The sequence below is a fragment of the Benincasa hispida genome, chromosome 12 (assembly GCF_027475165.1).
Source record: "Benincasa hispida cultivar pf3 chromosome 12, pf3_genome.v1.1, whole genome shotgun sequence".
Lineage (NCBI taxonomy): Eukaryota > Viridiplantae > Streptophyta > Magnoliopsida > Cucurbitales > Cucurbitaceae > Benincasa > Benincasa hispida.
The window spans coordinates 14156191-14228279 of NC_143489.1; the positions used below are offsets into that span (position 1 = coordinate 14156191).

General features: G+C 33.8%; 2 protein-coding genes and 1 long non-coding RNA gene across 8 annotated transcripts; 1 reads left to right on the forward strand and 2 right to left on the reverse strand.

Moving 5' to 3' along the window:
• Positions 1-22215: 22215 nt before the first annotated feature.
• On the reverse strand, positions 22216-24203 carry LOC150031789 (uncharacterized). Of its 5 annotated transcripts, none has more exons than XR_016525428.1 (3): positions 23773-24203; positions 23564-23632; positions 22216-23476 (listed from the first exon to the last, which is right to left on the reverse strand). It is a non-coding gene; the product is annotated as an uncharacterized LOC150031789 (long non-coding RNA). The 5 variants fall into 5 exon arrangements; XR_016525425.1 differs by having other exon boundaries at positions 23564-23670; XR_016525426.1 differs by having other exon boundaries at positions 22216-22876; positions 23421-23476; positions 23564-24203.
• A 383-nt stretch (positions 24204-24586) lies between these two features.
• LOC150031790 (uncharacterized) lies at positions 24587-26214 on the reverse strand. The gene is made up of 5 exons (XM_090308281.1): positions 26059-26214; positions 25540-25809; positions 25337-25452; positions 24924-25183; positions 24587-24804 (listed from the first exon to the last, which is right to left on the reverse strand). The coding sequence occupies exons 1-5, from the start codon at positions 26212-26214 to the stop codon at positions 24587-24589; spliced, it is 1020 nt and encodes a 339-aa protein (XP_090164407.1).
• Positions 26215-62012: 35798 nt separating this feature from the next.
• Positions 62013-64848, forward strand: LOC150031791 (protein RGF1 INDUCIBLE TRANSCRIPTION FACTOR 1-like). Of its 2 annotated transcripts, none has more exons than XM_090308618.1 (5): positions 62013-62102; positions 62258-62455; positions 62988-63062; positions 63168-63314; positions 64385-64848. In XM_090308618.1, the coding sequence occupies exons 2-5, from the start codon at positions 62264-62266 to the stop codon at positions 64676-64678; spliced, it is 708 nt and encodes a 235-aa protein (XP_090164744.1). In that variant the 5' UTR covers positions 62013-62102; positions 62258-62263; the 3' UTR covers positions 64679-64848. The 2 variants fall into 2 exon arrangements, with proteins under 2 accessions (XP_090164744.1, XP_090164743.1); XM_090308617.1 differs by having other exon boundaries at positions 62064-62187.
• Positions 64849-72089: the final 7241 nt, after the last annotated feature.

A 72089-nucleotide genomic window follows, 5' to 3' on the forward strand; every position in this document is an offset into this window, starting at 1 on the left:
CCTGAAGTTTGTCACAGCACCATTATTATCAAAATAGAGGGTGATGGGCATAGACATGTCTGGAACAACTTCCAAATCAATCAGAAACTTTCTGAGCCAAACGTCTTTCTTAGCAGCTTCACAAGTCACTACATACTCGGCCTCCATCGTGGAGTCCGCGATGCACCCTTGCTTAGTGCTTCGCCACACTATAACTCCTCCATTAAGAGTGAACACTAAGCCAGAAGTAGATTTCCGAGAAATCCTTATCAGTCTGAAAGTCAGAGTCCGTGTATTCAGTAAGGATGAAATCTTTAGATCCATACACGAGCATGTAGTCCTTCATTCTCCGAAGATACTTGAGGATTTTTTACTACGGTTCAGTGACCCCGTCCTAGATTAGACTGATATCTACTAACAATTTCCATAGCGTAGCAAATGTCTGGTCTATCACACAGCATCACATACATTAAACTGGCAACGATAGATGTATAGGGGACTTGTCTCACCTCTTCAACCTCTTGAGGTGTCTCAGGACATATTTTTTTAGACAATGTAACTCAATGCCTAAAAGGCAATAGGCCCCTTTTGGAGTTCTGCATCGAGTACTTGAGCAACATCTTGTCAATGTACGATGCTCGAGACAGTGCTCGCATTTTGTTCTTTCAATCCCGAAATATCTAAATACCAAGAACAAACTGAGCCTCTCCCAAATCTTTCATTTGGAATTGGGTTGCTAGCCAGTTTTTAACTAATGTCAATAGACCTACATCATTCCCAATGAGTAGGATATCTTCTATATACAACATTAGGAAAACTACTGAACTGTTGACGATTGTCTTATAGACATAAGGGTCATCAACGTTTTGGTCAAAGCCATACGATTTGATTGTTGTATCAAACAGAATGGTCCAAGATCGAGATGCCTGTTTCAGCCCATAAATGGACCGATTCAGTTTGAAAACTTTTTGCTCTTGACCTTGGGCTATGAATCCCTCGGGCTGCACCATATAAATGGTCTCCTCAAGATTACCATTCAGACAGGCAGTCTTTACATCTATTTGCCATATTTGATAGTCGTAATATGAGGCAATGGATAGGAGGATGTGGATAAACTTTAACATGGCAATAGGTGAAAAAGTCTTCTCATAATCGACTCCCTCCACCTGGGTATAACCCTTTGCCACAAGTCTAGCCTTGAAGGTTTGCACCTTCCCATCAGCATCCCGTTTCCTCTTGTAGATCCATTTGCAACCTATAGGTTTTACCCCATCAGGTTGATCTACAAGATCCTATACTGAGTTGAAGTACATCGACTCCATCTTAAGATGCATGGCTTTGACCCAATCATCCCGATCAACATCCTCCATTACCTTCTAATAAGACAATGGATCCTCAACATCGCCTTAACTACCATAGCCAAGATTTTCGTGAAACCCATATAGCGAACAGGTGGGTTCGAAACCCTTCCACTACGTCGAGGTTCCCTCAACTCTTGAGGTGGAACTGAACTACCAGATGAACTTCCATCAAGAACTCTTGTTGATGGAGCAGACCCTTCAACAACTCTTGTTGAAGTTTCAGTAGTTTCGTTGGAAAGTTCACCCAACACGATCTTACTATGTGGATTGTGCTCCCTCATATGATCCTCCTCAAGGAAGATAGCGTTCGTTGACACAAACACTCTGTTTTCCTTAAGATCATAAAAGTAACCCCCTCGTGTACCATTGAGGTAGCCTAAAAAGAGGAACAACCTCGAACGTGATTCCAGTTTCTTTGGATTAGCCTCAAGCACATGTGTTGGACAACCTCATATGCGGAAGTGGCACAAACTAGCTTTACGCCCGTTCCACAACTCCAAATGTGTTGTCGCAACACTCTTGGAAGAAACATAGTCGAGGATATGAGCTGCAGTCTCCACTACAAAACCAAAAAATGAGTCCGGTAAGGAAGCGTGACTCATCATCGACCAAACCATGTCCAACAAGGTTCTATTTCTCCTCTCCGCTATGTTGAGGTTGATGCCTTAAAGTCTCGTGTCCTATAGTTTATAAACAGTATATTTGAACACTTGTGATGTTAATATGTGATATTTACTTCACATCTTGTTTTTTGCTCGGTTATTTGTTTTATTTGCTTTACCATAAACAAATAAACATAAAATCCCTGGTTATCTATATGTGACTCAAGCATGTATGTGGTGACATAAAAGTGGATCATCTCTTGAGTGATAACCAAAATGGTCTGTAGTAAATGGATAAAGGAGGGAAACCTTATCTGGTAACACTACGAATGCGACCCGCTTTGTGGAATGGTGAAAAGTGTTGTGGCTTGTCACAGATTGTCTGATCCTGATCATTCGTATTGGGGATATGCGAGCAGGAGCATCCTATACAAAGAGTTTGTATAAGACCTGACCACGAAGTGTTAATGTCTCGTTATATAACACCATTCATGACAGAGACTTCACTTCACTAGAATGACCATAGGTAACATGACCTCAATCCTGAGTGAGTTGGAAACTCCTACCATTGAGAGTAGTCCTTTGATTTGTATGGATGCAATGGCCAGGTCGCCGATTCAAACCTACCATTTTGGGGATTCTTCTGATTTGGGAGCTGGGAACTCAACTACACAAGATGGAATTCACTCCTTCCCCAAGGCAGGGGTAAGTAGATAGATGGCTCCCTTAAGGGCTGATTCTGTGGCTTGAACGATGTGGCGCCACACCTTCTCTTAGCCGAGAGGTGTTCACACATAGTTGAACTAATTAGAGGAATCAGTGGTACTTAAGGAGTGAGATGTAACTACAGGGCAAAAGGGTAAATTGGCCCAGCTGTACTTACGAGCATTTGTGAAGGGTCATCGTACTCACGATTGGCTATATCCGATGGACACAGAAATATATCTGTGGTAAGAAGAGTTCGACTGTTGGTGTTTAGTGGAATCACTGACAGTTAACGGATGGTGGATCTCGTGGCTAAAGAGTTTAGTCAGCTATTCACGTACCGTTGGAGTTTCGAGCCATAGGTTCATTAGGTCACCTAGGTAGCTTGGATAAAATCAAGAACCAGTGTTTGGGTTAATTTAAAATGTTCAAATTGACAAGAGAAAGTTCAATTATATATGATATAATTGGACTGGTTAATTATATATGATATAATTGGCTAAATGTATGAGATACATTATTTTGGAGAAAATTAGATATAAATATGATTTATATCAAGTAGAGAAGAAGATAATATAATAGATATATGATATCAAACTATAGGATATAAATATAATATGATTATATTTATTATTTAAATTAATTTTTCCACATTCGGACGTGGGATGCGAGCTGCGTAGGTTATGGTAACTAGCGGATTAAAAATGAAAATCGTTTTCATTTTTCACAATCATGCATTCATATTTTCGTCCGCACCCAAATGAATTCGGGAAAGCGATCGCGAGAGCCTATACGATAGAAGCTTGTCCGTCTAAACGATCATCGACCTCACGTTTTCTCAAAATGATCGTATATGATTTTCCAAAATAATTGTTCAGCCTTTCATACATGATCATGTAGCTCTTCTATATGATAAGCATTTCCGCTATACGATAGCACAGTTTCATCTCCCACTTGCTTATCGTCTACACGACGCGTTGTCCTCCGTCCTCTACCAAACTCACCAAAGCCCACTCTTTGGGTTTTCATGTCGAGGATACCTAGGTTTCACTTGTGGTGGTGTCGTCCCCGCTGCAGTGTTCGTGTTGTACTGATCGTGCTGTTACAGTCAACATATTAGCCAGGTGTTGGCAGATCCGTTGGAGGGTTTCTACTACTTAAGATTCAGAAGTGCGAAGAGAGTCTTCATCTGGTATGAACCCTTTCCTTGTTATTGATTGTGTTCTAAGCATGCCGATAATTAGGTTTATATGCATAACTATTAATGTTGAATATATATCTTTTATGTTTCGGTCACTGTGAAATCAAAGTGGTCTGAACCCGCTCATGGAACTCTCGGTATGAGATCCTTCACACTACACCATTTTGCTGAGTGTATCCGGTGCTGAGAGTTTGGAAACGATTCCATGTTCTATCATATAGTTCTGGAACTCCGAATCCAAAAACTCTCCACCTCGTCCAATCGAAGTGTTTTAATCTGTCTATCCAATGTTTAAACTCTAGCCTTGAACTCTCTGAACTTTTCAAAGGATTCAGACTTCCATTGCATCAAATAAACATACCTATACCGAGAGTTATCATTAGTAAAAGTGATGAAATACTCATAACCTCCCCTGGCTAACATACTCATTGGACCACAAAGGTCTGAATGCACTAACTCTAAAGGCTCTTTGGCTCGATAACCTTTTCCAATAAAAAGTCTTTTAGTCATCTTTCCTTCAAGGTATGATTCACACATCAGTAAAGAATTTTCCTCTAACTCGCTTAGAAGTCTATTCTTCACCAACCTCTCAATCCTATTAAGATTGATGAGGTGCCAAAGATGGGCAATTTCCTTTGGAGAAATCTTTTGTCGTTTATTTTGGGTTACGACAGTTTAAAACTTCTCTATGTTATGGAGGGCATTTGTTGCTAACGACCTTAGCACATACAAATTATTTTCCAGTTTTACTGAACATTTTCTAACCATCTTTATGAATAAACACTTTATTCAAATCAAAATGAAGAGTATATTTACATTCTATCAGACATTTTACATAAATTAAGTTCCGCTTTAACTTGGGAACTACGTACACATCATTCAAATGATAAATTTCTTCTGTAAAGTCAACTGGAGCCCTCCCACTGCAACAGCTGAGACCTCATTGGTGCGTGACCCATTCATCTCCACCATATTGATGTGGACCATCATGTTCAGAACATGTTCACGAACAGATGTGCCTTCCTCCATTTTGGAGCTGAAGATGCATTTCAGAGCTTCATGCTTGAGCTGTCCAGACAGTTGTCCGAACATTCCCCGCAGGGACTCCATGATCTCACGTGCTGAGATCATAGGCTCATGCTTCTTAGACAAAACATCGTTAAGACTAGCCAAGATATAAGCTCGAGCCTTCTCGTTCGCCTGTGTTCATCGCTCATAAGCCTCCCGAACATTTCGAGTGGCGTTCTAAGTCAGAATAGGAGGACACTCCTTCATAAAGACAAACCTTAAGTCATCGATGATAAAAATTGTAGTTATCGTGTACTTCCAGCTAGTGTAATTCTTGCCAGTCAATTTATCGACGCTTAATAAAGCTAATGTGGCTATAGCCATTCTAACATTGCTGAAAAATGAACAAACTTAATGAGTCTATGCATTCCATTTTTAACACCAAGTTTAGTTTTAGCAAAATACTTTCCATGTACCTTAAGTGAAAAAGCATCTATTTCACAATGATGCCCCAGTGAGGCAAGAAGAAAGTCATTGGTGGGGTGATCAGATGTCCTTTCACTAGGATGAGACACTATCAACCATTAGGCAGAAACAACTCTTGTAATAGACACTAACAGTCACCATTTTTCAGTCCAGAACTGTTAACCCTTAATAATTCCACGTAACTTTAACCCCTCATTTTCGGCCCTAGAGTCCCGCCTTAATGCGCCTACCATAGGTAAAAAGTAGATTAAGACAAGAGACTAAAGCGACCTTATCCTATACAGGAGATCAGATAAAGAGTCGTGCAAAACTGCCATCCTATAGGGGGACACTCCCAGGATGCCGCGAGGTGATGCACAGAACGTTATCCAACCTAGTGAGAGAGACCGTGGGATATATTGTCACATGTCCATTCCAACTTACTATGACATTCTCTCTATTCACCTTGGTATTGATGTACCCAAACACAATCTCTTAGAGGGACACTCCCAGGGTACCACGAGGCCGATGATAAATCTCACGGTGTGAACATAAAGGGAGAAACGTGAAAAGGTTTAAGTGAAGTATCGTATACCCCAAGTACCTCCCACTGAATGTTCTACCTAGGGGTTCATTATCTTAGACCATTCAGCTACTGATTTTATCTAAGTCATTTTAATTTGCCAAAAAACAACTTTTGTCTTTGAAATTAAACAAGTTCAAGTCAAATCCCATTAAACTCTTTAACGAGTTATCCTCAAATTTGTATGCATGCATCAAATCTATCTAATTCACCTTTTCAAGTAGGTTCCCAGGTAGGGGTGTTCATTCCGTTAGCTTAAGTACCCCAATCTAGACAGAACCCCCCTTAGACAAAAGGTCCCTTATAGATAGATTTGCTACAAATTTAATCTTTTATTAGTCAATTTAATCTTATTAAACTGATTAAAAGATTAAACCTTAGGTTGCTAATCTCATTAGAACTTTGATCTTAGGTCTATCTTCACCAAGTTTTAAAACTCTTTTAAAACCATGATTCAAGCCTAAGTTCGCATGCATGTCTTTCTTATTGATTTTAGTTCTAATTTCTCTTATAACACTTATAAAAGAAATAACCAAAACTATTCCACATTGCTATGCATAACTAGGTATTTATAACACTTATAAATTTAACCTATGTGTCATGCTTCATGCAATGTCTATTCATTACTATATATAACTTTTATATACTTGGTAATGAACTAAGCAAACATGCTTCTATACACCCTTATACTATAACACTATAATATAAAGATATTGCATGTCTATGCTTAATGCACGCATAAATATAACTCATATATTATATGATGCATGCGCATGCTCTTATGTAATTTAAATCATACAAACTACTATATCATAACACTTATAATATAGAGATGATGCATAACCAATGCATAACCTAAGGTGGGATTTCAATTATATGGCATACTATATGACATATAATAAAATATACATCTCATGTATATTCATCACAATTAATGGACCGGGATGATTAGCCTAAAAAATCAGAAATTAAATTCTATCTATTACATAAATCCATCGAGCAAACTGGTTCATAAGAGAACCGGGTCTTGAACCATCCGGGCGAAGTCTTCCCTGATCGTTTAGTAAATTGGGCGAGTATCTACGATCGCTTAGCTACGATCGAGTACCATTTACAATGCAATGAAGCATAAGGCCACTCAATCGTTTAGTGCATTAATTAAAACATGCAAGTCTAAACGATCGTTTAGACGACTACGTTGTTGTGAAGCACGATCATCTAGACGATTATAGAAAAAATGCTAAGTAACTTTTACTACGCAATCATGTAGTCAGTGACTAAGGGATGAAGCTTGCTAAGCTACACGATCGTTTAGTGTGCACGCATTCACCTTGCTACCAAGTATCCCATACTTAACGATTGCTTACCCCCATCATTTACACGATCTGACCAACGTTTGGTCTTCTTCTTCCTCAAAGCAATGTGCAACTTCTTGATATGAAGCTTCATCACGAGCGACTCACACTGACTCAAACACTTTGAATTATAAACTCGATAGCAAGTTAATATGCCCAAAAACACAAGGGCTCTTACAATTAATTTTAAATGTAAAAGAACTCAATAACCAGAGGCAACCATCCCAGAAAACTCCATTAATCCACATCTGCAAACCTATTTAACATTTAAACAGAATGCAGACATGCTTATGCCCACCAAGAATGTAAATGCTATTCTATACAACAATGCATTTGGAATATCAGAACCTGGCTCTGATACTAATTGAATGAACTCTTATCGAAGAGAACCTATGAGCGGAAGCAAGATTGTTCCAAATTCATTGTGACAGAATTACAGGCATTCACAAACATACAAACTAATTATGCATATTTAACAAAATTACATCATCCTTTAGAAACTAAATACAAAGGGAACGAAAGACTTACTTTTGAAGAACTTTTCTTCTGACTTTCTCTCGCTCTCGTGGAGTCTAGAACAACAACCTTTCGTTGTCTCTACGATTGTCTGGTCATGAACAAGTAACCTCTCGAACACCACCACTCAGTAACCTTGGTATTCTCGGAGTGAGAATCCAGGAGGTGTGGGCTCTGTTAGATTTGGTAGAGGGAAGAAGGAAACTACAATCGAACTCAACGACCAAGCAAGTGGGAGGGTATAGTATCTATTGTATAGAATTTGGTGCTTGATCGTTTAGTAAAAGTGCATGATCGTTTAGGAAATCAGGTGTGACCGTTTACACGATCGTTTAGTGAAGCTCGCTTGCCACGTGATCGCTTAGTAAAATGCTACATGATCGTTTAGATAATGGCGCGTGTACACGATCATTTAGACAAATACTTGAAGCTGTTGTGTAGTCTCTCGTGAGCTAAACGATAGGCAACGTACTCAAATGAAGCGATTCTATAATTCTCTTCCAAAATGAAAACATTTTTCATTTTATTCTTCAGTTATGAAAACTGAATAAAACCTCCCATTCACGCACGGTTAAAGGAGAAATCGCCCACACTTCTCTCATAATTGTTTCAATTATAAATAAATATAATAACTAGCTTATCATATTATATTTATAACCTATAGTTTAATATCACATCATATGTAACATTTAAACCATAGTTCTTTTCTCCTTCACTTGATATAAATCATATTTATATCAGTTTCCTCTAATTAATGTATCTCATACATCATGTCAACTATATCATAAATAATTGAACCAGTTTAATCATATTATATACAATCAAACTCCCTTTTGTCAATTTGAACACTTCAAACTGACCCAAAAACTGATTCTCAATTTGAATCCATTGAACTACCAAGGGGACCTTATGAACCTATAGCTTGAAGCTCCAATAATACGTGAATAGCTGACTGAACTCTTTAGTCACGAGATCCACCATCCGTTAACTATCGGGCAATCCACTAAAGACTGACAGCTGCACTATTCTTATTACAAATAAATTTTTGTGTCCATCGGATATAACCAGTCAACAGTACGATAACCCTTCACAGATGCTCGTAAATACAGCTGAGCCAATTTATCGTTTTGCCCCTATAGTTACATCTAACTCCTTAAGTACCACTGATCTCTCTAATGAACAATACATCATAGTCCTACTATGAGTGGACACCTCTTGGGTCATGAGAAGATGTGTGGCACCACATCGTTCAAGCCCCAAAATTAGCCCTTAAGGGAGCAATCTATCTACCTACCCCTGCTTCGAAAAGTGTGAATTCCATCTTGTGTAGCTAAGTTCCTAGCTCCCCAATCAGATGAATCCCCAAAGTGGTAGGTTTGAGTCGGCAATCTGGCCACTCGCATCCATACAAATCAAAGAACCTCCCTCAAAGGCAGGAGTTCCCAACTCACTCAAGATTAAGGTCATGTTACCTATGGTCATCCTAGTGAAGTGAAGTTTCTGTCATGAACGACGTTATATAACGAGACTATACACTTCGTGGTCCGGTCTTATACGAACTCCTTTATATAGGATACCCTCGCTCGCATGTCTCCACATGAACGGCGTTATATAACGAGATTATACACTTCGTGGTCCGGTCTTATACAAACTCCTTTATATAGGACACCCCCGCTCGCATATCTCCACATGAATAATCAGGATCAGACCATCTGTAGTACATCACTACACTTGTAACTATCTACAAAGCGAGCCACATCTATAGTGTCACCAGGATAAGGATTCTCTCTTATATTCATATCCTACATACCATTTTGGTTATCACTTAAGGCATGATCCACTTGTATGTCTCCACATACATGTTTAAGTTACAACGACAACCAAGGATCTTAGTTTATTGGTTTGTAGTAAATGAAAATAAAACATCTCATATTTCATGACAAATAGTGAAGAAAATATCTTATATTATTACATCATAAGCGTTTGTTCAATCCAGGTGTTTACAAATTACAGGACCCAATGAGAGTTTAGGGAATCAACCCCAATAGCCCCCCCTCCTTATGTCAATACATGAACGAATCAGGATCACTTTGTTTGTAGCACTTTACAACAAATTGTAACAACTACAGAGTGGGTTGCATCCAATAATATTATCAGAATAAGGTACCCAGCCTTTCTCGTATACTATAGACCATTTTGGCTATTTACTGAACTTGATCCACTCTATGTCTCCACATAAAGTTCATGTATTTATATAATAGTAATGGATCTTTAGTTTATTGGATTTAGACTTTACAAGTGCAATACATATATTCAATAACAGTTTTATTGAATAAACGTCAATAACATCTTTATTAACAATAGAATATATTTAACATTACAAACTATGAGTTTTAAGATATACAACCTAACAATATATTTATTTATTTATTTCTCTCTCCTCCATGCATACTCTCTCTCTCCCATGCATACTCTCTTTCTCATGCATATTCTCTCTTCCCAATAATATATTTCATATATTCTCTCCTCCATAATCCGCACTCATTTTTTTCTTTTCCCTCTCTTTTCTCCTTCCAGCTATAGATGATAATATGAGATGAATTAATGGCTCGGCATAAGATGACACGAACGACTTGAGACGAATCAATGGCGTGGATGGCATGGGGTGAATCGACGGTGACGGGTTGAGCAGATTCGATTGACGGCACGACGAGGCGAGCAAATCTGGTCGACAACAACGGGAGAGAGATCCGTGGCGGCCATGGCTGAAGAAGAAGAAGAGATGAAGATGGAGGATTATGTATTATAAACCCTCGTATGAAAATTAACTTTATTGTTTCCTATTTTCTATATATACTGTGATATATATTTACTTTCTTTTTAGCTTTTGTAGGAAATTTGATATATACTGTGATTTATGTATTCACTTATTTGATATAAACGAGTGTTTTTTTTTTAAATGACATTGTATATCTATACTGTGGTGTAACTAGAATTTATGAAGATTTATATACTGTGGTATATTTTATATATTGGTTTATATTGTAATTTATGTCGAGTATTGAGTCAATCTCTAATTTATAAACTGTAGTATATTTCATATATTGGTTAGAATATTTTCAAATACCTAACAAAATGTTTAAGGTATATTTAAAATAATCATGAATCCGTCAAAATGTTCTAAAGTATATTTAAAATAACCATTAATCCATAAAAAAAAAATCAATAAATTGATATATGAAAAACAATATAAATAGAAAATAAAATTTCATTAAATGAATTTTTTCCAAATTAGAAAAATGAAAAAAAATTAAAATAAATGCATTTTCTCTCTCCAATAGATAAATGAGAAAAACTATATTAAATATTTTTTCTCTCTTTATAATAAATGTATTTTCCTTCTCCATCATTAAAGTAGCTTCGAAAATGAGAAAAAATATATATAATGAATATAAATAAATATAAAAAAGGGTAAAACTGTAAAAAAAAAAAATTAAAAAACCTTTTTGAAAAAAAAATCAAATTTATAGGCATTTTTGAAAATATATGGCCAAAAATAGGTTTCTTATGTAAAAATCCATAACAACAACCTAACAATCCAATTAAACCCAACTCGAATTTTATGGATTAGGTTGGAGACCCTATTTGAGTCTTTCCGATAGCCAACCCGATTAATCCGAATTTTCGAATTGGTAAAACAAAAAAATCCTCCAACCTAACTCAATCCAACCTATGTACACTCTAAATACTTAAAATTGTGAATTCCTAATATTTTTTTTAGTACGTATTTCATTCCTAATATTAATTGAATAACTTACATTATCATCTCATTTTCTAGACAAATAGCGATATGATTTTGACATATGGGTCATTGTATACATAACCCTACAATTCTTCGGAGAAATCAACCAAATTCCGATTGGTCCAGTGGCCGAATGGGCCTATGTTAGGCCCAAAAATATTGATATATGATCCAGCATGTTTTTTTATTTTATTTTTAGAAAAAGATGATCCATATATATATATATATATATTTTAATATAATTGGGGTAGGGAAATTCGAATCACAAACATGATAATTATTAACACATTTATATGTCAATTGAACTATGGTCGGTTTGTCAAAAATGATCCATACATATTAATGCACCTTTGAGAGTTATTTGAAAATCGTCAAAATCATTTTTTGTCATTTTTAAAATTACTCTAATTCACGTTTTTAATCACTTAAAATTAATTCAATATTAAATTTTATATTTTTAAATATAATTTATTTTTGAAAGAATAAAAATGATTTTAATAATTTTAAAATAACTTTCTAAGCATGCCCCTTACTAATAGGTACTATATGATCTTTTAGGACGAAAAGACATTTTATTAAAATGATTTTGGTACTAATTAAAACATTTCATAATCTTTCTAACGGGGGAATTCACATTGTGATGTAAATATAAAATTGTTGTTTTTATTTATTATATATCTAATTGACTTGAATATTATTTTACATACACCTCGATAAATTAATACTCGATAATTATATAAGCCCTCTAAAATAATAAAATTTCTCGGTTTTGACTTGGGTCCATGGTCTAGATTAATAATTTTGATAAATTAATAAGATAATATTTTTTTTGGAAAGCCCGTACATAAATTTTTTGCCCTTCAATATTAGAAATTAATGATTCAATAAAATTTAAAACATAAATAGGACAAGTTAGTGAAATAAGTCCATCTGGAATGTTTGATGTAGTTTATATAGTACATACGGTGATTAATTTCTTAATCAAATTGCATTAAGTTTTAAATAACGTACAACAATGAACTTTATATATATTTTTTAGGATGTATCATGTTTAGTCTTTCACATCTAAACTACACAATAAAATATATATGTTTTATGGTGCGTTTAGTTAAAATTTTCAAATGTTTAATTTTAAAAATAAGTCATTTTGAAAAAAGTTGAAATGTTTACCATGACTCAAAAATAGCTTTTTGAGAGTGCATTTTAAACAATTTAATCAAAATAGTTTAAATAAAAATATTTTTTTAAAAATATTTTTTCTCCGGTCAATCAAACATGCATGCCCCTATTCATGAACAATAATGTAGGTTCGTTGAATAGAAAAAAGATGTCTTTAAATTAATGAACTATGAATTTATCAATTAATTAATACTTCTTTGAATTTAACAAAATTATGTGATCCTATATTATTAATTTGTAGAAGTTTAGAAATGTTTTACATTAGTTATTTTATTAAGTTATGTTTATGATTATTTGAATTTTTTTTTTTAATCATTCGAATATAACTTTGATGATCATATTAGAATTTTATTTTTCATGTGTCATTCAACTAAATAAATTTAAAAAAAATAAACAAAAATGAAAAAAAGAAGAAGAATAAAAGAGTTCATTATGTAGCCCATCATTTTAATGCAATGCTTCAATTACAATCAATTTTGGGAAGAAAAAGTAAATGAATCTTTATATCTAAAGAGAAATTATGTGAACTTATGTCCGTACCATTAAATAATTTATTGAAATATTTATAGAAATAATTGAAACGAAGACGGCAAACATTATGAGGAAGGATGAACGGTTAGGATGGGAGAGAGCACGAAGATAGCGTATGGCCGAGTGTAGAGGATTGAAACACAAAGTCGGCTATTTAAATGGAAATGCTAGACTGTAGGCGACCGTACTGTATGGGTCATGGGTACTCTCCCTAATTTCACTCTCATTTTGTGAGAACATTAATTCCATTTTGCTTTTATAGGATGGGCCATCCATTCCATGTGATGTGAATATCTTTTCAAATGTGATATCTTTTTTTTAGGGTATGATAATGTGTGTCATTTTTCCAAACATGCCTTTTTAACATCAGCCACGTTCTATCAAGCTGTTATGAAAATAAGTATAATGGTAATAAATTTATTGATAGATTAATCGAGTCGCAATTATAAAAATAATTGAATTGTTTTTTTTTTTTATTATATTTACTCAGAATTGTCAATCTGTAACATTTACTATTACTAGTTTTGTTTAGGGTCAAACAGTAATGACAACCATAACAATAATTGTAACAACTTCACAATTCTCATGATGTAACCGTAACAAAAACGATAGCTGCAATGTAGCGATATCGACATCATTTCTTAATGAAATTGGATTGAGCACTCTCCACTTTTCAATCAGTTTGTGTTTTTTATTACAGCATTGGAAGTGGGTCCTAAATGTCATTATAAATACGAAATACAAGTAAACAACATCAAATGTAATCAAATGAGACCGACTCTTCATATTATCATTGATTTATTACATTTTTCCTAGATAAATATGGTATTCATTTTTAAAAAATCCTTTTAATTATTACAATAAATACACAAACTCATAAAATTTAGGAAAAATTTACAAAAACCACTTTTAAACTATGAGGTTGGTAACAATTACACCTATAAATACTTTCGATTTGATCCATTATTCCCTTGTAATTTGCTGCTGCAATCTGTCTCTTTTATTAAATTAATTTTTATTTTGGGGATATTTGTGGTTTTTCTCTCCTCTCGTTTTCTCTCCCTCCTCTTCATCCTCAGTCTTTATCTCTGATTGTCTCTCGTTCAACCATGGAAATTTATGCTTAGAATGTCTCATCTCTCTGTCAGGAGAAATAAGAAAACTTTGGACCAAAAAATCCATAATTTCGATCGGAAAATTTTGCCCAATTTAAGTTTTTCTTTACCATTTAGGCATCAAAATAGAATTTGGTGAACCCACGAATCAATTTCGTACACAAACTCAACACAAGAAGATCGCCAAAATTCTAAAAATTGATTGCAATGCAACGAATGAAACCGAAGAAAATGTAAAATGAAACATGCCAATAATCCTAATTTAAAAAGATTTCAGCTTTCTTCAATCAGCAAAAGGGTTAAGACTATAGTTGCTTCACCTTCTCTATACACTGAGGTCAAGAGGAATAAAGAATTCCCACCCAATATTCTCTTATAATTTTCATCCATTAAATTAAACCCTTTTTTATTCCGAGTTGAACCACCCAGTTTTTCAGAGAACTTATCCGTTTTAACGTAGAAGTAGCTTCCAATTGGCAACGACATCAAATGTGGGTGTGAACGGAGAGAAGAGGGCTAAGATATATCCCCTAATTTCCTGGAGAACAAGGAGTCCATGAAACTAAGGCTCTACTTTCAAAGATGGGAATTGAAAAACATTACGTTAGGTTTCAATCAAAACATATTTTTATAAAAGATGATAATAAATTACAAAGGATTGTTCCATATAAAACACCAATGAGAAATCTAAAGAAGTAAAGAATAAATTGTTATCCTAAAGATAAGAAAAGAAAAAATGAGGCATAACAAGGCTTAATCATAATGGAAAAACTAACTATAAACAAAACAATCAAATAAGAAAAATAAATGGAATAAATAAATTTTAGCTTTGAAGCTTGGACAAGCTCAATTGCTTTGCTTGGTAAATAGGTCTCCAAGTTGGTGTGAGGAAGTGACAAAAGGGCTAGAGATGATTGCTCCAAACTAAACACGCTTAACTTTGGAGTTCCAATGATTAGCCATCGAAAAGGAAGGTATATCTTGTTGGTATAGGTAGTTACTTTTAATTCTTTTAGCTTTTCTTAACTATACTTTCATGTCCTCCGGATCTCTCTTATTTGGATGTGATATCAATTCATTCATATCCCCCTTCTAAACTCGAGTCATTGCATGTTTTGCAAAAAGGCAATTGTCATTGAGACTCTAAGAGAATCCATAGGATGTCAATACATAAGCCAGTTCATTATTCAATTGTTAAGAAGTCTGTTTCAATCCGAGATCTCTTGAGTTTGTAAACTTGATTGGGAGTTGCATCGGTGTAGCCAGGCATGTCTTCATGTAAAGTCCATGCCCATGTAGGAAGACATTGTTAATATCTAGTTGAAAGATAGGTCATTGTTAAACGGTTCAATTACAATTAAAATTCTCAGTGACAAGCTTCACAACTAGAGAAAAACTCATATGTAATATTCTATTTCTTTCTGGTTGTAGTCTTTATCTACGAACCTAACTTTGTACCTCTCAACTTCACCTACAACATTTCTTTTAATTTTAAAGACCCACTTGGAGTCTATAGCCTTTTTACCTTTGGACAGTGAGGTTAACTCCTAGGTTTGGTATTTTGGTTTTTTTCAAGGGCTTTAGTCTGTTGATTCATTGCTGCTATCCATTTGGGATCATTTTGAGCCTTGTGGAAGGAAGCAGGTTCAACATCGGTGTCAACTTTGTCCATAAAGACATGCTATGAGTGATTAACTTCAAGACTGAGGGTAAAAAGAGATGTGTTTTTGGTCTGGTTAGTACTTTAGATGAAAGAACAAAGTAATTAAGGTGAGATGGAAGTTAAGTTTGTCTTTTAAGGAATCTGCTTGAGGGTGCATGGTTAGTACATACATGATCAATTCCACGATTGTCAAAATCAATATTTGCGTCAAAGTCAAAAGGTAAAACTGCTTTCAATCTAGGCAGGTCAAAGACTGACTCATGATTAGTGTCAGAATGCTCAAATGCTAAGGTATCTGTCATATTAACAGGCAAATAATTCGAAAATTTCTCTCTTTCATCATCCTTTAAAGCAAATGGAAAAATATTTTCATGAAACACATCTTTATTGATCAACATGACTCTTTTGTCAAGACCATACAATTTGATTTGTATCCCTTTTGTCTGACTGGATATCCTAGAAAAACACACATGTGTGCCTTAGGGTCAAATGTTGTTCTCCTCCATCGTAGGTTGGCTACATAGCTCAAGCACCCAAAAACTTGAAACTGTAAGGAGGTTATGTATTAAAAAGTTTGGTATAGGGAACTTCTCAATTTAGGACTCTAGAGGGTATGAAGTTGATTAGATAAGTAGCTATTAGGATACATTCACCCCATAATCAAATAAGAAGAGAGGCATGTGCTCTTAAAGCTTTTGTTAAGTCCAGTAGATACCTGTGTCTTCTCTCAGCAATTTCATTTTGTTGTGGAGTATGTGGATTACTCATTTGATGAATTATTCCATCATTTCTTGAGAGAAAATTCATTTCATGGTTCACGAACTCAATTCTATTATCACTTTTAGGTACTTTTATCTGTCTGTGAAACTGAGTATTGACGAGAGTAAATAATTCTTTGAGAATTTTGTGAACATGAGTTTTGTCAGGGAGCAAATAAGACCATGTACACCTAGTGAATGAGGAAATAATGAGCTATTGAGTAGGATTTGATTTTGTGAGAACCCCATAAATCAATGTGTATCAGATTAAAACTTTCTTAACTTTTGTAATTTTTTGTGGAAAAGTTAATGTACACTGCTTAGACATAGAACAAACATTACAAGCATAATTCTTAGGATTTTTATTGTTTAATTCCTTAATATGAGCAAGATGATTAAAAGAACATTGTGTCATTCAAGCATGTCATAACAAAGCATCACTTTCATTACATTCAAAGTTTCTAACATTTTCAGAAAACATAGTTTAAAACTGTCTATCCATAATCATGTTATTCCTAGGAAGTTGCTGTATTTTTTCCTTAGTAACTCCAAAACTATTTCCACCAATCTTGTACGAGCCCGGATCAAGTCTCTCAATGACTATGAACCTATTTTCTTGGTCCTAAATAGACATTGTAAAAGATTACTCTCATACTAATATCCTTATTCATCTTACTACTGATAGCAAGTTGTACCTAAACTAGATATGAACAACACTTTATTAAAAAAAAAAAAAAATGATCATGCAATTATGCTGACATGTGTGTAACATAGACAGAGGCATTGTTGAGTAGGTAAACAAAACTTGGTTTTTCAAGAGTGGTAAACAAAACTTGGATTTCAAAAGTTTGAGGTTTCATCAGGGTTGCAAAGCAGGGAGTCGTATGGTTGCTTGCTCCAGTATCGACAATCCATTCACTATTAGGGAAAGAATTAGTACCTAAAAAATTTGTATATGTAGTGAAGCAAAGTTGGTATCCATGCTCCCTTTTCCTCTCATCAACTATTGCATTTATTGTTGCATGGAGTTCATCATCCTTCCAAGGCTTTCAATTTTTGCAATTTTAGCCATGATGGGGTTAAAAGTGTTTAGAGAGAATGGAAAAGAACGATTTTAGAGCATGATCCCTCTCATACCATGAAAAACATTAGGTTAGGGTTTCAATCAAAATAGATTTTCACGATAGATTATAATAAATTACAAAGGATGGTTCCTTATAAAACAACAATTAGAAACCTAAAGAAGGAAAAACATAAATTTCTATCCTAAAAATAAGAAAAGAATAAAATAGGCCTAACTAGGCCTAACCATAATGAAAAACTAATTATAAACAAAATAATCAAATAAGAAAAATAAATTGAATGAATAAATCTTCATAAATCGTCCTGTTGTGGAGTTTCTCATAAGAATGACAAAGGATGAGGAGGGAGGAGAGAGAAATCACAAATATCCACAAATAAAAATGAATTTAATAGAAGAGGCTTATTGCAACCATTAAGAAACCACAAAAGATAATTGATCAAATTCAAAGTTCATGTGTGTGATTGTAGCCAACTCCATAGTTCATGGGTGGTTTTTGCAATTTTCCCTAAAATTTAAAAATCAATATGTATATACACACCTTACTTATATTGAATTATATTAGGAAAAATTTCACAAATAGAAAAAAATGTCAAACTAGTTACAGAAATAACAAAAAAAAAAAAAAAAAAAAAAACTGGTAGACATGGATAGACTTCTATAAGTTTTTATTACTCATAGACATTGATAGACTTCTATCCGTCTCTATCAATCTCTATAAAAAAAACAAAAGATTAAATTTTGTTATTTTGTATACATAGTTTTCTTTATTTTTCTATTTTTTTAAATTTCTCAGTATAGTATTATAAACAATCTGATATGCTAATCAAATTAATCAAAATTAGCATAATGATCATGTGAATATTGTGCTTTTAAATAAAATTTATCCATCATTAATATTTTTCATTTCTAGAATATACCAACATCATTATAGATTGTTGACTCCTTAGATAAGTAGTTACATCCATCATTGACTTTAATAATAATAGCTATTGATCAACTTATTAATTTACTATATTTATGGCCATTTATTTATTTTGTGTTATATCTTTAATATAATTTTCATGGTAGACAAATATTGAAATGAACGGTTTCTTAAATTAATAAAAACAAGTCAAAATTATGCAAAAATACAATCTAATGGATTAATTAAATCATACGTAATTAATATGCGGGCAGTATGGTCCCTAGTTGTTTGTTGGTTTGAGGTTTTAAAGGAGTTTGCATCCAATTGAATTGGTAGTTAATGGTTGGGTGGGGAAATGGGATAACATTTCCAAATCTCCCATTCTTTTGGATTTTCTTTTCCACAAAAATAAAAATAAATAAATGGACTATTTGTTACATGTGGAGTTAACTTGCCTTAATATCAATTTTGAACTCTTAGGTCCGATACCTACCAATATATTATCAAAAAAAAAAAAAAAAAAAAAAAAAAACTAGGATTATTTTTCATACAAAAAAGGAAAGTGTATCATGATGAGCATATAGTTTAAATGAAGTACATCTTTTTGTAAATACTTTTTTGTTTATTATTAAATAATTATAGGGAGGAGATGAAAGCTATATTGACTTTTTGGAATAGTAAATGATATCTTGTTTTATTAAGTTACCGTTTGATTGACCTTTTTTTTAGATTTGTAAATTTGACAAAGCTCTACCTCTATTAGTAATTTATGTATATACATAGGTATGTATAATTTTGTAAGATTAGTAGGCCTATTGTCTCTACCATATTACTATATATCTCACTTTTGATTCGGTTAGCAGGTCAAATTTTAATTTTCAACTTTCAAATTTATCAAATTCAACTCGAAAACATGAGTAATGAAAGTTGACATCTTACCTTTATATTTTTAATATAGGACTAGTTACCTATGGCGAGGTGACTATAATTTTGAGGGGATATTTGGGGTAAGGATATGAATTACCATGAGTTGAGATATAAACTTAACTCAGTGTTTGGGAGACCAATTTTGTGTGTCACTAATATTTTATACTCATGTCCACCAATAGTACACTCAATCTTCATCACTACTGATGCCCCCGTTGCCATTTTTTGAACCTTTAGTCTGATTTCAGGACCAATACATAAAGAACAAAGATCCAATGTGATCATAATAGGAAATGTGATAGGTGAATTGAAAGACTAAGAAGATGGTCACGTTTTTTTTATGAGTCACACACGTAGTAAGTACCCTTTTCTTTCTATATAGATCAAACAAGTAAAGGGAAAAATTTATTCAGAAAGAAAACTTCTCTCTCTCTACAACCTTTTGCTCTCACTTCTCTCTAGTTCTCTCTTTGATGTCTATGGTAATTTGCAAGTAGATTTGGAGGAAATTTGGCATGCAATCAACGGAAGAAGAAAAGAAGAAGAAGAAGAAGACATTAATGTTCGTGGTTCAACCAATGGAGCCTACATCAAGGAGAAGGATGCTGATTTCTTTTATTTAGAGCTACAATGAGATAAGTTCTTTTCTTTTCATGTTTTTCTTTTGTTTTTCAGGAGTGTAAAACAAATGTAAGTAGCTATGTATTTATAGATCATAGGTTGTTACATGTTGTTTGTAATCTGTTTTAAAGAAATAGGACCGTGGAGATCAAACTCTTCAAATCTCCACATTTATCTCAATGCATGTAACTCTCTTCCTTCCGGATCTGATGTTTGTCTAACCTTTTTTTTTAGGTAAATCGAAGCTAATCAGCTCTAAGTATTTGAGGAGCTTGAGTTTTGAGATTGGCTTTATGAGCACGCCAGCTGCATTCTCAGTGGTAAGAACCTTCAATACTTCTATTTAACCTTGCTTTATTCTGTCTCTTACAAAATGATATTTAATGTCCATGTGTTTGGTCATTGAGTGATATTGTGGGTTTTTTGGGAAGATGGATAGCACTTTGGTTACACAGTAGATTTTAACTACTAATTGTAATATACCAAAGTCTGCCATCAAGCCCTTTAACCATAATGCCTTCTTAATATCTTTTACCAATGCCATGTATTTTGCCTCTATAGTAGATAAGGTTGTGATTAACTGTAAATTTATCTTCCAACTTAGCAAATTATGACCCTATAGAATTAGATAGTCTGATAGAGATCTTCTTTTGTCTAAATCCCCTACAAAATTAGAGTCAACATAACCATACAACTCTAGATTTGTTTGTTGTGTGTTTTGATAGGTTAGCTTTGCACTTTTAGACCAGATTAGATACCTAAGTATCCATTTAGTAGCCTCCCAATGCCTTTTTTCAGGGTTAAACATATATCTGCTTACAAAACTAGTATAATAGAATAGATTAGGCCTTGTTGAGATCATTAGATACATTAAATACCCACTCCTTCACTGTAAGGAACTGATTGCATCTGGGTTAGGTGTTCAATAGTTGTTTCTGTAGGAGAATTAGCTGAAGATAATTTAAAATAATTTGCAATAGGAATAGTAACTAGTTTGACATTAGATAGGTTAAATATTTTTATTATTTTCTCACAGTCGCTAGCTTGACTAATACTCAGGGTAGAGGAACCCTTGTCTCTTGTGATTTCATTCCCTAGGATCTTTCTAGACTGGACTATATCATTCATGTAAAATTCTATCTTTAGGAGATCCTTGACATGAGTTAAATCCTCTTTAGAACTCTTTACTAGCAACATGTCATCAACATAGAGTAGTAGATATACATTTTCCTTGTAGGAAGTTGAATTAAGTACTCATCTAGGACCCAACACTTTCTATGTAGTCATTAAACCTTCTATACCAACATCTAAGAGATTGTTTAAGTCCATGGATAGATTTATTTAGAAGATAATAAAGGTCCTCTTTCCCCTTTTCCTCAAAACCCTTAGGCTGCACCATGTAAATAGTCTCATCTAGATGTCCATGTAAGAAGGCAGTCTTCACATCTAGCCGATCTAGTTGTAGGTTGTACTGAGAAACCAAGGACAATAAGAGTCTAAAAGAGTTTTTTTTTTTTTTTTTTTTTTTTTTTTTTTTACAATTGGTGAAAAGATTTCAAAGTAATCAATGCCTTCTCTTTGTGTAAATCTTTTAGCCACTAGTCTTGCCTTATACCTAGGCTTTTGATCAGTAGTAATTCTTTCCTTAAGCTTACAAATCCATTTGGATGCTATTGGCGTGCATCCTTAGGAAGAGGAGCTAGGGTCCATGTGTTATTCACATTTAGTGATTGCATTTCTTCACACATAGCTTATAACAACCTGACCACCTAGGACTCAAGCTAGGTCATTACTAATGCATGCATACATGTAAGTTAAAACGATTTTTTTTTTATAATGAAATAAATGCTAAATAATTGAGATAACTTAAAAGATTTGCATTAAATTCAAATACTTAAAGTCAAAGGATAGGGTACCCATAAATCATGAAAAGAAACAAATAAGTTTGAAAATAAAACTTAAACGGTAGTCTCAAATCTCAGAACTGAAAATTAAAACATAATAGAAATATTAAAATATGAGCGAAAACATGTAAATTAGTCCTCGGTGGCTCGATCAAGGATTTCTCTTGTCAGTCGCTGGTGCATCTCTACCTTACCTGAAACAACAACACGAGAAATGATGAGTATAAATATACTCAGTAAGTAACCCCACTACTAGGGTCAGGCTAGGCATCTATATCCTCTAGATGCCAACCTTTGGTGGAATATATGTACTCCTCTAGTCCTCATGGGACTCATACATGAATAACTGATTTTGATCATACTGTAGTTAAGTATACCTACTACCTCTAGTAAGTCCCGTAGGACCCACAATCTTTGGTGAATCTCGAAGGAAAGCACCACCTCTAATGAATCCCGAAGAAAACATAACCTCTGGTGGATCCCGAAGGAAACGACCACCTTTAATGAATCCTAAAAAAAATACAACCTCTGGTGAATCCCGAAGGAAACACAACATTTGGTAGATCCCAAAGCAAACCACCACCTCTAGTGAATCCTGAAGAAAGCACAACATCTAGTAGACATCTAACTAATCAGTGAGGTCACTATCACAATCTCAACATCACAAGTATCATAACATGGTTCTATAACATACATATACATCTCAACATCATAGTTCTACATTATACATACACATCTCAACATCATGGCTCTATAACATATATATACGTCTCAACATCCTCAGATCAAATACATTCTTATGGAATTAAATATCATCTCATGCTAGCATTCAAGTATCTATATGCGCATTTAATCTTTCAAATCCTTATACGAAAACATATATCGATTATACTATGCTATGAGTCTGTCATGCTATCGTTTTGTCATAATATCAATCTGTCATGCTAGCATACATCTAGTGTCTGGCCCGTGAGCAATTTCCAGTAGTAAGATTATTTACATTAAATTAAGCCCAAAAATTAGTCCAAGTGAACAAACTCTTGTCTAGCTTCCCACAAACCTTAAATTAAATCATAGAACACAAATCAAAAATCACTTTTAACTTTTAAGGCCAAATCCAATAGACCAATCATTCAAAACTTACCAACACGACTTACCTAAAAATTAGGCTAAAATCCAAATCCGCTTTATTACTTCACCAATGGACTCCAACCTATGCATAGGTCACAATTAAAGATCATATAAACAATTTCTAGCAATAACAATCTACCAAAATGGGTTTCAAAACCTTCATACTCACTAAAATCGTTCGAAATAACTTTGAATTTGCTGGAAAATGACTTATGACACACTAAAACGACCTTCGACCCTGCTGGACAGTATATCAAAACCTTCAAACCTCAAAATCTAGCATCCAACCATAATAGGTAAATTAAAAATCCAAATCAAAATCAAGTGGGTAACCAAAATTAACCAAAGAAAACCAAAAAAATTCATGAATCTCTTTACCCACTAGATGCCCACCAGTCGTGGAGTTCTCGATGGTGGCGACTGGCGAAACCAAACAGAAATGATGGCTGGATGTCGGATCTGACGGGTCTGAGACGAATAACGACGACTGATGTAAACGAACTTGGTTGTGGAACAAACTGAAGGTAGCTCGATAGAATTACCTACAACACTGATTTAACCCGTGAAGAAAGCGTCAGACGACCGTCGGAGGCGAGCCCTGGAGAGATGTGGCGAAGAAATTGATGGTGATCGAACTAGAGGCGTCCTTTCACGTGATGGAAGACGTCGTCGATGAAAATGACGGAGTGGGGTTGACGATCGGTGTAGCAACGAAGAACAATGAGCGGTTGGGGCTGGACAGCTGGAAAATGGTTGTTGGTGAGGGCAGAGGGTTTTGCGTGAAAGTGAAAATCAAGGAGGGGTTGCTTGCACGTGAAAGAGAGGGAGAGGATTTTGGCTTTTTAAATAGAAAATAATAATAATGGTAATGGTAATATCTCACAAGGAAATAAAAGAAATATTTTATTTTATTCTAAAAAACCACACTTACTATACATATATAACCATTTCCAATTCTTTCCTTTTTCTCTTTAAATCGAAATTTAAAATTAAAACAATTCTCCTAAATAAAATCTGAATTATCAAAAATTGAATTCTAAAATTCCAAAAATGTCCTAAAATATCAGAAAATACTGAAATTACATTAAGAACAAAAATTCAGGGTGTTACATTCTTCCCTCCTTAAAGAACTTTCGACCTCGAAAGTTCATTCTTGAAAAAGCTCCAGGTACTGGACTCTCATCTCATCCTCTCACTCCCAGATGGCTTCCTTGAAATGATGATTTTGCCATAAAACTTTCACAAAGGCTATCTCCCTACGACGCAACGTCTTTACCCCTTTGACGAGAACTTTTACAGGCTTCTCCTTGTAGCTCAAGTTGTCATTCAACTGTTTTTGCTCAAAGTCAATTACATGTGACGGATTGGTCACATACTTTCTTAACTTCGAAACATGGAAGACATTATGAACTGAAGATAGTGATGGAGGCAATGCCAATCGCTAAGCTATGGGGTCAATTCACTCCAAGTCCGCGAAAGGCCCAATGAATCTCGGACTCAACTTTCTTTCCTGCCAAACCTCAAAACACCTTTCATAGGTGCCACCTTTAAGAACATTTTATCACCAGTCTCAAATTCCAGGTCCTTACATCTCACATCGACATAGATTTTCTGTCTGCTCTGTGCTGTTTGCATACAAGTCCTAATCTTCTGTATTGCCTTATTCGTGGTCTGCACTAGCTCAAGTCCTAGTAACTTCCTCTCTTCCACCTCATCCCAACACACAGGGGACCTGCAACTCTTCCCGTAGAGGGCCTCAAAGGGTGACATCCTAATAGTAGACTGGTAACTGTTATTATAAGCAAATTCTATCAAATGAAAGTAAGTATCTCAGCTTCCTGAAAACTCTATGGCACAGGCACGCAAAATATCTTCTAATATCTTATTCAATTGCTCTGTCTACCCATCAGTTTGTGGGTGAAAAGTTGTACTAAAATCCAACCAGGTTCCCAATGTTGTCTGAAGACTCTTCCAAAATTTAGACGTGAAACGAGGGTCTCTTTCCGACACAAAGAACACAGGCACTCCGTGCAATCTCACCACCTCTTTCATGTATATCTATGCGCAGTTATTTACTGAAAAAGTAGACTTCCCAGGTATGAAGTGCGCTAATTTAGTGAGTCTATCTGCCACAACCCAAATCACAGTGAAACCCTTTGCGGTCCGGGGTAACCCCACAATGAAGTCCATAGACATGTGCTCCCACTTCCATTTTGTCTTAGGGCTTTCACTTCTGGCACACCAGGCACTTACTGACAAATCAACTATCTCTCTTTTCATATCATTCCACCAGTTATAACGTTTCAAGTTCTGATACATCTTGGTGCTGTTGGGATGAATTGAAAACAGGTAACTGTGAGCATCTGACAACAACTCATTCTTAATATCACTATCTGCTGGTATACACAAACGTCCCTAATAGAGGAGACCACCTTCCATTGATACTGAGAATTCACCATCCTGACTTGAGTCCACCCTACAAACTCTCTTATCCAGATAAGGGTCACACCACTGCGCATCAATAATTCTCTACCTTAGACTCGGTTGCACAAACAACTACACTAACTGTGCCGTGACTTTCCCTACTGCCACTGCAAAGGTTGGCAACGGGGCTAGGTCGAGGCGGGGGAAGGTCCCCCATCTCCGGCCCCGGGGGGGAAATACCTCCGTACTCACCATTTGAAGGCGGAGACGGGGGCAGAAATTCTCCGTCGGGGAAACAGGGTCCCCGCGGGGCTCCATTCTTCGTTTCCCTGCGGGGATTCCCCTACTAATTCCCCGCTGAGAATCCTCTATTAGATCCCCTAGGGGATTTCCCATTTTTTCTTTTAATTTTTTAAGTTTGGACTTGACTTTTGGGCTTAAATTTAGAATGTATATATTCAATTAAGCTCACAACACTATAAGTCTATAATATACATTATAAACATACATATAAATAAGTTATTTTATATATTATAAATATATGTTTATAAAACATTAAAAATATAAATATATAAAATTAGGGTCAAGGTCGAGGTCGAGATACCATCCCCATCCCCACCCTGTCCCCAGACGAGGCCCAAAAAAATTTCCCCAGTTTGACCCCATCCCCAGTCAAACAGGGGATTCCCCACCTCGATCGGGGTAGGGCCTGTGGGAAATTTTGCCAACCCTAACCATTGCAATCTCTACCCGCTCTACATCCTTGCATAAATGAGTCTGTCTAGTAATGAGAACTGCTGAATGGGCTACCTTTCTGCTTAGGGCATCTGCCACTGCATTCTCCTTCCCTGGGTGGTACAAAATTTCGCACTCATAATCCTTCACCAGCTCTAACCACCTTCTTTACCTCATGTTCAACTCCTTATGAGTGAAAAATTACTTTAAACTCTTGTGCTCGATGAAAATCTGTATCTTCTCTCCATATAAGTAGTGCCTCCAAATCTTGAAAGCGAAAATCATTGCTGCTAATTTCAAATTGTGTGTGGGATCATTCTATTCATGCTTCTTTAACTGACGAGAAGCGTAAGCAACCACTCTACCTTTCTACATCAATACGCATCTCAGTTCTTTCTTGGATGCGTCACTGTAAATGACAAAACCACCTGATCCATCTGGCACTGTAAGAACTGAGGCTGAAACCAACCTCTGCTTGAGATCTTGGAAATTACTCTCACAAGCCTCATTCCAAACGAAAGGAGCTCCCTTCTGGGTCAACTGAGTCAATGGGGTGGCTATGCGAGAAAAATCCTTCACAAGTCGTCTATAGTAGCCTACTAACCCTAGGAAATTGCGCACCTAACTAACTGTGGTTGAACAAGCCCAACTTGTAACTGCCTCAATCTTTGCAGGATCAATGAAGATTCCTTTCTTTGATACTACATGCCCTAGAAAGGACACATGCCTCGACCAAAACTCACATTTAAAGAACTTGGCATACAACTTATTGGCCCTCAACGTCTCCAAAAATTTTCGCAAATGCTTCTCATGCTCGACCTCTGTCTTGGAGTAAACCAAGATATCATCAATAAAAACAATCACAAAGGTATCGAGGAATTCCTTGAACACCCTATTCATCAGATCCATAAACACTGTTGGGGCATTCGTCAGGCTGAACGACATCACTATGAACTCATAATGCCCATACCTCGAACGAAAAGTCATCTTGGGTATATAATTTTCCTTTATTTTGAGCTGATGGTATCCTGACTGGAGATCAATCTTGGAGAACAAAACGGGTGTACCACATGGTGACACGCTAGGGCATATGAAACCTTTGTCCAACAACTCCTACAACTGGACTTTAAGCTCTCTCAATTCTGCTGGTGCCATTCTGTAAGAAGCTTTTGAGATGGGAATTGTGCCTGGCTCTAACTCAATAGCAAAATCTATCTCCCGCTGTGGGGGCAGTATGGAAAGATCCTCTAGAAAAACTTCTAGAAAATCCCTTACTACTGGCTCTAAAGTCAAGGTGACTTTAGCCTCTCTAGTGTCAACCACACTGGCCCTAATACCCCAATTCCTTGGTCAAATAGTCTACTAGCCTTCAATGCAGAAATCACTTTGGGTAGAACCACGGTCCTAACCCTTTTAAACTTAAAACTGGCTCATGTAGAAGGGTTAAAGATGACCTCCTTAAGGGAGCAATCTACGTTGGCATGATTAGCAGCTACCTAATTCATGTCTAGTATCACATCAAAATCACGCATATGTAGAATTATCAAGGTCACATCTAATGTATTATTTGCTATATCTACCTGACATGCCTTTGTCTTTTTAGTAGCTAACATGATCTCTCCTGATGGAGTGGAAATAGATAGGGCAAAGAGCAAAGGTTCTGACTCTCACATGGTATGCTTTACAAATATGGAGGATATAAACGACTGCGAAGAGCTAGAGTCAAACAAAACTAGAGCATGGTGCCCCAAAATGGGAAGCGTACCTGTCACTGTTGTGCCTAACTTCTCGGCCTCACGCCAAGTGGTAGAAAAATATCTACACTACTGCTGCTGACGACTTGGACCTCCCTAAAACGAGCTTACAGGTTGGCCCCTGGGTTCAGACACGTTCCTCCTTGGGCATTTCTCTAACATATGCCCCTTCTTACCACATCGAAAATAAACCCCAGTGCCGGCTTGGCAACATCCCCATTGACGGCTACCACAAGTAGTACATATTGGTTTATTTTCCTTGATAGTCATAACTTGAGAGCCTTATTGTCCCCACTTAGTGAAACATTAACTGTGTTCTGGTTCCTTTGCTAATGCTCAGGAGCCCTTAGCTCAACCTTCTTTTTCTGACTTGCAGAGGTCCCAATCCCGAGCGACTTACGTCTGACTTGCAGAGGTCCCAATGCCGCAACATACGTCTTGACGTCCAAGGCATGTACCATACCTCGTAATCCGCTCCTCAGACCCTGGATGAACCTCTTTGTCTTCGCTGCCTCGATGGCTACTAGCTCAGGAACAAGACAGGATAGCTTATCAATTTCCTACTCATATTCCTCTACCGACATAGCTCCCTGTTTTAAGTTCAAGAACTCTGTCTGCTTGTTGTACCGGGTGTTGGCTGAAAAATACTTCTCATAAAAATGCTCCTTAAACTACTCCCAGGTTGAAAGTCCCCTATTGGTATCAATCATTTTCTCTGCTGAACGCCACCAAATCTCTGTGTTGCCAGTCAGCATAAAAACTACACATTGGAGCTTGTGCACTTCCGAGCACCTCATAAAATAGAAAATCGTCTCGATCGATGACAACCACATCTCTACTTTAGTGGGATCCCTCAATGATCCATCAAAGGAATGAGGGTCAAACTTCCTGAAATCCCTCAAGTGCTTAGCCTCAAGTGACAGGTCTTGCACGTCTCTATTCTATGATCGGGTCTACTGCAACTGCTCAGGTGGCACCTGTTCCTTTTGAGCTTGGTTCTGGACCGCTGTCCTGCCATCGTATTACGGATCAACTCCTGTAGTCTTTCCATCAGGGAGGGTGCAATGGCTTCAACAATTCTTGCTTCCATTGCCTTCTCATTAGTTGGGTCATAGGTGGATTCGGAGCTATCGGGATAGTCTGGCTACCCTCGACTTCCTTTTCCTGCACCCCTGGAAGGGGAGGATCCTGAACTCATGGATGTTGCACTGTTCTGAACCCTTCCTCTAATAGTCTTTCTTGCTCTAAGTTTAGGTGCCATGTCCTGTCATGAACACACAAATCAACTCTTTATCTCTGGGTCTTTCTTAGAAAAACATGCTACTGAAATATTCCATCACTAATCTCATATATGTACTGAAAACTTTCATTAATAAGACATAACTGGCGATGACAAGGAATCCGTTACTCGGCCACAGGGACTATCTAGACTTACGTAGTAAGTCAGTCTTCAGAACGCAAAACATGGGCTCTGATACCAACTCTAACGACCCGACCCCCTAGGACTCAAGCTAGGCCGTTACTAACGCATGCATGCATGTAAGTTAAAATGACATTCTTTTTATAATGAAATAAATGCTAAATAAATGAGATAACTAAAAAGATTTGCATTAAATTCAAATACTTAAAGTCAAAGGATAGGGTACCCATAAATCATGAAAAGAAACAAAAAAGTCTTAGAAAAAAACTTAAACGGTAGTCTCGAATCTCAAAACTGAAAATGTAAAACATAATAGAAATATTAAAATATGAGTGGAAGCATGTAGACTAGTCCCCGGTGGCTCGATCAAGGATTCCTCTTTTCAGTCGACTGTGCATCTCTAACCTTACCTGAAACAACAACATGAGAAAGGATAAGTATAAAAATACTCAGTAAGTAACCCTACTACTGGGGCCAGGCTAGGCATATATGTCCTCTAGATGCCTACATCTGATGGAACATATATACTCATCTAGTTCTCATGGAACTCATACATGAATGACTGATTTTGATTCTAATGTAGTTAAGTATACCCACTGCCTCTAGTAAGTTCCATAGGACTCACAACCTCTAGTGAATCCCGAAGGAAACCACCATCTCTAATGAATCCCGAAGGAAACATAACATCTCATGTGAGCATTCATATACGTCTCAACATCATGACTCTATAACATACATATACGTCTCAACATCCTCAAATCAAATACATTCTCTTAGAATCAAATATCATCTCATGCTAGCATTCAAGTATCTATATGTGCATTTAATCTTTAGAATCCTCATATGAAAACATACATTGATTATACTATGCTATCAGTTTATCATTCTATCATTCTGTCCTAATATCAATCTATCATGCTAATATACATCTAGTTCCCGACCCATGGGCAGTTTCCAGTAGTAAGGCTACTTACCTCAAATTAAGCCCAAAAATTAGTCCAAGCGAACAAACTCTTTTCTAGCTTCCCACAAACCTTAATTAGATCATAGAACACGAATCAAAAATCATTTTCAACTTTTAAGCCCAAATCCAACCAACCAATCATTCCAAACTTACCAACACGACTTACCCAAAAAATAGGCTAAAATCCAAATCCGTTTTATTAGTTCACCAATGGACTCCAAACTATGCATAAGTCACAATTAAAGATCATATAAACAATTTCTAGCAATAACAATAAACCAAAATGGGTTTCAAAACCTTTGTACTCACTAAAATCCTTCGAAAAAACTTCGAATTTACTGGAAAATGAATTATGACACACCAAAACAACCTTCGACACCGCTGGACAGTATCTCAAAACCTTCAAACCTCCAAATCTAGCATCCAACCATAATGGGTAAATTAAAAATCCAAACTAAAATCAAGTGGGTAACCAAAATTAACCAAAGAAAACAAAAAAAATTCATAAATCTCTTTACCCACTAGATCCCCACCGGTTGTGGAGTTCTCTTTTCCTCTCTCAATTAAGGTCTTTTCCTCACCAAATAGCCAGAGCTCCACACACTCCTAGATTCTCATCCCAGAGAATACAGTGGCAACCTATTGGTGCTGGCAATTTGGGATAAATTAGGGTTTTAAGTTTGTGACTTTTTATGGAGAAGAAGATACGTGAAAAAAAAAAAACGTGCAACAAGGGTAAGTTTCCTCCACCCTATTCTCTTCGTAATTTATTTAGCATGTTGTATTTTGAATTAAATGCATAATATTTTCTCTGTTTAAATTTCATTACGTAAAATCTTAGAAATTGGGACGATTTGCTTCCGCTCAAGGACCCTTAATTGAATCCTTCAACTGTTATCGGACCAAGCGTTTATGGCCCAATTTGTTTTCCCAAATTTTCAGAATATTTTTTACAATGTTGATGGGTTAATCATTCTGTATAATTCATGTGATGAATTTGGTTGAATGTGGTATGCATTAATGGATGTTTTCGGGATTGGGTATATAGATTCATCACTTAATTTACGAATTTTTTTGTAAGTGCCCATGTTTTGGGGCATTAATTTTGTGATAGATATGTATTTTTTGTTGTTGAGTTGTTCATGATGGTTCCTGCCCAATTTCTGGAGAAATGAGGTGAAAAACGGTGGAGTTTCGAAGTAGTTCGAAAGTATACAATGGGCAACTGTACAGTAGCGTTGTGGTGCTATGATGCGACACTGAGATGAGTTTTCACACGATTCAACTTCAATTCAGCTCTGGTTCACGCATGGTTCGAGGTCTGCTGGCCCGATTCAGTTCGTGGGTTCTTTGGTTCGATGGTTTTGAGTTCATCTGGATCGGTTCTTGGTCTGATTTGAGTGGTTCAAGACCCAATTCACCTATTTTTAATCAGATGCACATTATTTTGTAAAAGTTAGATTTAAATTTTCTTTTAGGTGTCCAATCTAGGTTCGTTAGTTGCTTTTATATTACATGTGGTGTATGGTTTATTTTATTATTATATGCCATATAGTATGTCATATAGTATAAAATCCCACCATATGTTATGCATTTATTTTCATGCATCATTTATATTATAAGTGTTATAATATATGTGTATGCATGATTTAATTAATACAGCATCTTCATGTATCATATAGTATAACTATTATAATATATGCATGCATGTATTAATAGCTTATCCATGCATCATTTATGTTGTACTTGTTATAATATATGGTTCAATGAATGTATGGATGTATGCTAGAGTATGTTTCATTACCTTATTATATAAATGTTATATGTGTTAGTAATGAAATAAATTTGCATGAAGCATGACAATATCTTAGATAATTTATAAATGTTATTATTTACTAAAGTATGTCATAGTATGCAATTTATGTTTTAATTTGTTTCATTTGTTTATAACGGTTATAACTAGATGAAATTATAAATTAAAATTGATAATTTAGAATTGCATGCAAACCTTAAGTTAGAATCATCTTTTAAAATTGTTTTAAAACATGATTCAGATAGACCTAAGATCACGTTTCTAATAAGATTTAGAAATTTAGTTTAATCTTTTATTTGGTCTAATAAGATCAAATTGATTCTTAATAAAAGATTAACTTTATAATAAATATATCTATAAGGGACCTTTTATCTAAGGCTACTTCTGTCTAAGCTAGGGTATTTAAGTTGACGGAAACATAACACCCCTACCTAGGAACTTACATGGAATGGTGAATTAGATAGATTTGTTACAAGCATGCAAGTTTGATTATAGTTTGTTAAAGAGTTTAACATACCTTAATCAAAATTATTTAACTATCCAAAGCGAGTGTTGTTTTTTAGCAAATTAAACAATCACTTAGTTAAAATCAGTAGTCGGAATTTCCTAAGTTAATTAACCCTAGGTTACCTCAATGGGAGGAAAATGGGGTATTCACTTTTTTTTCTTCACGTATCTCCTTTAAAATTCATATCGTGAGATCTATATTCGGCCTCGAGGAACCTTGAGTGTCCCCCTATTGATGAAATTTATATAGATCAATATCAAGATCAATGGAGAGAGTGATTATAGTAAATGGGAGTGGAACGTGTGACAACACATCATCCGGTCTCTCTCATTAGTTTGAAGTAAAGTTTCATGCATGGCTTCGTGGCACCTTGAAGGTCCCCTTATAGGTTGGTATTTTTTCATGACGTTTTATTCAAACTCTAGCAATGGATAGTGTTACCTTAGTTTCACGTCCCAGTCGGGTTTTCCCTACGATTGGCTCATTGGGGCGGAACTCTATAAACTAAAATGAGGGGTTACACTTATAAGAATTGTTAATTGAGTTCAGCAAATTCTGTACCAAACGATGGTGACTAATAGTGATAGTAACAAGGAGTTTTTCTGTCTATTAGTTAAAATTGTCTCATTTAAAATTTTGGACAAAATTTTGGACCCTAAATCTCCTATGGTCCTATAGTTTGTAACTGTATTGTATAAATATTTTATTTATGTAATAAAATATATGATGTTTCATTTCAAAATTAGTTTCATTTACCATAAACCAATAAACTAACATCCAAGGTTATCTTGTAGATTAAACATGTACGTAGAGACATATGGGTGGATCATGTTTAAAAGATAACCTAAATAGTCTATAGTAGATGGATAAGGCTGGATACCTTATCCTGGTGACAATACGAGTATAACCCATTTTGTAGATGTTACAATTGTTGTAAAGTGCTACAAATGATCTGATCTTGATCATTCATATGGAGACATGTGAGCGAGGATATTCTAAACAAATGAGTTTGTATAAGACTAAAACATGAAATGTTTAATCTTATTATATAACGTCGTTCATAATAGAGACTTACATTTTACCAGGATGACCATAGGTAACATGACTTGAATCTTGAGTGAGTTGTGAACTCCTGCTTATGAGGGCAGTCCTTTGATTTGAATGGGTGAGAGTGGCTAGATTGCCGACTCAATGAGCCTACCATTTTGGAGATTTATCTTATTGGGGAGCTCGAAACACCCTAGTTGGGGCAAATAAATAAATTTCTCCTTTAAGGGCTAATTTCGAAGCTTAAACAATGTGGCGCCACACTCTTGAAGGAAATCGAAACTCGAGATTTCCATGAGCAGTGACAAGACTATTCAAAATTACAATCATAAATTAACATAACATTTACAGTCGACTTCAAACAAATGGTTATACAATTACAATCCAGAAATTACAGCATGAACAATACAAATAAACAGAGATCAAACTTTACGCACATATGAGGATGCATCTCCACACTCCGTTGCGTGATTCTGATCGAACAACAGCAACCATGAATGCTTGATCTACACGACCGTAACACAGTAATGAACACTGCACGAACACTTCGCGCTCGTACTCAACGATCTCCTCAGTCACAATCTCCTCCGCAACAGCGAACGACTTCCACAGCACCACGAACGGCCTCCAGACAACCTCGATGGTGTCAAGTTAGTCTGACACCACCAACAAGTCGACCTTGATATTCTTAGTGTGAGAATCCAGAGGGTGGGCTCCGTTTGGACTTAGATGAGGCAGACGAACGGAGGAAACAACGATCACGTACACGACTAGGAAAATGGGAGATGGCTGAGACCTATCGTATAGATCGATGCCCAATCGTTTAGATAAAGCTATGTGATCGTCTAGCAAAAATTATGCAATCGATTAGCTCGGTTTATCGCCTACAACCACTATACGATTGTTTACCTTGGGCCAGTGATCGTCTAGCAAAGCTATGAAATCGTTTAGTAAACACTGCACGATCATTTAGTTCACTCCTGTACGATCATTTAGCTCGTCCAACCGTCGTTTAGTAAATCCAAATTTACTTGACGACTTCATGAGTTTCATTTTCGCGAGAGAAAACTCAAAAAGCTTTTCAAATGTTTGTAAAAACTTATTTTCACAATAGAAAACTCAAAATCCTCCACTAGATGTATCTTATACATCATACTGATTATATCATATATAATCAAAATACCTATTGTCAATTTGAACATTTCAAATCAACACCAAGAACTGATCCTCAACAGAATCCAAGCTACCAAGGGGACCTCATGGACCTGTAGCTCCGAAGCTTCAACGGTATATGAATAACTGACTAAACTCTTTAGTCATGGGATCCACCATCTGTTAACTGCCAGGCACTCCACTAAAAACCGACAATTAAAATCTTCTTACTACAGATATATTATGTGTCCATCTTAACCAATCAGCAGTGCGACAACCCTTCAAGATCGCTCATAAGTACAGCTGGGCCAATAATCATTATGCCCCTGTAGTTACATTTGTCTCCTTAAGTACCACTGATCCCTCTAATGAACATAAGTCATAGTCCTACTATGACTGGGTCTTCTCTTCCAAAGAGAAGTGGCCACTATATTGAAGTCCCAGAATTAGCCCTTAAGGGAGCAATCTCTCTATTTATCCCTGTTTCGGGAAAGGAGTGAATTCCATTTTGTGGATTGAGTTTTCAGCTCCCAGATTAAACAAGTTCCCAAAAAGGTAGGCACGTTGAGTTGGCAATCTGGCCACTCTCACCCATACTAATCAAATGACCACCCTCAAAGGCAAGAGTTCTCAAAACACTCAGGATTGAGATCGTGTCACCTATGGTCGTTTAGGTGAGATGCAAGTCTCTAGTATCAACGGCGTTATATACAGAGTCTAGTCATCTCGTGGTCCAGGTCTTATACAAACTCTTTGTATAGGGCACCCTCGCTCTACGTCTCCATATGAATGGTCAGGATCTACCATCTATAGTAGTTTACAACAGTTGCAGACCTCTACAAAGTAGGTCATACCCGTAGTGTCACCAAGATCAAGTATCCCACCTTAATCCTTATATTATAAACCGATTTAGGTTATCACTTAAGGCATGATCCACTTGTATATCGCATATACATGCTTAAATTCACATAAAATAACCAAGGAGCTTTGTTTATTGGATATGAGTAAATGCCAGAATTAAATAACACTTATTTTATTCATTGAACAATGTGTATCTTTACAAAACAACAAGATTCCGGGAGAATTAGGACACTAATCCCAACAACCTTTTCCTGGTTGGAGAGGGATTTGGTCATAGTTGGACTATGATTTATTGTTCATTATAGGGATCAAAGATACTTAAGGAATTAGATATAACTACAAATGCAAAATGGTAATTTCTGGCCCGCTGTACTTACGAGCAATTTGTTGTACTATAGATTGATTATATGTAGTACGAAGAGTGCAGCTAACGGTCTTTAGTGGAGTGTGTTGGAATGAAAATACATGCAGTGAAAGAAAACAGGATAATTACGCATTCTAACTCCTTGATTTTGGCATCAAAATAAGCATATTCACAAATAACTAAGAGGGTTTCAACACATACCTTTGAAGAACCTCTTGAATCTTGATCTTTAGTTGCAATCTCCTTTTCCTTTGATTTGGGAACAACCACAACGTCTTCCCTACTATTCTCTTGGAGCCTTAGATTGAGTTGTGGGACTTAAAACAAGCTTGAATTAGGGAAAAATAGAGATGAGGTCACTGATTTACCGAGGTTGAAGACTTCTTCAACCTCAAGAATTTCTCAGCAAATTCAATCCATTGCATGGGAGTCTTCCAGCTGAAGCTTATGCAATATATTCTGGAATATCATGCATCCAATTGCATCAAATTCTTCCAGCTTCAACTCTAAATTTTGGTAGTGAGAAATGAATAAGGTTCTTGGTTAGAAAGTGGAGAAATCCAACATTTGGATTTTCCAATTTTTTTTCCTTCTTTTCCATTTTAGTTTTGACTTTCAAAATTAAAAACTTTTCCAATTCTAGTTCTTTAATTAAAATTGAGATTTTATTAATTTTATAAAAATCAATTCAATAATTAAATTTTCTAATAAAATTAATAATAAATAATTTAATTAATTCTAATTAATTTAATATCAAATATTAAATTAATTTATCACCAATTCCATGAAATTAATAATTAAATCATATTTAAATATTAATCGATTCTCTAATTTCGTTTAATTCTCAAATTAAACATGTAATTTTATCACATATAATTACTAATTCCCTTAATTCAAATTTGAACATTTCAAATCAACTTATCACGCTATTCTAAGGTTTATCCCTTTGTGAGCAGTAGAAGAACCTAATGGACCTATAACTCCAACGATCTGAGATTAATTGGCTCTTTACACCGAATTAACCCCCATTCATTAATTACCGAATCACTCCACTAAAGCCCAAAGTTGCATTCCCCTCACTGTATATATATTGTGTCCACTCGATATAACTATGATTAGTAAGTTAACCCTTCGCAGATTGTTCGTAATAGGGTCAAAAAGCTGTTTTACTCCCGAGATTACATCTGGTTCCTTAAGCCACACCGATCCTCTAATGAACAATTGGTTTGTGATCTGATTATCAAATTGAGTCCCTCTTGGGCCAATGAGAGGGTGGGGCCCTTTATTCAAGACCCGGAGTCAACACTTAAGGGAACAACCTATTTACTATCCCTGAAAGTGGGTATGAGTGAATTCCATCTTGCACCCTATGTCGCCAACTATCTACCCGGTCTTACCCCTGATATGGGAGGCTTATTGAGCTGGCGCTATTAAGCCAACCCCCACCTATGAAAATCTAAGGATAATCTCGAATAAACAGGAGTTCATAGTTAGCTCAGGATTAAGGTTAAGTTACCTAGGTCATTGTAGTGAAATAGTCAGTATCAAACAGTGAACAACATTATAAAGTAAGAGTGACTTATTTCTTGGTTTGATCTTGTGCAAACTCATTGCACATGATGCCCCCACTCCTCATGTCACTACATGTACGAATCAGGATCACTTCGCCTGTAGCACTTTACAACTTATTGTAACAACTACAGAGTGAACCGCATCTGATAGTGTTACTAGAATAAGGCACCCAACCTTATTCATACACTATAGAATATTTAGATTATTTCTAAAACGAAATAAGCAATTCATATATTCAATACAACTCTATTGAATCAAATTTCAATAACAACTTTATTGAATTTATCGGAATAAGTTTATGGTTTACAAACCAAACCATGAGTTTTAGGCCATAAAACCTAACAGAGTGCCCGTCAGTTAAAATTTTGGTGAATAATTTAATTAAATAGTTTAATTAATTATTCAAGTACCGTTGAAGCTTCAAGCTACAGGTCCATAAGGATCCCTCGATAGCTCAACAAGATTTAGTGAGAATCAATTTTGGATTAATTTGAATTGTTCAAATTAATTGAGGAAATTATTTAATTATATGTCATATAATTAATGCTAACTACCTTATCATATAATATATATATATATATATATATAAAAGGTATTTATCATATGAATATATATATAGTAAATTATTTATTAAATTAATTAATTAATTAAATTAATTTTTTTTTTTATAATTTTTTTGAGGGATTTGTAACTTCCTTTCCACTCTTGTCTCTCCATCACATTAGTGAAAGATAGGGGTTGAGGGGTTATCACATCGATCATCTTCTTTATCGTATTTGAGGGTTACAAAAAAGTTCTGTATGTTTAATAATTTTTTTTTCCTCACTCAATCATCTTCCTCTCTCAATTAAGGTCTTTCCCTTACTAAATAGCAAGAGCCCCACACACTCTTGGATTATCATCTCAGAGAATACAGTGGCAACCTATTGGTAGTGGTTGTTGGGGATAAATTAAAATTTCAAGTTCATGACTTTTTCTAGAAAAGAGGATACGGGAAGAAAACGTGCATCAAGGGTAAGTTTCCTCTTCCCTATTCTCTTCGTAATTTATTTAGCATGTTGTATTTTGAATTAAATGCATAATACTTTTTCTATTATGTATGCAGTAAAAATTCATTCGGTAAAATCTTGGGAATTGGGACGATCCGCTTCCGCTCAAGGACCCTTAATTAGATCCTTCATGTATAACCACAGAACGAGATAGGTAGAGAAGCATAGCTCATCATAGAGCGAACCATATCCAACAGAGTTCTATTTCTCCTTTTTGATACACCGTTCTGTTGAAGTATACCAGGTGTTGAGAGCTGAGATGTTATTCCATGTTCTATCATATAGTTATAGAATTCAATATTCATGTACTCTCCACCTCGATCTTGTCGAAGTGTTTTAATCTTTTTACCTAACAAATTTCCAACTTCAGCCTTATACTCCTTGAACTTTTCAAGCGTATCATACTTATGTTGCATTAGGTGAGCATGCCCATATCTTGAATAATCGTTCGTAAAAGTGAGAAAATCTTCAAACTCTCCTCTGGCTTTTACACTCAGTGGACCACAAAGGTCTGAGTGTATAAACTCTAAGAGTTCTTTGGCTCTATAACCTTTTTCAGTAAAATGTCGTTTTGTCATTTTTCCTTCTAGACAAGATTTACATATAGGTAAAGAATTTTCTTCTAACTCGTTTATGTAACACCCCGAATTTTCACTTTTTATATGATTTCAGTAATTTTGTTATTGGAGGGAATTTTTTGGAATTTTAAATTTGAAGTATAAATGCGAGGATTTAAGTGTTGTCATGGAATTTATTCAAAAAATTATTCAATTTGAAAAGTTATGGCATGAATTAATTATTTTTGGAAAAAGGAAGGGAATTAAATAGTATAAAGTGGGTTAAGGAAAGGATCTAATTAGAGTTATACTATTTTCATTTTATAATTATTATTATCATTATTATTATTACTATTATTATTAGTATATATTTTTTTTAAATAAAAAGGACCCCTCTCACCTTCTCCCTCACTCACGCGAGCCCCCCCTTCGTTTTCTTCTTCCTTACCGCACACCCAGCCGCCACACCCCCAGTCATCGTGCACCTTCAACCGACCACCGTTCGTCGACCTCGAAGCGTCGCACGTCCACTTTCAACCGGTCGCACCACTGGATTCAGCCCCTGCGTGCCACCAGTCGTCCAGTCATCGACCTCCCTTCAACTGCGTTGCTCGCCATTCGTGGGTTTCGACCGACCAGATCCCGCCAGTCAGCCCATGTCGCTCGCTGTCGCATTGTCCCTTTCAGCCGTTCATTCCGTACGCGAGCAACCAGAAGCTCTCCAGCCGCTGCCGTGAGCCTCCGTCCAGCCAGGCCGCTCGTCCAATTTCCCTCTAGCCGTGCGTCCGCCACCCCAGCCTCACCACTGCCGGTCGCCATCGTCCCTGCCGCGTCGGATTCGCTTTGGTCTTATTCGGAATCTTGGATTAAGGGTAAGTGTAAATTGTTTTGATTGGATTCCTTGAGGATTTTGAGCAGTCACTAGAGTTTGGCCTTGAATTGTTGGTACACGTCATGTTTTGGATGTAAGGCAAAATTTTAGGTTGCTGAAGTTGTTGTCCATCCGAGTAAAGGGGTAGTCGATGAATCTTGGTGAAGAGTAAGGCTCTAAACTTATGTGGGTTGTTAAACATGTTGTATGTTTATGAATTTCTCGATTTAAGTTTTACTGAACCATGGACTGCGGCCTAAAATAATTTGCCATGATGTTGGGTGTTAGGTTTGGATCTTAAGGTGTCCTGGTGTCTTTGTTTTTGGTGATTTAAGTTTGATCCTGTGGGCTTTCGGTTTCGTTGGACAAGGAAGAGGTTGAGCTTGCTAGTTTCTGGAGTTTGCGAGTAAAGGTAAGTAATCTTACTACTGGAATCGCTTTTGTGCCAGACAATACACTGGAGATTTAACATTGAGGATCCTAGCAGTTTTTCTTTGAATAATTTTGAGGTTGGATGGACTGCTTATGAAAGATATATGAGCATGTGGTAAAATATCGGAATATGATTATGTATGAACTTAATTTGGATTTTTATGAGTTATATTAAATGATGATTGAACATGACTCTTAAATTTTGTGTTAAGTAGCACTGCTATTGGAGTGCCTTAAAGTTAAATGAGCATTAGACATTTGTTGACCTATATAGTTATGCAATTTATTATGAGAATGTGTGGACTGTATGATATATTACGAAATCCCGAATACTGCATTGTTTACATGATTTAATGCATGAAAGTGATGTGCTACAGTTGATTCATTTAAAACTAGAATAAATATGTATCTTGAGGTTAATTAACATGAGGTTGATGATGAGGAGATTTTAGAGGATTTATGATTAGATGAATGTTATATGTAATATGAAGTTAGATAAAATCTCCTTTCTTTTCCAGACTATGTGACTGCATGAAAGTGGTGCACGTCCAAGGACCTAGTACATGAAAGAGATATACTAGGGCTGGTGTGTATGAAGGTGATACATACCTAGAAGGTACTAGGATGTACGAAAGAGGTACATACCCAGTGGGTTATGTGTATACAAAAGAAGTGTATGCCTAACCATGTGTACGAAAGAGGTACACACTCAGTGGGTTATGTGTATACGAAAGAAGTGTATGCCTAACCATGTGTACGAAAGAGGTACACATCCCTACATTTATAGAGAGGATCTGGGGTGTACGAAAGAGGTACATACTCAGTGGATTATGTGTATACAAAAGAGGTTATACATAATTAGATGTACGAAAGAGGTACATACTTAGTAGGTTAGGTGTATACGAAAGAGGTGTATACTTAACTAGGTGTACGAAAGAGGTACACCTTCAGTGGGTTATGTGTATACGAAAGAGGTGTATACGTAACTATGTGTATGAAAGAGGTACACATTAAGTGGGTTATGTGTATACGGAAGAGGTGTATGCATCACCATACGTATGTAAGAGATTGTGTTTCCTTCGGGATTCACCAGAGGTTGTGGGTCCTACGGGACTTACTAAAGGTAGTGGACATATTCAATTACCTTAAGGTAGAAATAAGTTTTTCATGTATATATGTGTTCCATGAGGACTAGAATAGTTTATATGTTCCACTAGGAGTAGGCATCTAGAGGACATAGACGCCTAGCCTGACCCCAGTAGTGGGGTTACTTACTGAGTATTTCGTACTCATTCTTTCTTATGTTGATGTTTCAGGTAAGGGTAGAGATGCACCGGCGATGGCGCAGCGAAATTCATGATCGAGCCACTGGGACTAGTTTTTACGCTTCCGCATCACGAAATTTAGAATCCTTATTCTACCCTTAATTTCTAGTTTTACTGTTTGAAACTTATTATGAAGGATTGTTACTTTTATATTTTAATAGTCTTTACGAATTATAGGTACCCTATTATTTTTTTTAATAATTGCATTTAATAAATGTCCTTTGAACTTCTCTTGTTTTAATCAACATTTATTTCAAATAACTGAGCGTCGTTTTAAATTCTTTGCATGCATTCATTTTAGTAACGACCTTACCTAAGTCCTAGAGGGTTGGGTCGTTACAGTTTAGAAGTCCATTCTTAACCAACCTCTCAATCCTATTGAGATTAATGTGACCTAGTCTTAAATGCAAAAGATGAGCATTATCTTAAGGAGAAAAATTTATTTTCTTAGTTTTAGTGGTTGCAGTGTTGAACATTTCAATATTGTGGAGCATTTTAGATACTAATGACCTTAGTATATATAAGTTGCTTTCATTTGTTGTAGAACAAAAATCAATACCATTTTTCGAGAAAAACGCTTTATCCCGAGTGAAAGATGAAACTGAAATCAAGTTCCTTTTAAAATTAGGAACATAGTAAACATTGTCTAACAACATAAAACTTTGATTCAAAAAATAACTTCGAACTCCCAACTGCAACTGTCGAGACAATCACCCCTGTTCCAACCCGTAGAGTCATCTCTCCTGCTGTCAGTTGTTTCCAAGGACTAGTTTCCTACAAAGAAGTGCAAACGTGGTTAGTGTCTCCTGAATCAAGTATCCAGGTATGGCTATCATTTTCTACCAAATATGTTTCCAGAACAAGTAAATCATATTTATCTTTTTTCTCCTTCTTTTTCTCAATTAAATATTTTGGTTAATTCCTTTACCAATGCCTATCTTGGTTGCAAGGGTAATATGTTCCTTTTTCAACCTTGACCTTCTTGCCCTTTGGGGCAGCAACACAGTGGTGATTTTATTCCCTTTTCCACCCTTCTTTTTTTTCCACCTTTCTTCTTTTTCCACTTCTTCACACCAGATGAAGAGAGAGGCACAAATTTAGTTTTAGAGGTCAAACCTTTGATGAACTTTTTCTTGTTGGAAAAGGCTGAAAGAACTGGTCAAGCTTCGCAACAGAAGGGGGATCGTCCCATTTTTCATTTCTTTTTCCTCAGAATCCTAACTTTACAGAACAAGAAAAAGAAATATTATGCATTAAAAGAAACTTACAACATGATTAATTCAATAAGGAAGGAGGAGAAAATGGGACTTACTCTTGAAGCCCAATAATTCTTCATGTAATCCCTCAATTCAATCGCAAACTCCTCGAAGAGGACACCATCAAACGATGCCTTCTATATTCTCTTGGAATTAAAAATTCAGTAGGAGTAGTGGGCTTTGCTTCTTTTGGAAGAGAGATAAAATTGAGATGATTTTTGTGTGTTCTCTGGGAGTTGTTCAAAGAATTCTCTAACCTTCTAAGATTAGGGAAGAAGACGAAAAATCATAAAATTGAATAGCCCCACACCACACATGATTGATGAAGAGAAAATTAAGGGGAGGGAGGGAGTTAACTCCATCCCTTTAATTTAAAATTAAATTAAAAAGAAAATAATTTTAATTTAATTAATAATTATCTGTATAAAATAACTAACTTACAATATAACCTATAGTTTTAATTTCTCTCAACAATGCATGATATAGAATATAAATCACATTTATACTAAATTCAATTATATGAATCTCATCCATATAATTAATATTTGAATCATATTCAAATATTTAATTCCTCTCTACCATTTATAGTGTTTAACATAAATCATATTTATATTAAATTTAAATATATAAAATTCATATATATAATTAGTATTTAAATCATATTCAAATATTTAATTCCCCTCAAAGTAAATTTTATGTTATAATGTATCGAATAAATTATATTAATTATATCACATATAATTAATTCCCTCGATTAATTTGAAGGAATCCAAAATTAATTCTCAATAATTCCCGTTGAGCTACACAGTGGATCTGTTGGACCTATAGATTGAAGCTCCAATAGTACTTGGATAGTTAATTAAACTCTTTAATTAAATTACCCAACATCAATTAACTATCATCACTCCATTAAAAACCAACAGCTGCAGTCATCACACTACATATATATTTCTGTGTCCATTAAATATAACCAGTCAACAACGCGATAACTCTTCATAAATTATTCGTATGTATAGCTGGGCCAAAATTACTGCTTTTTCCCTATACATACATCTAACTCCTTAAGTATCACTGATCCCTCTAATAAACAATAAGTCATAGTCTAACTATGACCAAATCCTTCTTAGGCCAAAAAAGGGTGTGGCCATATTATTCAAGCTCCAGAATCAGCTCCTTAAGTAAGCAATTTATCTACTTACCCCCGACATCAGGGAAGGAATGAATTACATCTTGTATAATTGTGTTCCCAGCTCCCCAATCAAACGAATCCCCAAAATGGTATGCATATTGAATTTGCGAATTGGCTACTCTCACCTACACAAATCAAAGGATTTCCTTCATATGTAGAAGTTCACAACTTACTTAAGATTTAAGTCATGTCACTTATGGTCATCTCTACTATTAATGACATTATATAATGAGACTAATCATTTCATGGTCTGTTCTTATAAAAACTCTTTGTATAGGATACCCCAAGCTCACATGTCTCCACATGATTTAAAAATAATAATAATAAATTCAATGGAACACTACCCACCGATGTAGACTGATTGGTTACCACACGATCGATGCGACCAGATGATCGGATGAAAATCCACTACCGACGCTACCTACTAAATCTGTACAGCCAAAGGATGAGGGAAGCTTTTTGTGGAAGGAGAGAGGGAGGATTTTGGAATGAAGAATTTTTGTGTGAAAGAAGAGAGAAGAAAGCTTGTGGGTTTGATGAAGAGAGAATTAAATTTACTAAAAAGAAAAAAGAATGGGTACATCTAATGTCGGTTTTAAACCGACATTGTAGCTTCATCGTAAATCGACATTAAATATCCGCTTTTTAAAAAATGACATTGTACATTTGTGTTTAGTTTTTTCCAACCGACATCATAGGTCGAATTTCTTGTAGTGACAAAAACAAAAAACTAAATGGTTACCAAACGGACCTTAATTTTCAAAACTTGACTTTGTTTTTTAAACAATTTGTAAAAAAGTAGATAACAAATGAAGAAATTTGAAGATGGAAATAGTGTCTATATACTTAATTTTAAAAAAAAAAAATCCAAAAACCAAATAGATACCAAACGAGGTCTTATTTTTAAAATTTGGCTTGATTTCTAAAAATATAGATAAAAAGTAGATAACAAAACAAGAAACGTAGAGGTAGAAGGGGTGTTTGTAGACTTAATTTTAAAAAAATAAAAATAAAAAATTAAATGGTTACTAAACGAAGTCTTAATTTTCAAAAAAAAAAAAAAAAAATGAGAAACTAGATAGTTACCAAGCAAAACCTTATAGTTTTTTCAATTTATGATTATTATTTTTTAAATTGTGGTTATTTTCTCATAATTTCTTAATTATGGTTTTCAACTCTCTTAGATAATCATTTGAATTCTTAGCCCCTTTTTTAAAAAAACAAATTTTTACAAATTACCTTTCTTTTTTCTTTTTGATTTTACAAAATTTGGCTTTAATTTTTAACACATCATAAAATGTGGTCAACTATTATTGAAGTATGATTGGTTGATTTTATTGGAGGCAAAACTTGAGCAATATATTTTGAAACATATATTGTATTATGTCAAACATCACGTTTCGTGTCGACAAGGATTTTGGTAAAATATATTTTTTTCTTATTTGCTAATATGTGTAGGGCAGTTTTGTTGGCTTGCTTTCCTATTCTTGCTAACAATATTTTCTCCTTCCTTGAAAATCTTCTCAAGAGTAAGTTATATATACTATGGTCTTATTTAGTTTTTTAGGGTTAACCCATTTGAATGTGAAAAGAGTATGTGCAAAGGGTTTAAGAGATAATTCAAGAAAAATATCCATATGCTCTTTTTGTAATTTTTGTGTTCCTCATTGTTGAGGATGTTGTCTATAATCATTTGACTATGTTGTTTTTTTTTACGATTGTAAATCATTTTGAGTGAAAGTGAGGGGGGAGCTTAGAGTTTGGAAGAACCTAAGTACACTGTATATATTGAAGGGATCTCATAGTAAGTTTGGAGAAATTTACTCGTGAAGGTGAGGGGAGCTCACACTTAGGGGGAACCTAAGTACGTTGTATTACAGAGATCTCTTACAAAACTTTAAGAAGTTTTTATTATGGAAGTGAGGGAGACAAATTTCGGGGGTCTAAGTTGAAACTAAAAAGTAGGTTTTAAGTTAGTCACTTAAGAGGGAGTCTATTAGATAAGTACTTTATTGAAATAGCTTAACTTTTTATATAGTGAAGTTTTTTCTTTTTTATCAAGCATACAACCTGCTCAAAGTAGGCGATATTGTACCGAATTGTGTTACCAATTTATGTGTTTTTCTATCTCTGCTGTTATTATTTGATATTAACACTACAAGAATTTTTACCTGTTCTAATATTTTTTCCCCGATGCATCTATTTTCATTGGCATATACGTATTTATCCCACTGAAAATTTAATGTGTCGGCCAAAATAGAGCAACATGGACATTTTTCAAAAAAAAAATTATGCTACCCAACGAAATATGCGTTGGAAAAAATTATTAAAAAACCCACACTTTTCTTTTCCCCACCCCCAATCTTTTGGACTTATCTCCCCCCCCCCGGTTCCTTCCCCTTTTACCTTCCCTTTTCCTTTAATTTTTTTTACATAGACGGTCGCTGCTCCAACACCTATGCCGCCACATGCCATCGCACACAATCGCCACATGCACTAGTTGGTTCTCCTTCCCCCACCCCTCATTGTTCCTTCCCCTTTTACCTTCCCTTTTCCTTTAATTTTGTTTTACACAGACGGTCGCCGCTCCAACACCTAACGCTGCCACACAGCATCGCACACAACTACTACACACACTAGTTGGTTCTCCTTCTTTCTGCCTTTTTCTAACAACTGTGTCTGTGGGTTGTGTTTATGTTATTATTCTGATAAGGAGTTTTGTTTTTAATAAAGATGATGTATAAATCCATTTAAAATAAGCTTTTAGTTGTTCTATTTTTTTCCCTCTTTCTTTTAAGATAGATTTGTATATTTGTTCTAAATTGGAATTAGGATATTCATTTGTTTATGAATCAAATTGTTCTTCTATCCTTAGTTTGTATAGATGAATATAATGAAGGATGGATTATTTGTGTATTTTGGTTTTGATTTTGTATATGAGATCCATTTGTTAATATTACAGTTTAATCTTTCTCTTTTATGAATATAATATGCTTTAAGTTTTAAAATGGAATTGCTAAGGATGTTTAAAGCTAATTAACTAAATTTCACACATTTTACTTTTTAGTGTTAAATTTCACAGTTTACTCACTTGGTTCAACAATGAATAAGGATTGGATTAAGCTTAGAGATAGATTCTCAAGAGAGTACAATGATAGAGTTGCATAATTCATGGAAGTGGCAACGTGTCATGTAAATGGAGAGGGAAAAACGAGATGTCCGTGTAAAAATTATCAGAATTCAATGTCTCGGACATTAGATGGAGTAGAACGACATTTTATTTGCTAATGGAATATCTTCTTCATATAGTCAATAAATTTATAATGGAGAAACAATAAATTTAGCTCAATTTCAAATAGTCATGACTCCTTTAGCTCCTTCAACGGATGATGGATTAAGGGGGAGAACCTACTGCACACAATGATTATGATGAGTTGTTCAATCTTTTAAATGATTTGCAAGGATCGATGAGAAAAGTGACATATGATGAAGATGAAGAAGACTTCAGAGATGAAATGACTGAGAACATCAAACAAAGGGATACTTCAAACACTTTTTAGGAGTTGATGGATGAAGCATGTAACCCGTTGTGCCCTTGTACAAAATTTTCCTCATTGAAATTTTTGGTGAGATTGATGCATATTAAGGTTCTCAATAATTAGAGTAACGAATCCTTTGATATGTTACTAGATTTGTTGAAAGATGTCGTTCCAACTGGTACATATATACCTAGTTCTTTTTATGAAGCCAAGAGAAAATTACGTTACCTAGGACTAGGATATAATTTTATTCATGCTTGCAAGTACAACTGCATTTTATTTGGAAAAGATATTCTAATTGTCAAAGTTGTCCAGTGTGTGGTGAGTCTCGATAAAAAATAAAGGATGGAAAGAATAAGAAGATTGTTTTCCATTAATACCAAGGTTGAAATGATTGTTTTCATCAAAACACATTGCTTCTGAGATGTGATGGCATAAGGATAAATGAGTTGAAACTAATGGTGTATTGCTACATCCAGCTGATGCTGAAGGGTGGAAATGTATTTATAGAGAGTTTCCTTAATTTGCTTCAGACCCAAGGAATGTTCGGTTAGCCTTAGCTTCAGATGGATTTAATCCATTTGGGAATATGAGTACTTCGTACAACATATGGCTTGTGATGCTTGTTCCTTACAATTTTCCACCATGGAAGTACATAAAGGAATCCAATTTTTTCATGTATTTACGTATACCAGGACCAAATTCTCCTGGAAAAAAATTGATGTCTATTTACAACCACTGATTGAAGAGTTGAAAGAGTTATGGAATAATGGTGTGTGCACTTACAATTGCATGAGTGGGGGGTACTTTCAGATACGTGCATGTTTTTTATGGACGATTAATGACTTTCCTGCATATGGAGACTTGTCATGATAGAGTACCAAAGGTTATCAAGCATGTCCCATTTTTAACCAAGATAGATCATCGTTTAAGATAAAAGGAAAAATCACTTTCATGGGTCATCACATTATCTTTTAGATAACCACAATTGACATAAAGAGTAAGCAACATGATGGTAAATTGGAGCGTAGATCTCCACCCGTTGTGATGAATGAAGATGAGATCCTAGAAAAAGTCAATGCACTAAATTTTTCAGTACTAAGTAAGCATCCATCCAGATGGGATAAGAAAAGAAAAATGACTATTAATTGAGCAAAAAAAAGTATATTTTTTAGCTCCCATATTGGTCTAAACTTATGACATAAGTTAGATGTCAAGCATATCGAAAAAAACATATGTGATAGCTTGTTTGGGACTTTTATGAATATTGAAGGAAAAACAAAAGACACGACAAATGCCCATTTGGACCTTGAAAATTTGAATATAGAAAGTGAGAAAATTTGAAAATCTAAATTTATAAAATCACATGCAGCATATACTTTTACTACAAGTGAGAAGATAGCTTTTTGTACGTTCTTGAAATCAATTAAGTTTCCTGATGGATTTGTCTCAAATATATCACGATGTGTTAGCATGAATGATGGAAAATTATAGGGATTAAAGACTCACAACTCTCATATTCTACTCCAGCGACTTATTCCTATTGGTGTTCGAGCATACTTAGGAAAGGATATGTATTCATCTATGTGCGAAAGTAATATGTGTTACAGACTTGGACTGATTGGTATAAGATATTGTACTCATATTATGTAAGTTTGAAAAAACAATTCTGTCGACTTTTTTTTATGTAATGGTTCATCTTGTTGTTCACTTGCCTTACGAAGTAAAGGTCGCTGGTTACGTATAGTTGGATGTACCCTATTGAGAAAAGCTTGTGAACATTGAAACAATACATAAGAAACAAAGCTCGTCTTAAGGGTTCAATAGCAGAAGGATTTATGATGAAAGAATCTTTGACTTTTTGTTCCATGTATCTATCTAGAATAGAAACTCGATTCAATAGAGAGTCGCCCTATTGTGGAGATTTTGATGTGTGTGGGCAAAATGTACGACTATTAGGGGGGTCAATTGCGAAGACATTAACTAAAAATGAGAAACAGATGGCACATTGGTATGTATTGAACAACAGCTCTAAGATAACGTCTTATCATAGGTATGTTTCAAATCCTATATGTTTACTTAATATCCTTAGATTTTAATGTCAATATTATATATAATGTCAAATTTATAACTAGGGAACATCTGAAACTAATTCATACTTGATCAGACACAACATCCGAATTATCTTAAAGGCATCAATCACAATTCCCTACTTGGTTCAAAGATCATGTAAATATACTTCTTCAGTTTGATATTTGAACATCAATAATGAGTTTAAAAAATTGAATTTCAATAATCCATTAAATATTAATAAGTTTATTCACTGCATCAAAGAGGAGAAGCATCTGATGATCTTTACTCAATATCACTTGGTCCTTCTAATCAAGTTCGTTGTTACAATGGTTGCATTGTCAATGGAGTTCGTTTCCAATGTATTGATTGTGACAATAAAAGATCAACTCAAAATAGTGGCATCATAGTTCCTAGAGAAACAGAAGGAGTTGAAACTAATTACTATGGTATACTAGTTGATGTATTGGACTTAGAATATAGCAATAGAAGACGTATGATCCTTTTCAAATGTAAGTGGTTTGACACAGACCCTAAGAAAAACAGAGTACGACGGGATTTAGGGTTCATGTCAATAAATATATCTCATTATTGGTATACATATGAGCCTTCATCTTTACAAATCAAGCCAAACAAGTTTTTTATATCAACGACAATAAACTTGGCAATAATTGGAAAGTTGTGCAAATTGTCCACAATAAATACGTATGGGAAATTCTAGAAGCAAATGGAGGTGAAAATGATGAATTAGAGTTATTGAAAGTTGTTGGGAGGATTGAGGTCGATCAATCTATCCAGGATGCCATATTATGTCGAGATGACATTAATCCTACCATTGTAGAACTCGAGTTAATCGACAACAGTTGAATCAGAGTGTACCCAATTCAGACGATGACGGTTTTATAAATGATGAACCTGAAGATGTAGAAGCGTCCACTGAGAAGAGTTTTAGTTCAAATCAATATCTAGATTCTGATGATCAAGTTAGTGAATAATTATGTAACAACACTAGTGTAATTCATAGTTGCAGGTGTTATTCATGTTTTGTGTGGTTGTAATTCATAGTTGCAAGTGTAATTCATAATTTCAAGTGTTATATACGTTCAAAATATGCTTGATGTTATTCAAGTTTTGTGTGGTTGTAGAATTACGGCAGGGCAACGTCAAGATTGTTTAACAGATGAACTAGTTAGTGAAGCTAACACTTTGACTACGAGTCCCTCAACAGAGGCAGGCACGACCTTCGCATCAGGTGATATTAGGATGTCTTAGGTTGAACATTTAAATATTATTGTAGCCTCTAATTGAAGTAGTGCATTTGATCTTGTTACAAGATCCAATTCTAGAACAAGAGGGAAGCGTGGGTGAGGGACAACCAAAACATTAATTTGGATGTATATGTACATCAACATGGGCGGATCCCAATTACCATTTATGAGGATGTTGGAAAACCAGTAAGCGTCTTTGCTACAAAGTTTAGCAACACCATTGGAACCGCGACCCAGGACACAATTTCATTGCATTGTTCTAAGTGGAATGATTTATCTAGTGATGTCATTGCCACTATAAAGGCTCGTTTACGGGTAAGTTTTATGCTTTTATTGTATTGATCTCATATGTGTACTTACCATAACTTTTATTGAAAATGCAGACACATTTTATTGCGGATCTATCCTCGAATTTCGTCAATAAGTGCATAAATCGGCAAATACAAAACTTATTTAAAGAATATAGATCAGAACTGCATAAGAACTATTGTAGCTTTGAGAATCCTGTACTTGCTCATGAAAGCCCACCAGACAAGTTAACAAATAAAGAAGATTGGAAGATTCTTTGTGATCGATGGGAGACTCATGAATGGTAGGTAAGTTTTATGTGTTTTTTATACTTATTGTTTACATAAATTATTGTACTAATATATTATAACTTGTGTAGGAAAAAAGGTGAAGAACAAGAAGAGTAGAGAATGTCTCAATTTCAATCGTTATTGTCGGTCGAAATCTTTTCTTCAAGTGTAAAATGGATTGATATGGTATGATGCAAATTCATTATTGTTTTATTCATTTTCCATTAAATCTAAAGAATAAATTTGTTTATTGAATTACAGATGATTGAGAAGGGTGACAAAGTAGGCCAAGTAGAATTGTTTTACAAAATTCACTTCTCAGAGAAGTAGGAGTGGATAAGTGAAGCCGCCAAAAAAGAATATATAAGTTATATTGTATCATACATGTGTAAATTAACCCTTATATATAGAATATAACCTAAAAATTATTATAAATATAGTTGGCAATGCAAGAAAAGATCAGAAAATCATCAAAAGATGGGCTTGAACCAACAACGGAGAAAATTATTTGTGAACGGGTTTTGGGAAAACGATCAAGCTACACCAAAGGTCTTGGATGGAACCCAAAACTCAATTTAGCTACAAATAGTACATCTTCCTCACAAATTGAGAAAGATATTGGGAATTATTATGAAAAGCTTGAGGCGGAGGTGACAAGTTTAAAGGAGAAAAATGTCATGTTGAAGTCAATAGTATCAAGTTTTCAAGATCAATTGACTAAAATCACAAGATAGTTAGTTGCGCAACAAAAGCAAGGAGATGGACCGTCGAACAACTAGGCATGTTATGACAACTTTCAATTCTTAGTTAGTGGATTTAGGAACCTAATCTAGTTGTTTTGTGCTATCCTGTAGGTATGGTAGCCACTTTAAGTGTGTGTGTTTTAGTGTACTCGTTCCCACTTTGTAATTCAAATGGCGTTTAGGTAGAACTAGGACACGTTCGTAGCTTGGAGGGGTGATGTATATGAGTTGTTTTCTATATTATCTAGAAGCCTAAATGTGCACTTTAAAAGGAATCTGTTCTTGGCTTATTTAGTTGTTGTGTGGCTATCCTCCAGTTATGGAAGTCACTTCAAATATGAGCGTTTTAGTAGATTTAGGAACTTCATTTGTTTGTTTTGTGGCTATCTTGCAGTTACCGTAGCCACTTTAAATATGTGTGTTTTATTGTACTTGTTGCCACTTTGTGGTTTAAATTTCGTTTAGGTAGAACTAGGACATGTTCGTAGCTTGCGTGGCAGAGGGGGAGGGTCGAGGGGAAGAGGGAGGGATGTATATATCATAATTGTTTTTTAGATTATCTAGAAGCCTAATTGTGCACTTTAAAGGAACTTTGTTCTTGAATTATTTGTAGGGATCTGAGAGTTGAGTTATATGCTTTTAGGACTATCGAATGGTGGGTACTTTCTATGCATTTGGCGTTTAGATGGTTTAAATGGTTTTTTAGATTATCTATTTGTTTAAGTGGATTTACGACATGCTCGTAGCGTGGGGAGGAGTTCATGTCTTAATTATAACCATTTTAATCACTTTTTAGATAGTAAAATAGTTGTTTGTGATGTCCATGTTTTAATTATGAACATTGACGACATGTTTGTAGCTTGAGAAGGGGATCATTCTTCATAACCATTTTAAAATTGACGGCATGTTTGTAGTCTTTCTATGATTGTTAAGATCTTTTTGTACATTTTTCTTTGTTGATTTTAAGAAATCTTTCATGATATTTGTTTTTCCTATTTCAGGTTGTCGTGTAAATTTTTAAAGATCATTTTTTTGGAGATTGAAAAAAGATTTTGAGATGATTACTTAGTTTTGTTTAATTGTATATACACAGTTTTTGTTCGTAGAATTTTATAGTTTGTGTTTTGAATATTAGTCTTATTTTTAAATATATAAGCTTACTCTTATTATATTTGTCCCCAATTGATCTGTTTGAAGATTAATTTTTATTTCTGCATAATTAGGTATCAAGGAAATAAAAAATTGGTTATTTAATTATTCCAAAAAATATATAAAATTATAAACAACGTATGTCAACACAAATAAACATTGGTAGAAATTTGTGTATTGAACTAAAATTTTTGGTTGTTTAGGAATATGTTTTTTCCGATGCAAATTGTATTTTGTTAGGAAAACACATATGTCGACGCAAACAATTGAGTTGCCAAAAATGGTATTTATACCGAAAATAGTTTTCGTCGAGATAAACTTCTCCCGACATAGATACGACAACGATTATGCCAATACAAAAAAATGCATTGGCATAACCTATCCCGACATTTTTAGAAATTTGCCTAACGTTTTTTGTGTCGAGAAAGGTGAAAATTCTTGTAGTTAATTTAGTTTGTTTATCAGTTATCATGTCAACATTGTGCTCCACTTTTGTATTCTATATTAGATCCACTTCAATTTTTCATTAAAAAACGCATGAAAACCTAATAAATGAAAATAGTGTTTATAAGCTTAATTCTCAAAAACCAAACTGTTATTAAATAGTATCTTAATAAATGAAAATAGTGTTTATAAGCTTATTTTTAAAAAACCAAACAGTTATTAAACGACATCTTATTTTTTTTATTCCCAATTTTTATTTTTTAATATTTGATATATTATTTTTTTTAATATTTCAATATAATATTTTACTTTTTTTTCTTAAGGATAATATGTCAAAATTACATATATTTTAATTTTTAACTGAGGAAGGAATAATAACTTTTTTCCAATAAATTATATGTATGAAATATGTAGTTTTGACCTTTTTTTCTCTAATAATATATAACTATTTGTTTGTTGTGAAATTGAGGAGCACAATGAGAACACGGATAGGGAGAAAATATAATACAATAATAAATAAATAAATAAAATAACTAAAAGCATAAAATAACTAAAATTATAAAATTGGATAATATGTAAATTGAAGTGGAATTCTCTACCAATGTATATATGATTTTAAGATCCACCAAATGCCACTATTTATAGGCAAAGTGGCAAGTAGGATGTGGACTTACGTGGACACCAAGCATGAATAACTACAAGACACATGAACAACATGAATGGTGATACATGGCCTTTTAGACACTAAGCATTGGGCATCTATATATATGATATATGCCTCGTTAAAACCTTATTAGGAAAAACTCTAGTGAAGGAAAAAGAGTACATATTTCATATAATACATACTCCTAAAAAAAATACAATATATTTAATCCCCATGAAAACATCACTTAAGATCTCTTAGTTGCCGCTTCCAATGTTGTGCACCAATTTTTCAAAAGTTGAGATTGGTAATGTCTCTGTAAATAAGTCTGTCAGGTTATCCTTCGAACAAATTTGTTGTACAGTGATCTCACTATTTTCTTCAATATCATGAGTGTAGAAAAGCTTTGGTGAAATATGTTTTGTTATATCTCCTTTAATATATCCTCCTTTGATTTGAGTTATGCAAGTTGTGTTGTCTTCGTATAATATTGTTGGAAGGTTTTTATTAGAAGCCAAGCCACATGTTTCACGAATGTGTTGAGTCATTGACCTAAGCCATACACATTCTCCACTAGTCTCGTGAATTGCAAGAATTTCAGCATGATTTGAGGAAGTGACCGTTATAATCTATTTCACTGATTGCCATGATATAGTAGTTCCTCCACATGTGAATAGATAACCTGTTTGAGATCTAACTTTATGTGGATCAGAAAAATATCTAGAATCTACATAACCAACTAGATCAAAATTTGATTTATTTGAATAAAACAAACCTATATAGATTGTTCCTCGAAGATAGCGGAGTATATGCTTAATTATGTTCCAATGTCTTTTTTGTAGGAAAAGAATTATATCTAGCAAATAAATTTACTGAAAATGCAATATCTGGTCTTGTATTATTAGCAAAATACATAAGTGCACCAATTGCACTAAGATATGGTACTTCAGGACCAAGAAGTTCTTCATTATCTTCTCGAGGTCGAAATATATCTTTCTTTATATCCAATGAACGAACTTCCATTGGATTATTTAATGGATGTGTTTTGTTCATATAAAATTTTTTCAAAATTTTTTCTATATAAGTTGACTTATGAATAAATATTTCATTTGCTAAATGCTCAATTTGCAAACCAAGAAAATTTTTGTTTTTCCGAGATCTTTCATCTCAAATTCTTTCTTAAGATATTCTATTGCCTTTGAAAGCTCTTCAGCAGTTCCAATTATATTCAAATCATCAACATATACAGTTATAATAACAAATCTATAAAAACACATGGACATATTGGATTATTTTGATCTTTTTCTTTCAATAAATATCCACTCAGGCAATTGTACCACATCCGTTCTGATTATTTCAATCCATATAGTGATCTTTGTAACTTTATTGAATACCATTCCCGGGAATTTGATGTATATGTTTCAAGTACCTTAAATCCTTTTGGGATTCTCATATAAATATCATTATCAAGAGATCCATATAAATATGTTGTGACTACATCCATAAGATGCATATTCAGACTTTTATACACAGTCAAGCAAATTAAATATCTTAATGTAATTGCATCCACCACTGAAGATTACGTCTCCTCAAAATCAGTATTAGGTTTTTATGAAAAATCTTATGCAACTAGTCTTGCTTTATATATTATGAGCTCATTATTTTCATTTCTTTTCCTCATAAATACCCATTTGTATCCCACAGGTTTAACACCTTCTAGTGTTCAGACTACAGGTCCAAAAACCAGACGTTTTGAAAGTGAGTTTAATTCTGCCTCGATTGCTTCTTTCCACTGAAGCCAGTTTTTTCTATGTCGACATTCTTCAACAGATTTTGGTTCAAAATCCTCATTTTCAGATATAATATCAAGAGCAACATTATACACAAAAATATTTTCAATAATTACATTAGTTCGATTCCATCTTTTTCCTATCATGACATAGTTTATTGAAATCTCATTATTATCTTTACGTATTTCACCTTCCTCACTAGTCATGTCGATGATTTCTTTATGGGTATTTACATCCTCAACCAAGTTTTTTTCATTAATCATTATTTTTCATTTTCGCGGATTTTTTATCTTTGGAACCCACTGGTCTACCACTCTTCTGGCATGTTCCAGACTCATTAGTGACAACTTGTTGTGTTAAGATATCAATTTTTATGGAATATTTGTAGCTGATATATGTGACTTAGCAATCCGTACAGTTAAGATATCAATTGATTTGCTATATTTTACAAATGAATTATTTTATGAACTTCAAGTTCACATTAATCTGTACAGGGATCTAAATGTGACAATAACGATGCAATCCATATAATTTCTTTTTTCAATTTCTTAATTCCTCCCCTAATGTTGGAAAATTTTGTCTCATTAAAATGACAATCAGCAAATCGTGCAGTAAATACATCACCCTTAGGGGCTCAAGATATTTAATAATTGATGAGGAATCATATCCAACATATATTCCTAACCTCCTTTGAGGACCCATCTTAATGCGTTATGATGGAGCAATTGGAACATATACTACACATCCAAAAATTCTCAAATAGGAAATATTTGGCTCATGACCATAAGCTAATTGTAATGGCAAGTACTTATGAAAAGCTAGTGGCTTAATGTGTATAAGTGATATTGCATGCAAAATAACATGTCCCCATACAAATGATGGAAGCTTAGCTCTCATAAGTAATGGTCTTGCAATTAATTGCAAAAGTTTTATAAATGATTCTACTAAATCATTTTGCATGAACATGAGCTACAAGATGTTCAACATTTATCCCAAATGACATACGATAATTATTAAAAGCTTGGGATGTAAATTTACAGACATTATCAAGACGAATGGTCTTAATTGTATAATAAGGAAATTGTGCTCTTAACTGAATTATTTGAGCAAGTAATCTTTCAAATGCAAGATTTCGACCTGATAATAAACATACGTGTGACCATATTCTAGATGCATCTATTAATACCATAAAATATCTAAATGGTCTACTTGGTGGGTTAATGGGTTCACATATATCACCATGAATTCGTTCTAAAGTTGCAGGTGATTCTATCCCCACTTTAGCTGGTGATGGTCTATTATCAATTTTCCATAAGAGTAAGCATCACATGACAATTCATTAAATTAAAGAATCTTTTGGTTCTTCAATGGGTGTCTATTTAAATTTTCAATAATTCTCCTTACCATTATAGATCCTGGATGACTCAATCGGTCATGCCAAATTGTAAATATGTCTGGATTCGTGAATTTCAGGTTCATTGTTGCATATGTTTCAATTACTTATATATGAGTATAATACAATCCATAAGATAAAACAGACAACTCTTCCAGTATATATTTTTCATCTAAGACAGTGGATATGATATATAGATATTCCACACTATTCTTACTATTAGTCTCAATATGATAACCATTGTAACGTATATCTTTAAAACTTAGAAGATTTCTTTTTGATTAACTAGAGAACAATGCATTGTCAATTATAAATTTTGTTCCTCAAGGAAAAATAATATTTTTTTTTTCAAAACCTTTGATCAAGTTTGTAGAACTTGATATTGTATTTACTTTTGTTTTCAACATTGTCAATTTGGAAAAGTATTTTTTAACTTTAAGTATTGTATGTGTAGTTGCACTGCCAGACATAGATCTTCTTTGCTCATTTTTTAATCACCCAACATATGAAAATGATCTACGTTTCTTCATTAAAATAAAATAATTACAATAAGAAAAACAACACTTAAAATATACAAAAGTTACTAAAAAAACATGAAAATAAATAAAAGAAAACAACAACTTTAAATCTAGATATTCTCAAAGTCAAACGTAACAGTTGATGTGCCACCAATTGTGTCAATCTTCTCTTCAAGAGATTCAAAGAAGTCCGCCACATCCAAGTTTGTCATATGGGATGAGTCAAATATATCATTATCCTGGTATACAAAATTTGCTTCCACATTTTTCTCTTTTTCCTTCAGGGAGGCTTGATAAAGGTCAACTAAGTGTTTTGACGTAGATAGGTATGTAACCGAGGCCCAACCATTTCGCATCAGAAATATTTATTTTCAACACTCTTTGAACTTTTATGTTGTGGAGTTTTTCATTTGTGATCATCATTTTGTGTAGTTCTTTTGAAATTTAAATGATTAGAATGACCACCACGAAAATAATAATTATTTCTTCCTCTGCGACGGTCACGACCTCGACTGCAACACGACCTCGACCATAATTATTATTAAAATTCACAGCATTCACTTCAGAGAATGATGTTGTTTCGGTTAGTCGAGATTCATGATTTTTCATCAATAATTCGTTATTTTGTTCGGCCACGAGAAGAAATGAAATTAATTCAGAATACTGTTTAAAACCCTTCTTTCGATATTGTTGCTGCATGAGCATATTTGAGACATGAAATGTAGAAAATGTCTTCTTTAACATATCAGCATCAATAATTTTCTCTCTACATAACAACAATTTTGAACTGATTTTAAATAATGCGGAGTTGTAATCACTTATTGATTTGAAATCTTGTAGCCTCAAGGCATTCATAACAAGCTTTAAGAAGAATAACTGTTTTTATGATCATACCTCTCTTTCAAATTTTTCCACAAGATACAAGGATATTTTATTGTAAGATACTTCATTTTCAATCCCTCATGAATATGATGACGAAGGAAAATCATAGTTTTTTCTTTTTCCTAACTGGATGTCGTATTTCCTTCTTTAATAGTCTCCCCAAGATTTATAGCATCCAGGTGGATTTCGGCATCAAGTACCCATGACAAATAATTATTGTCATTAATATCAAGGGTGGAAAATTCTAATTTTGTGAGATTTGTCATGGCAGTACTATCATAAAATATTGTACTTACGTCAGAAATTTAATAGATATTGAATATACAAACTAACATTAAATTTATTAATTATAACGAAGAGGAAAAAATCGACATACATTTAGGACGTACCTTTAGCGGGAAAAATGACAGGAACTCATGTTGATAACGTGTTGTGAAAATTGAGGAGCAAAACGGGAACAAGGATATGAAGAAAATATAATATAATAATAATGAATAAACAAAATAACTAAAAGCATAAAACAACTAAAATTATAAAATTGGATAATATGTAAATTGAAGTGAAATTCTTATTGCATATATGATTTTAAGATCCATCAAATGTCACTATTTATAGGCAAAGTGGCAAGTAGAATATTGATTTACATGGACACCAAATACGAATAACTACAAGACACATGGACAACATGAATGGTGACACATAGTCTTTAGGACACTGGACAATGGGCATCTATTTTCTATAATATTCATAAATATTGTTAGAATTTTCCTCATCATGACTTTTCATTTTAATATTTTAATATATTTTTTCCTTTTTCGATTTTTTCGTACAAAATCTAAAATTTAAGTATTAATCTATAATAAACAAAAGTTTAGAGACTATATCACCGAAAATATTTTGTAATTTAGTTCAACATTATGTATTCATGTTTTAAATTAAAATACAATCCTTTTATTTAGGTAATTTTCAAATAATTATTATTTTATGAGTGGGTTGCTTAAAAACTTTAGCTTGGTATATATATATATATAGATAAAACAAAGGTAAAGTGTATTGTTTTAGATTATAAACAAGATTAACTAATATAATGTTTGTAATATATTTGAATGGTTTGTATAAATATTAACTTTTGATAAATTTATTATAAGAACACAAAGATGAAAGCCCTGTAATTTAGTAACTATTTTATTTTTAATTTTTGAAAATTGTATCTGTTTCACAGAATTTCTGGATTATGTTTTTCATATTTTCTATGTCAACATATGAATTCTTTGCCAAATTTCAAAAACAAAAAATATTTTTTTATTCAAATTTTGACTTGAATTTTGAAAACACTATTAAAATATAGATGCAAAACATACGATTTAGTAGATGAAAGTGATGTTTAATTATAGACTTAATTTAAAAATAAATTTAAAACTAAAAACAAAATTATTATCAAACGAGACCTAATTTTTAGCTTTTGATTTTTAAAAAATATACTTATCTTCTCACAATTTTTTCTCAACAAATCTCATATTTAAAAGTATAGAGGTTTAGAAATAATCTAGTATTATTATTAATTACTCAACAACATGTGGGATGAAGAAGCAAACTTCTAACCCCAAAATTGATAATACAAACTTTATGTCAGTGAGTTGCTCATTTTGGCAGAAGTAGTCCATTATGAGTCGTTATCACTAAATCTTATATATGCAATATTACTTGTACTATAAAATCTATAATATCGAGTTATTAGTCAATTAGTGTTTAACAAGTATAAACATATAAGTTCAAATATTATTGTTCTCCTAGCTATGAATTGTTTGTGGTATTAGAGCTTTAGGATAAACATCTATGGTATCATTGATGGTCTAATTCTTACGCAATGCAAACTACCCTTTTCTCTATTCCTAAATCCCTTTGCTTTCTTCAATACATCATTTACTTTATTAAGTAAATATTTGAATTCATATATAGTTTAAATAAATATCATTACATAAATGGGGAAAATAATTGAAGAAAGAGCCGCCTTTCATATATGCATTTAAACCGATCAACAAATTTACAATAAGGAAGTTAGAAGGATGGGAGGAAAAATGCAATGGTGTGGTCACCATTTTCAAATAATTTAATTTTTAGAAGGAAAAAAAAGAAAAAGAAAAAGAAGAAGAAGAAGAAGAAGAGTGTGGAATAAATGGATTAATTAATTGGCATTCTGCTGCCCTCGTGATTCTTATTAAATGTTCTTCTCTTTCTCTTCACAAATTCAACCCGAATAAATACATAAATAAATTAAATTGCAATAATTTTTTAACATAGAAAAAGGGGGGGTTGTATTTTTGAAATTTGTGAAGTTAAATGCTTTAAATAATTGCGATATTGATGCCTTCAACTTCATCAATCTCTGCTTCCATAAGTACTTTTTTCTGCCTTATCTTTCTTTCACATTCTCTATTCCTTCTACAACGACCGTACATATTCAAATTACAAAAAAGAAAAAGGTCTCTTTTTTTCTTTTAAATACTTTTATTTTGTGGGTTTAGTTTAATTTTGTTTTTTTGTGTTTTACAGGTGAGTATGGTGAGAAAAGCTGATGAGAATAATTCAGTTCCTAAATGGCTTGAAATTCTTCTAGTAGAGAAATTCTTTACTCCATGTTCACTTCACAAGTCTTGTAAGAAGAATGACAAGACTTTCTTTTGCTTGTCTTGCTGCTCTGCCATTTGCTTCTCTTGCTTCTCTTCTCATCCTACTCATACTTTTCTTCAGGTATATCGTAACTCATCAACTTAAGTTTTTTTTTTTTTTTTTTTGAATTCACTACGTACAAGAGCATGTGTATCTCCCTCCCTTTAGTCACTCACAAAAACAAAAATTTAATAATAATTTAAAACAAAAGTAAGAAGAGTTTGTCACGTGCCAAATTAAATTGAACAATTGAATGAGATGCACAAAAATGAATGTAGCCTAAAATGCAATTATTTATGTATAAATAGTATCTTAACAAGAATTTTGTCTCTTTGTAGATGTTATTTTTAATCTAATTAACATCCATATAATTTTCAGTGATGGTATACATCAATATAAGATATGAACAAAATTGATTGAACCTACAAAAAAGAAAAGTAAGAAATTATAATATAATTATATAGGTATGAAAATCAGTAATTTACTCTCTCCTTCCTTCTTTAACCTGACGATTAAAGTTTAATTTTGATTCAAATGTATTGTAATATAACATATCAGCTAAAGCTTTTGGGACGATGACGGTTTGGTTGGGTTGGTTTTTGGTGATGGGCAGATAAGAAGATATGTGTACCATGAAGTTATACGACTAGGAGATGCTGAGAAGCTGCTGAATTGTTCTCTTGTACAAGTAATGATATTATAGTGCATATATATATTATTATGGTTTGCCATGAATATTAAGTTATAATATAATGTGTGTACTTTAAATATAATTGTGTGATATTTTGAACAGCCATACACAACAAATAGAGCAAAAGTAGTGTTTCTGAAACAAAGAAGGGCAAAGAGAAGAGGTTTGAGAGGAGGATCGGGTAATTTGTGCATCACATGCCTTCGCAGTCTTCAATATCCATATCTCTTTTGCTCTCTTTCATGCAAGGTCTTTTCTTATTCCCTTTTATGCTTTATTCATTACATTTTCTTTTACCTATTTTATACACTAATTCATTATTTGTTTGTGTTTATTTTATATTTAATAGATTTCTAATCAATTTAAACTTTTTAAAATTATTTCGTTTAATACGATCCTAAACTTTTAATTTTGTGTCTAGTAGATTTGTGCATTTAAAAAATAAAAAATTCAGGTATAAAATTTATAATTCTCAAAGTTCAACGACTATCAAATAGATACAAATATCAAAGTTAATTGACTAAATTTATAATTTCACTTATATTTTTTAATAGAATAGACAAAAATTTGACATTTTTTTTAATACAGAAAATGTTGGTGTGAATTTGAACTTTTACCTCAAAACAATTACTAAACTTTTTCATGTTTCAAAAACCTCACACTAAATATAATCAATTACAAGTTTAGTACTTTGCTTTTTTTTTCAATTTTCAATTGTCTATTTTGATCATTCAACTTTAAAAAATATTCAAATAAAAATTTGAATTTATTTAAGTTTGCCATCTAACACACACTATATATATATATATTTGAACTTATAATTCTATATTTAATACGTGTTTGGACTCATTCTCCATTTATTTTAAAATTTTATAGACCTAGTTAACTCAAAATTTAAAGTTTATAGTTCTTACCATACATAAAATTTACTTTTAGAAAAATAGTTGGGTACATCTTGAAATGTACTTATATTTATGTATCCTATTCTCATCAAACACATAAAAAATAAATTAAATTATTTCAAAAAAAGAGAGAAAATTTTGTGCGATCGAAGAATTTGATGAGATATACAAAGATAGATATTGTTGAGAGAATACTTTATGAAATAGATTTGTAGTGATTGTTAGGCACAAAATAGAAAAAGCCTCAATATTTATCATCAATTTTTAAAACTTTGAGAGCATAAAAGAAGAAAGTTATAAAGAGGTGGTTTTGGCAAATTTCCTCTAAATATTAATATCATACATATAAGGGTGGGGTTTCAAGTTTCTTACCAATAATTTAAGGGTTAATGTCTAATTATTGTGTGTTTTCTTTAGATGAATCAAAAGGTGAATGACAAAATTGAAATAATGAAGAAACAACAAAGGAATTATGATTATCTTCCAACTCGAAGCACAACAGAAAACCAAACCCCAACCTCCGTTCTGGAATTGGATTTCCCCTCCGCCGTCTCAGAAACCGCCGCCGCCATTAAATTAGTGAAGAAGAATCGTAGCTGTGTGAAATCGTTAGCGGCGGTTCTGTGCCGGCCGAGATGCTTCCCCATCTCCGATATCGGCACCGCCGTGAACCGCCGAAAGGGCGTTCCTCAAAGATCGCCGTTAACTTGATTTTCCTACTATATCTCTACCATATATTAATTATTATTATATATGTTTGCTTCGTTATGATATAATAATGTATGTAATCAAATTTCGTATTGTATATTGTAATTATTTCCCTAAAAGCCCTCTTGGCTGATTCAATGTGTTTCAATTTTATAATCCACACTTGCATTCAATAGCTATGACTTCCAATTATAGAAAAACTTTGCATTTAAGCATACTTGGACACAAAAATAGTACTAAGTAATGGTCACTTGGGAAGTGCAATAATTCTCATATTGCACGTACTCCTTTTTTAGAACTGGGTTAAAAAAAAACCACTACAACAAATTACTTTTCTTGGGTAAGAGTTAGAAACTATAAATTTTTTATGGTCTCATCTGTCAATCAACTATACTCAGCTTTGGCATTACAATAAATTACTAACCCTTTTATAAAGGTCTTCGTTCAAATGCCATGAACTTATTATCTAGAACTTAGATCGATCAAGTATGGATATCAAACTTAAGTTGAATTTATATTTGACATATTTATATTATTTACGTTTTTCACCCTAGAGTTTAGAGAACTCTAAAGGCGCCCCTGTTCTATATTATGAATAATTCCTTCTTATAATAAACTATTCTCCATCTATCCATAGATGCAGTTAATACACTGTTAGTAAACCATGTAAACCTTAGTATGTCGATTCTCTTTTGTTTTACGTTTTCTGTTTATCTTTGATTGTCGATTCTTAACAAATTGGTGTCAGAGTTAGGCCTTGATAAAGTCACGTCGATAAAATCTTTAGTTGTCGAATAATGAAGTGGGAGCCCTAGGCAGGTAGTGTGCTCAAGTGTAATTCGGATGGATGATCTACTTTGTGGTAGAGTTTGCAGTGCCCTCAAGTGTAAATTGAAGATCAGATGACTATTTGAAGAAATGTTCAGTGGTCATTTATTCGAAATGGGGATTGTTGAGAATGTGATATATCAAAGTTTCACATTGACTAGATAAGGGAATGGTCAGTGGGTTCATAAATGAGGACATATCTCTAATCATATTGAACCTTTTTAGCAAAACTTAAAGCAAAGTCATGAGGGTTAAAAACCAGCTTTATTAGTATATTTATGTAAAACAAATTTGATTATAGCTCAATTAGTTAGAATATGTATCTTCGATCAAAAGCTTAGAGTTCAAATTTCTTACTTCATATAATTTATTAAACTGAATAAACAGTGTAATCACATATATAAAATATAAAAAAGGTAAATACTTTAGGCAATGAGCACATGTCTAAAACCATGGGTAAGGATCCGTCAAAGATAACAAATAATTTGATCACATTGCATAATGCAATAGCCTCATTGAATTATAAACTATAGGGTATCCACCACACATATATTCACATATGTTCTTACCAATTATTATTTCTATGAATCTTTTTATTATCCTCAATATTAAAGATTCGTATCTGCCATCACCTTAAAATCCTCTTCCATGCTATATTATAGTGATAACAATTTATATGTTACCCTCATTGATATTGTGGACAACTTGATACTTACCTTAGCTATTAAAATGCTATAGTAATGTATGGTTGTCGGTCACTTATAATAAAGTTTTGACGTACCTATACAACAATTATTCAATTTAACATTAATGTATTTATATTTTAAATGATTCATTTCAATTGCCGAATCAATATAGAAAATATGGTTCTAAGAAGAGGGTACACAAAATATCGATTTTTCTTATTGTTCTTTTTGAATGTGTATTTACTAATAAAGTTATTATTAGTAGACAATATGTACATCTAGTCCTAATAAACTCAGACATGTTTTAAATTTTTCAAGCTATCTTGTCATTCCCAATAAAATGAAACTACTTATTCATCAAAGCAAATAATAAAAACTTTGTCTATGGAGAAAGTATTAAATGATGAGTGAGTTGTTCTAGACTTTATGTTAGAGTTAATTAGAAAAGACTCCTTCACTAAACTTTCAATAGAAACTTTTTTTCCAAAATGATCACAGTTCAACTGACGTAATGTTTGTACTATCAACTTTAAAGTTAAAGATTTGATTCTTCCACCATATATATTATGTAAAAAAAAAAAAAAAAAGAGACCTTTCTAGTCGAATATGGATGATTTATGATAGCTTTAGAACGTGTCATTTATATATATAAAACAAAACATAAAAGGTGTAAACTTTTTCATATTTGTTTAGGAATTGGACATAGGTCTTCTAATCTTTACACCATTTTAAATATCCTACCAAAATTGTTAGCATTGACTTATGTCGACATTGAGGCCCATTCAGACATTGTTTTATGGGTATAGATATTAAATATTTGTAATTAATGTTTGTGTTTGGATATGCGGGATAATTAATATTTGGAAGTTAAATATGTGTATTCTATTTACCAATTTTGTATGTAGAAACCAAAATGAATTAATTAAATACAAGAGACCAATTATTATAGTCATCAAATAAATTTAACATTTTTTAATCAATAAATGAATACTTTTATATTAAACCTTTATTAAACATAATTAATTAATTTAAACTAATTATTAAAAATAATTAAATTATTATAAATTAATTAGAATAATAATAATAATAATAATAATTTATATTAAATAGTTAAGGTTGCATAAAATATTAATTGTAAAGATATTTATTGAAATTTATTAAGTCTATTTAATATATTTATATTGATTATTTAATTAAAATTAATAATAATGAGTAATTCATGTTATTTTAATAATTAATTAAGCTATATTTTTGCTGATCATTTCCTAGACATAAAAATCCCATATTTTTTTAAGGTATTAAAAAACCCATATTAGATGGATTTTGAAGTTCCTTAATATTCTAGGTTTTAAGAACTGGCATTCTAAACAAACAAGGATATTAAATATTTTTCTGAAATCTCATGAAAAAACCTGTGAAATAAACCGACCACAAAGGAAAACATAAATATAAGATTCGGTTTATATCTCACTAGTGAGAGTGAAGGGGACCAAGCTATATAATAGAGTGCGTTTGAAGTACATTTTCAAGTGTCTAATCTAAAAAATAAGTCATTCAGGAAGAAATTGGAATGTTTGGCTACCAGTGAATATAGATTTTCAAGTGTATTTTAATCCGTTCCTATCAAAAGTATTTAAATAAAAATATAGTTTTTGAAAAATATTTTCTCTAAGTCAATCTAAATCAACCCCTACTATATTGCATGATATAAATATGGAAGGAAAATAAGATAATAGGTAAACTAAAACTAAAGAGGAAAAACTTGTACATTGCCTACAAAGAAATGAAGTATGACAATTGAAAAATAAATACGACAGAAAAGTGAGATGAACAATGGCTTAAATTTAATAAATAAAAGAACAAAACAGTGCTGGAAATTTAAAACTAAATAATGTTGAAACTAGCTGGAAATACAAAAATTTTTTGTGGCGAATCGAAGTTGAATCGAAGTTGGAAATACAAAAAATAATGTTGAAATGTTGAAACTAGCTTAAATCGAGAGAGAAAACTACTATCACTACTACAAGAAAAGTCATTTATAGTGACGCATAAAATGTGTTGTTGAAAGTCCAAAAATGTTACTAAAGATATTAACAACGTCGCAGTTTCCGTGTAGTTAAAAGTTTTGTGGTGCTTTTAGCGCGGGCCGCTAAAAGGTAACTTTTATTAACGTATATACGTCATTAAAATTTATCCAATTTATTTTACTCACAAATTTCGTTTTTGACTCATTCACCCACCCCTCCAACTAGCATTCATATAGTTTGAACAAAGATATCTTGATCTTCCTTCTTTGTCTAAATATTTTTTTGCGATTTTCATAAAGAGACAATTGCAAATATAGACATTAGGCCCAAAGTATTAGCAGATATAACATAATGTAAAAAAAATTGTAAATATGGCCAAATTTAAATAGTTTATCGGTGATAGACCATATTATTGGTAGGAGTCTATCAGTGATAGACCATATCACTGGTAAGAGTCTATCGACGATAGAAGTCTATCGTTGATAAACTTGTCTATATTTGCAATTTTTTTTAAATGATGTTATACACTTTGTTATTATTCCTAAAAATGTTACCAATTGCAGTTACCCTTTGATAAAACTATCAACACCATTACAATATCGACTACACATTCGATCTTTTAAATTTATCCAACTTCGATTCATAACAAATACAAATTAAAGTATCTAAGTTAGAAATCAAAGTGTTAGAGTCTAAATCATATGTAAATTGCAAAACATATAGGCGAGCAAAATATTATTAAAATTAAATTACTAGATATTCCAATACCACGTTAAATTACTAATAACATTCAATTTTAAATTGATAAGTTGGATATATAGTAACTTTTCTAGTAAGGTTAAAACCACTAGCTACAAACCATTAGAACCACCCTATACTATATTTAGGTGAGGAGAATAGACCCAAATGGAGTTGTTACACTACAAGTAAAAAACTAATTTACCAATTTTTCTATTTTCCATGGAACTACTACAAAAAAAGATTGAAAACTATCCCTAAATTCTTAAACTTAACTTCAATTTTAGGGATTTTGTACAAAAGTTTTCAATTCTTAATCATATTATCTTCAATATACAAGAAGCATTTCTGAATAAATAAAGAAACTAAAAGGCATTAATCAAAATAACTAAACTCATATGTTCTTGAATTTAGAAAGTATAACTGGTTGAGTTCCTAAATTAAGTTCTATATTGATGGAAAGTTGATTGGCTAAATATACTAACAAAATACATACTAATTGATGGAAATGAGTGGGTTCTCTGAAGATAAGTGGCTTCTAGTTTGTCCAAAGGTGGAAATCGTCGAAAAGTTGTGTGAGTTTAGAAATCGGGATTGAATGTGTACTAATGGATGGAAAATTCACATAAAAGTACCTAAAAATGAGTGGGTTCTCTGAAACTTCACACAAAACGTGTTTAGCTTATTGGCAGCTTCCAACAGGCACATTCCTTGGCAGCTATTTCCATTTGCGTGCAAGACTGGTTTAGTTCATCAAGGGTCAGTTCGTAGCAAGGTGTTCGTTCATAGCAAGCTAACTTCGTCAGTTGTCCGAGAAGGAACTCTTATACAAGAGTATCCATAAGCATGTTCGGATCTTTCCTCTTTCATTGTGACTGAATTACCACACACACATTCTAACAAATAGGTATGCAATTTTACACTAATTAACGATATGCTTTGATAAATAAAATACAAGAGATTCCGTATACGCATCAGTTGAAGACTCTATTCACTTCAGACTCAACCTAGCGGAAACAAAACTCTACGTTCTTTATTGCCCAGCAAACAGTCGGCTACCAGCAGCACGATCGTCTACACGAACGACAACAAATGAACAAGCAAAAGCATAGACGACACCACCACTTAGAGTCCTTGATATTCTCGGAGTGAAAATCCAAAGAGTGGTCTTTGTTGAATTTGGTAGAGGAAGAAGGAACGGGATGATTGTGTAGAACGATAAGCAAGTGGGAGAAGGCTATCGCATAGCGGATGCTTATCGTTAAGAGAAAGCTACACGATCGTGTAGGTTTTACTAAGCGATCGTCTAGTATTTGGTAAGTGATCATTTAGAAAACTCGACACGCCAAGTGACCGTTTAGAAAAGTTGAGCGATCGTTTAGATGCAGGGTATGTGATTGTTTAAGCGATAGGGCGCTATCGTATAGGCTCTCAGCTAAGTGATCGATACGTTTTCACACCTTTAGCAATTTTTTCGAACTCTTTGCAAAATGAAACAAGTTTTCATTTAATTCTTCAGTTACAATAATCGAATACTGATTTTCCCACTAACGCACGATTGAGGATAAGTTTTTGGCCTATTATCACATAATTAACCAATTGATTAATAAATTAATATAATCATATTATATTCTTAACCTATAGTTTGATATCATATATCTACTATAGTAATTTCTCCTCTACTTGATATAAATCATATTTATATCTAATTTCCTTCAAAATAATGTATTTCATACATTTAGTCAATTATATCATATATAATTAATCAGTTCAATTATATCATATATAATCGAACTCCCTCTTGTCAATTTGAACATTTCAAATTGACCCAAAAACTAATTCTCGACTTTATCCAAGCTACCTAGGGGACCTTATGAACTTATGGCTCGAAGTTCCAACGGTACGTGAATAGTTGACTAAACTCTTTAGCCACGAGATCCACCATCCGTTAACTGTCAGGCATTCCACTAAAGACCAACAGCTAAACTCTTCTTACCAAAGATATATTTCTGTGTCCATCGGATATAACCAATCATGAGTATGATGACCCTTCACAAATTCTCATAAATACAGTTGGGCCAATTTACCATTTTTCCCCTGTAGTTACATCTCACTCCTTAAGTACCACTGATTCCTCTAATTAACAATTCAACATAGTACAACTATGTGTGAACACCTCTTGGGCCAAGAAAAGATGTGTGGTGCCACATCGTTCAAGCCCTGGAAACAGTCTTTAAGGGAGCTATCTATCTACTTGTCCTGCCTCGGGGAAGGAGTGAATTCCATCTTGTGTAGCTGAGTTCCCAGCTCCTAAATCAGACGAATCCCCAAAATGGTAGGTTTAAATTGGCGACCTGCCCACTCGCACCCATACAAATCAAAGGACCGCCCTCAATGGCAGGAGTTCCCAACTCACTCAGGATTGAGGTCATGTTACCTATGGTCATCCTAATGAAGTGAAGTCTTTGTCATGAACGGTGTTATATAACGAGACGTTAACACTTTGTAGTCAGGTCTTATACAAACTCTTTGTATAGAACGCCCCCACTCGCATGTCCCCTACACGAATGATCAGGATCAGACCATTTGTGACAAGTCACAACACTTGTGACCATTCCATAAAGCGGGCCGCATCCATAGCGTTACCAAGATAAGGTTTCCCTCATATATCCATATACTACAGACCATTTTGGTTATCACTCAAGACATGATCTATTTGTATATCACCACATACATGCTTAAGTTATATATATAACTAGGGATTTTATGTTTATTGGTTTGTGGTAAAGAAAATAAAACAAACATCTGAGCAAAATCAAGATGTGAAGTAAAATATCATATACTATACAACACAAGCGTTCGTACAAACTGTTCACAAACTATAAGACTCAAGACTTTAGGGCATCAACCCCAACAATCTCCCACTTGTTCTAAAGCGAAGTGAGGTGTACAATAAACTAGGGCATAAAAGTCCAGTACAAGAAAATCTCCCACTTTTCCTTGTTTAGCCACGGACGATCCTGTAGACCCATGCTTCGTAGGTAACCCTCAAACACTGTAGCCGTGAGAGCCTTCGTAATCGGGTCAACAACATTAAAAGGGCTTGGGTTAGATTGATACCTACTAACTATGCCC

Bases quoted from the DNA above. Each gene is read 5' to 3' on its own strand.
- LOC150031790 (XM_090308281.1), bottom strand. From the start codon at position 26,214: ATGGGAAATCCCCTAGGGGATCTAATAGAGGATTCTCAGCGGGGAATT. The intron at 25,810-26,058 runs GTATTTCCCCCC...CTCCTCTATTAG, and splicing joins TTCAAATGGTGAGTACGGAG to GGACGTTTGTGTATACCAGC. The intron at 25,184-25,336 runs GTTGGATTTTAG...TTATAATAACAG, and splicing joins CAGACAACATTGGGAACCTG to TTACCAGTCTACTATTAGGA.
- LOC150031791 (XM_090308618.1), top strand. From the start codon at position 62,264: ATGGTGAGAAAAGCTGATGAGAATAATTCAGTTCCTAAATGGCTTGAA. The intron at 62,456-62,987 runs GTATATCGTAAC...GGTGATGGGCAG, and splicing joins CTACTCATACTTTTCTTCAG to ATAAGAAGATATGTGTACCA. The intron at 63,315-64,384 runs GTCTTTTCTTAT...TGTTTTCTTTAG, and splicing joins TTTGCTCTCTTTCATGCAAG to ATGAATCAAAAGGTGAATGA.